The 72089-nt window shown below is 46.6% G+C and overlaps 1 non-coding gene across 1 annotated transcript; it reads left to right on the plus strand.

Moving 5' to 3' along the window:
* The first annotated feature begins 45287 nt into the window (after positions 1 to 45287).
* On the plus strand, positions 45288 to 45360 carry TRNAW-CCA (transfer RNA tryptophan (anticodon CCA)). The gene has a single exon. It is a non-coding gene; the product is annotated as a tRNA-Trp (tRNA).
* Positions 45361 to 72089: the final 26729 nt, after the last annotated feature.

Raw genomic sequence — 72089 nt, forward strand, 5'->3', positions numbered from 1 at the left:
AAAAGAGGCATGCCCACTTTTTCTTGCTCTTGTTTGTTTAAAGACAAAAGTATAGTATGCGTTTATGTTAGCGGTACAACACGTAAAGAAAATTTTTCCAGTGCAGCGTTTTTTGCCATTGCCTTGCGTGCCGCTAGTTTCTTCATGATTAACACCATTAATTGGACGCGCTGTTCACCGCATATTGCGTATTCCAACGTGGAAAAGGCAATTTGCTTACCGGTCGTGGCACCTCTGGGACGGTGTTAGCGAAAAGGCTTACATGCTCATCAAAAGCTACGCTATTCGAGCCATGCAATAGCGAAGGAAGCGAACCAAATCAAGCTACTTTCTGATTGTGGTTGTCACTGTCGTAAACACGGGGACGCTGCTATTGCTGGATTTTCTGCTGAGCGCACTGTGAGGGCTCGACGTTCCTGCTCTGGCTCCTCGTGAGCTTAGTCTCAGTATGGAGGCAGAACATTGCTTTTGAGATGACCCGTTAAACTCAGGATCAACAACGATGAGTGAATGAAGCATAGCAAAGGTCGGTGGCGTCTCAAGAACCAGAAATGTCTGCAAAGCTTTAGTACTTGGCTTTCGGTTCGGATAACATTTGAAGACATCTACACTCTAAAAACAGAATGAGTCCTGGGAACTCTCTTCGATGGAGTATACGCTTGTCCCATATTCCACTTCTGTTTCCAGAGTTGCCACACACCTTCGAAGAGTACGCCCTCTGCAGGAGTAGATGTACTCCTTTATTACGGTGCTACCGAGAAAAAAAAACTGCGCCCGGGTGAGGAATCGAACCGAGAAACTTTGGTTTGCGAGCCGGGTGCGCTACTTCTTCACTAAAATTGGGACGATAGTTTCGGGGTTTTGAACACATATAAATGTTTTCATTATGAGTTCTGTAGCGCTTCCTGCGTATGTTTCGTGAACTTCTGTCGTTTAACTTCACAGATCGCTGCGGCCTTAGTTGTCACAGCTCAGTAAATGATGAAACAGTCCCGACAGGAGCTGCGCGCCACGGATAATCTTTGCTCGGAAGCAATTTCATGGTGCACGGTATGTTGAAGCCTCGCCGTTCGTGAACAAGATAACTGCTGCCCTGTTGCATATTTCTTTGCATTAAGAACGACGTGAATCGTCACTTAAGCGCTAGTCGAACATTCGCACCGCATCAGCACTGCAATAGCAAGTATTAAGAGTGATGTTTCGCGGCGAATCGAGAACGTTTGCGGCATCTGAAAGAACTGTTATCCTTCAACTGTAGCATCGCTCTTTGCAGCGAAGCGCTTTTTTCGGAAGGTCGCTGTTTATAAACAGATGTACGAAAATAAGAATGGCTGCTCCGGAGCGCGTAAAATACTTAGCGATTGCGCTATGTTTCGGATAAATTGCGACAGTTACAAGACAGTCACTTCTCGTATGCATGTACGTAAAAGCATGCTTTCGCAGAATGATACTTTTTCAGAACCTCTGCTCAGGCATATCGCTTCTCTTCTTTACGTTAGGCGGGATGAAGGGCGGACTTAGTTTGCATTAGATACGGGTCGTAGGTGACTATATAGCTCCGGTGCATTACAAAAGCGAAAAAAAAAATTAACATCGCCCAACTCCTTCTGGCCGTAGAGAGAGTGCAGTGGCAGTTGTACTCTTTGCCGAAGGAGGCGTTTCACTTCTTAGACAATTTGGAGGAGTCGAATGCTGCTATAGAGTGTACAGTGGCCGGTATACTCTATCAAAAAGAGTACCACTTCTTTGAGTGTACGATCATCGACATCACTGTCAAGTTTAAGTTGTCTTCGGTTTCAAATGCATTCTATTACTCCCCTTGTTTGCCAGCAATGGCTAGCACTTGTTAAAAGTTATGCTTCCAGGTAATGCTTAGCATTAACTCTTCCACCCGTTTACCTCCCTCTTATGCGCCGATGACATCTCCTACACATGCAGCGGATGACAAGCAAAGACTGCTACTGTGCCTGACACTACTGCCGACAGATTTTTTCTAATATTTTGCAGAAATAGAGTAGCTTGCGGTAATATGGTGATAAAAAAAGAATATTTTTCGCACATTCAGGTCCGCATAATGGGTAACGCCGGAGCAGCTGTACAGCAATGTGCCCCACGAAACGACAGAAAAAAGAAAAAATGTAAAAGAAGCGGTGAATTTTTACTCCACACAATTCAAGGAAATCAGTTTTTTATGGGAGCATTATTTCTGCACATTTTCCAGATCATGGCAACAGTAAATCTGTGGCGCTATATATTGGTGATGAAAATCTGAACTCGCGTTCAACAGTAATGGCAATAAGGAAAATAGACAGCAAAATGTCTATATTTAGAAACAAAATGTAATAATTTACCTGGCGCAAAAAAAAATCTAAATGCCACGGGGACACCTGCCAATGAACCTCGCTGCTCCATCTAGCACCATTTCACTGCGTTGAGGTCAGCCTTGTGGCATTTTGTTTTTCATCTTGAGTGGCACGTAAAGCAGCTCGCGTCTGCCCCGAAATAACGTGAATTCAAGAAATTCCACACGAGGCATCCACACACACACACACACCGTTGATTCTAGGGTTAGGCGGCTCCGACGAGAGACGGAGTTCGTACGATTTGTGGTGAGTTTGCCGCTCCTGACGAGCGAGGGAGGTGGTCAGATGGTGAGCATACTACCAAGGAGAAGAGTAAGGAAAGCCTGCGAGTGCCGTCCAATTTCTCCGAAAGGAAATATAGCGCGTGACGATCTTGTGCAGCATGGCTCCGTAAAGCCGTCGCAGCTGATGTGACGTCCTTTTCTCTAAAGGAGCGGAGTTTGCCACGCGCCCACTGGTGGCGCTGTTCGTGACGGCTCATGGCGCCGTTCGGTGTGACACAGCGCTTCGCATGTTCGTTAAACTAGGGATGAGAGTTTGTTGAGAGAAGAGGCAGATTTTGAAGAAGTTTGAAAAGGCTCTCTGAATACAGCCTTTTAGACGCAGACAAAACAAAGGCCCAGGGATTTAAAAACAGTGGGGTTGCATAATTGCTATGAGGTATTCGGATATGTTTTCTCTCTGTCGTTCTCGTTACCCTTGTTCGATTAAGAAATTTGCGTTCCCTTCATTCGCTTGCAGGACTTAAGATGCACAAACATCCCACTAGGAAAATAATCTTGCTGATTTGGCAGTTAAAGGCGTAAGGTTGGTATAAAATGCGCCAATGAGCTCCGTTTTAACAAGAATACCTCGCAAGTTACTGTCCTGTGCTGAAAGCTTCCCAATAGTACTAAAGAAATGACAAGTAGCGATGATGCAGGAAAAGAATGTTCATACACGAGTCATTTATTGCCATTACAGCTGTCGCATGGCGCTTTTTCACTGTGATCCGCCGCGGTGGCTGAGTGGTTATGGCGCTCGGCTGCCGGCCCGAAAGACGCGGGTTCGATCCCGGCCGCAGTGGTCGAATTTCGATGGAGGCGAAATTCTAGAGGCCCGTGTGCTGTGCGATGTCAGTGCACGTTAAAGAACCCCAGGTGGTCGAAATTCCCGGAGCCCTTCACTACGGCGTCTCTCATAGCCTGAGTCGCTTTGGGACGTTAAACCCCCATAAACCAAACCAAACCTTTTTCGCTGTGCTCAACGATGCTGAACTGCTAGCAAGTACAATGTAATTAATAAAAACCAACGTTGCCCTACTCCACCTTAATTTGCCCCATAATCCCGTAATACAGTTTAAATCCTCTTTTCTGGGGTCACCCTACTTTAAAATTTTTTTGGGTTGTTTGGAATTTTCGGGGGCGGGTGAAACTCCAAACTTTGTGGGTCCTCATATTTTCCAATTTGGTGGCGTTCTATATTTGGTCTACTGGTGATCACGCGGTGTTGATGTCGTCCCTACTCGTCCTTTCGTATTCATAGATCGCGGGGATTATTCATAGCACTACTGGTGCAGTGCTGCAGCGGTTAAGCGATGCGCCACTGCCCGGGAAGGAGGCTGTTTCAAAGAGAAACCGCCACTGGGGCTTCTAAGAACCAGGTTGCTCTTCCTGAGCTCACTTAAGCCACATGCACAGAGCCACGGTGGGCAGGTTGGCACGTTCTATGGTGGCCAGGCTGTGATGATGTCGCGAGGTTACATGACCTCTTTCGACGACTCATCAAATGCACTGCCACCTGCCACGGTGCGCAGTTTGCTCAAAGTCCGGTGGCCAGGTTCCCACCTACCGTGGTGGGCAAGCTGTGATGATGTCACAGGGTTACGTCACCTCTCTCGAGCCCGGCGGTGTGCCTTTGCTTCCGAACTCTATCGTGGGAGACTCTAAATTTTAAAATCTCATTCTGGCTTTTCTGCCCAATAAGAAGACTTTGATGTAGTTTTCCGTTCGTGCTCCCCGACTATGAGTCCTGCGAGCCCTTCGAAGATACCCTCGTGTCTGACATAGTCGAAGCCCTTGGTGAGGTCCATTTCGTGGAGCCATAGATTGTTTTCCTCCATGAAGCAATTTAATCTCGTCTGAATTACGTGCTTCATCAGCTTCTTTACGCATGAGGTTAGGAAAATTTGTCTCAAGTTTTCCAGTTGAGGGGCTTTGCCCGGCTTAGGTATTAGTATTACGTTAGCCGTTTTTCATTTAACTGGTAACAGGCCCACTTCCCAAACTTTTCCAATGAATTCCGTTAAGAGACAAATGGATTCATTGTCGAAATAATTCCTTAGTATTTTATTTGTGACCCCATCAGTGCCCTGGGTTGATTTCATGTTCAGTCTTACAGGGCTCAGCGCAATCGCGTTTTTTGTTCGACATGCTGATGAGAGGCTTCCCGGGGAAACTCGGCCAAATCTAGGGGATAAATTTCAGCATGTATGCGGACGACATCAACCTTTGGAGAAACCACGGAAGCGATGCGAGTATGGAGGAATGCCTGCAGGCAGCGACCGACATCACTTTAGAATACGCAGCAGAAATGGGACTTTCATGCTCACCGGAAAAATCGGACTTGCTCGCATGGAACCAAAAATACCTTGGCTGCAAAGACAGCGGGGACTTTCGTATCCCGGTACAGGGCAAACCGGTGCCAAAAGTAGAACTGATCAACATCCTGGGTGTGATCATCCAATCGCACGGACATAACGAAGAAGTCCTGAAGAAATTAGAAACCTACGCGATGCAAACGCCTCGGGCTCTTGAGGATCGCGACTAAAGGAAGAGTCCTGAAGGCGGCAAAATCAATAAAACTTATCCAAGCATAGGTAATAAATAAAATCAGTTACACGACCCCCTACCTTGATATCAAGCCTGGAGAGAACGGCAAACTAGACTACCTAATACGGAGATGCGTTAAGATGGCGCTAGAAGTGCCCATGGGCACCTCGAACGAGCGACTACTTGACCTCAGGATGCACAACACCGGGGAAGAATTGGCGGAGACAGTGCGGGTGTCCCACTAGAGAAACTAAGCATGACCGAGACGTGCAGGGTGATCCTTGTAAAAGTGGGACTCAAGTCAGACAGAGAGATTCAAACCAAAGTCAAAATTAGTTGCGAAAGCAGAAACACCTTGACAGTCCCCAGTTCCCCCTTCCCTAGAAACAGACACCCAGAATTTAATGTATAAAAAAGGGGCAAACGAGTCGAAGCTCTGCAATGAAGGTTCGGAAATATGGAAGCGAAGGAAGTCGCCTATGTCGACGCGGCGAGGGGCAGAACAGATGCCGCGGTATGCTCGGTAGTGGATGGCCAATGGGCGCCGGTATCCGCGGCAGCCTTCCGAGGCAGCAACATAGAGACAGCGGAGGAAATTGCAATAGCCCTCGCTTGCTAATGAACGACAGACAAGTTCATAATTAGCGACAGCAAATCTGCCATCCAAAATTTTGGAAAGGGGAAGATATCACCAGAAGCGACAAAAGTTTCACCCAAAGAATGCTGAATATGAAAAATCAGTTAATTTCAACATCCGCGCACGCTGCCGTCCCTGATAACGAGGCGGCTCACGAGATAGCCCGAGCTGCCTACTTCCGAGTAGCCGTAGAGCCCCCCGCACACTGGGCATACGACGAGTATCTGGATAATCACGGGGAAATCATCGACCATTGGGACCATTGGGACGCAGACGGGTACCCCTGCCAGACCTTGGCCTAAATAATAGAGAAGCTTTCGCGTGGAGGCGGCTTCAAATAATGCCTTAATGAACCCGGTCTGGGCGTGCCGCGGGCTACGAGAGCTTAGGGAGAACGAGCAGTGCAAAAACTGTGGGCTGAGAGAGACCCTGCACCACATAATTTGAGCGTGCCAACAATCACCAGGGGTGGGACAAAATATAGTAAGCAGAGAAGCCTGGGAGGCCCTGCTGCGAAGCGCAGACCCTACCATTCAGCGACGCACCATCAATCTGGCGGAAGAGGCCGCAACAAGCCAAGGACCGTCTTGCGGGCTGCCTTGCCGGGGAGTAGTGCAGGCGCACAGCTCCCCCCGTTTTCACAGGCCTGCGTGCCTGGGGCGAGGAGAGTTGCGCCTTTTCTCTGATGGAAATAAAAGTTGCTTCAATCAATCAATCAATCAATCACCTCTCTCGTCCAATCAGGGAATTTCTTGAGAGAAGCCGGAAATTCCTTGACACGACAGCCTAAATGCAACATAAATGGTAGTCCCGCGCGTTTACACGTAAACGCGTTTAGAAGCTGCATCTGCCCCACCCAACCCGGTTGAAGATCTGGCCCTATGTATTGTGCGAAGATGTTGCGTAACGCTTATGTTGGGTGTGTCAATTAAGAAGGTCCTCAACTTTTTTTAAATGCGCTTTTTTGGGGAGAAGAGCGCTTTTTTATTTTAGCATTGTAAGTGGTGGAGCGCATCAGTATAAAACCAAAACTGTTAGTGGCTTTATTTACTGGAGGGCCTGTAGCCAACCGAGTATTATTCAGACCATTCTTTATAGTTTTAAAAACGCAGTTGCACTCGGCGCTGTGGCCCAAAAAATTTTGGCTATATCGCGCGAAAATACATACGTTTTCGAAAATCTTGCACAAAGCAACCCCTCCAGTGCATTGTAACTCATAGAAGTAGCCAGAATTTAGTAAGGCACAGCGGCGAGGATAACTTCGTTTTTGAAAACTTGCATAGATATTCCTTGCAGTCGATTGCAAGCCCCTCAATAAATGAAGACACCAAGAGTAATAACTGAGAAGTTCTTTAATCGATGTTAGTTAAGCATTCCGCTAGTTAGAACGCCTTAGCTGTACTTCGACGGGCAATACCACAGATAATGCTCTGCCTGAAAAAGCGGTCTTCTAACTCAAAAAGGATTTTTTTTTAAATTGCGGAGCCTTTTAAATGAAATGACCGGTATAGCCGCCAGTTGTGTTTGTAGTTTGTTTACTCTTCGTGCGTCATCACGTGCGACGTGTCTCGTTTTGTCGCTGTAAGCGTCAGAGGGCATTGTGGGCCAGTTGAGTTAAGTTGAGGTGTTGAATGCTACAGGTGGGATTAGACATGCTTATTCTGCCGGCAATTGCTCCACCGTAGCGTCCCTTCTACGTTAATAATGTGCTAAAACCTGTCGCATCTACCCAACTATGCGCATGGAATCTTATAATAGCACACATTCCTCTCCTGCAGTCACCGAATATGCACACAATCACTCCACACAGTCCACATCACAGTCCACTCTAGAAGTCACCATCTATGCTCATATTCAGTCACAGTAGAACATAGTCCATTGTAGTGCCACAATCCATACACACATTCACTCACAGTATAACGTGGTTCACTGCAGAAGACACCATCTACGCACACGTTCACAGTAGGCCATAATCTGTTCCTGCTGTCACCATTTAGAAACAAGATCCGTGTCCTGCAGAAATGTTAAAAGAAGGCATGCAGCCTCCCTTCTGCATGTCTGGTTTCCACTCAGGTAGACAATGTCCGGAACTGTACTGTGAAGGGTTCCTGTCTTTCTTGAAACAAGCGAACATCACTTACCTTTCTGGGTTGTACTCTGGGCAGTACATAATATTATGTTCGATATCTACGCACACACCACATAAAGAACGTAGCGGATACAATGCTACGGCCGTCTTATGCATCCAGGCAGGAATGCGAGCGGAGGCCCTGACAATTTGAAGTAGTAGAGTCGCCTGGGATCTTCTCAGTCCTTTGGTCACATATGGCTTGTGGGGCGCACTCCACAGGGTACTGAAATGATCGTGCACCGTTTTCCTGTAGAGACTTGTTGTATCTTGAGGCACTTTTTTGGTGAATTCTTTGAGAGAACTTTATGGGAGAGACTGTCTGCCGCCTCATCGCCGTTGATTCCTATTTGAGACAGCACCCATTGGAAATATAAAGCAAAGCCTCTGCTGTGCAGATTCTGCACCAAGTGCGGAGAGCGTATAGACAAGGCATCAGTAAGAAATCCGCGCTCTAACCTCTGAAGGGCAAAATTTGAATCAGTTAGGATGACAACAGGTTGAGCCGGACAAGACCCAATTTTCCGTAAAGCCGCCTCAATAGCAACACTTTCAGCCGTTGTGGAGGATACGACAGCAGTAAAGCGCACAGACAACTTACAGTCCAAAGAAGGAATATAAAAAGCAACTACGATAGCTTGTTTGACCCTTGCACAGAACCATCTGTGAAAATTTGAAGGTGCCGTGCAAACTGTTCCCAAATGATCAAGTACGAGCGAACGCGTTGCTGCCAAGCAGAGCGGCGCTTTGCGCTCAAATGGGAAATAGTGACCTTACAGTCGAGGGTCGGAAAAGACCAGGGGGGTTTCAACAGTTTTCTTTGCCTTCGTACATTAACGCCTAAAGAACTATGAGTGTTAAGTGCTAAGGCCTTCGACTCATATATATTGCAGAGCCGCTGGAGAAGGGATCACCCAGCTACCGTCTCTCCTAGGCGGCCAAGATGCATTAGTATTCTCTGAGAAGCGACAAGGCTAACAGGTTTCGATAGAGACTCATGAAGTACTGCCTTATTCACAGCCGCCTGAGGAACTCCAATGGCAGTTCTTAGGACCTTTCTGTGGACAACTTCGAGACGTTCAAGCTGTGATGCCGAGGAAGAAATTAAAATAATTGATACATTATGTGACTCACCGCCAGCGCTTCATGAAGCCTGACTATTGAAGAAGGATGGTTTCCCGATTGCTCACGTGCAGCCCTACGGATCACATTGAGACGCGAAGATATAGATAAAACAATCGTGCCGACCGCTTTTCGCCACTGTAAACTGGAGTCAATCATGACCCTCAGGTAACGTGTGTGGTGGAGAGTGACAGAGGCCTATCTTCAAACGCGCTTGACGTCAACCTACAGCTGGAAACAGAACAAAGCTGGATTTATCCACTGATAGAGACAATCCCACACATTGAAGGTAAGATTGTGCCGAAAGTAGAGCCTGTCGAGCTATCAGGGCTAATCGCTTGTGTTGGTAGCCAGTAATGCAAATACAGATATCGTCAGCATATATTGACATACGAAGTTGCCTGCAATTTTTTTGCAACGAATCGGGAAGGTCAGTCATTAAGGATATTAAGGAGCGTGGGGGAAAGAACACCTCCTTGAGGCACACTTCGTGATAGAAACCTTTCGGTGCTTAAGGTACTCCCTAACAGTACACGAACCGCACGATCACTTATAAACTTGTAAATGAATCCTAACATAAGGCCCTGTATGCCCATGCCTTGCAAATTGTTTAGAATTGAGCTCTGAAGTACGTTGTCGTAAGCTTTCGCAACGTCAATAAAAATGGCTAAGGTGGGAAGGCCGAAAGCTCTTTGATGTGCACTGTGACTCACCAAGTATAAGATGCTATTCTGGTTTGGGCACTAAGATCTCTAAGGAATCCTGTCATACTTGTTGGCAATCACTTTCTGTCCTCACGCCACCACTATAACCGTTCATTTATCAGTTTCTCCATCAACTTAGCTACACAGGAGGTCAATGACACAGGGGCGATACGAGACAAAGTCCGTCATATCTTTGCCACGCTTCAGTACTGGAACTACATGTGCCACCTTCCATGACAGAGGAACATCGCCAGTCTCCAAAAACTCGACTGATATAGTTTAGGAGCTCCTTCCTGAGTTCCAAGGGCAGATTATTCAGCATTTCATTGCTGATTCTTTCGGGAATTGGTGCACACCAGCGCCGCAGGCCACTGATTGCAGTCTGAAGCACACGAAACGTGAATTGGACGTCCATGATAGACCTGGTGGAAGCAGGTGGTGTATATATGTGCATTCCAGAAATAGTACGTACGAGTTCGTCTGAAACTTTCTCTGCCAAGCACGCAATAGGCTTTTCCTTGCGTATTGCAAGACCTTCAAAATTCTTCGAAGGGCGAGATTCTCAAGCAAGGCTGCCAATAACTCGCCATATTCTCGTAAACGGTGAGAACACAGTCAAACTAGCGCAAAATAAAGCCCATTGCGACCTTTAGAGATTGTTCGTGTGCCGTCTAATGACAGAATTCAGCCTATTGAAGATCGTATTCAGTTCCCTGTCGTAATTATTCCGCATGAGTTGACGCTCTGCCCTTCTTCTCGCTGCGCAAATGTTCCTGAGTTTTAAATCCGAGCCGGAAAATGATCAGGTAACTTGATCGCCGTAATTGTTGCCAGCTTACTAGAAATCATTTTGTCAGTAACATCACCAGAAACACGTTCTAGCTGCTCTCTGTACATGTCTAAGTTGACCTCATTGATAATTTTAGGTGCACGCATAAGAAAGTCGGCAGCAAACACAAAACTCGGATAGTGATCACTTCCCATACGGTCAGGCAATGTTGACCACCTCACGCGCATGTCAGGTGAATGCCGTGTCAGGTCTATAGCTGTCGCTGAGGCTTGAGGCCGGAAGAAAGTGGAGCTTCTGTCATTGGCAATACACAGGTTGAAACTGTCAATAACGTGTACGAGTTTACGTCCACGGGAATCCGTGTTTCTGTCACCCCAGGCAGCACGATGGGCATTGAAATCACGCAGATGATTCGAGGAGCTCGGCAGCGGTCGCAGAGCTGCTGCAGAAACAAATCCAATGCTACCTTCTGCTGCCGGGACACGTACACGGATGAAATAGAAAGGGTTCGAAAGCCGAGCTGTATTTTCACAGCCGTTACCACAATGTCATCTGTGTAAAGATTATATTTAGATTGAAAGGAAGTTCGCTGCGAAGGTTGTAATTAGGGATTGAAAAGAAAACACCACATATAGGACGACCTTCAGGTTACCAGGCGGCATCGCCGGAACATGTGAGCGCAGGGCCTCAAACAAAATATTAAGGTCAGACACACCTTGATTTCTGAGCTCCTTATTTTGCGCAACGCACTCACAACATCGACAAGAGATGCGGACGGGGACCACTCTTGGCCGCAGTAGCTGGTTTTCTTGTCACTTGTGAATATGAGCGTTCCCCTTGCCGTCGAGTCTGACTGTGATTCGGTCGCTCAGCAACATGGACACATTTTGCTGTAGGTCGAACAACCGACTCGCACGCAGAGACCTTGGCCTCTTGCTGGGTCAGGTCTCTTAGGGGCATTGTTAGGTAACACAACATCACACTAAACACTGGGAGCTCGTCTAATCCTGGCGCAGGTGTCTGAGTCGGCTGGGTTTTCAAACCAGCAATAAAGGATATTCGATGATGCAGAGGGCTCACACTGAAGGGGCAGCCTCCGAAACTTGCTGGATGATCACTACCGCAATGGGTGCAAACAAAGTCGGCCTTGCAGTTTTTAAAGTCGTAGTCGCCACCGCACCGCTTACAGCGTCGATTCTTTGTGCAAACTTTGGCCACATGCCAAAACCGTCGGCATCTCAAACACCGTGGAGTAGCTTCAGTGCAATCAGGAACTGCGTATTTTGTGAATCGCAGGTCAAACTTTTCGGGGCACCCTGAGTTGGGACAGAATGTCAGCATGATAGAGTTGCTAGGTTTCGCAGCCCATTCTTTTTCGTAAGACTTCACACGACGCACGAGTCGTTTCGCTTGCAGAACACCTTGTGGTTTCAAATATTCAAATAGCTCGCTTTCTGAATACCACTTTGGTAGACCCGTAACAACACAGATGTTTTTCATGTTGAAATTTCGCAATTGCACGTTAGCATTGATGTCACCAATCTGAGAGCACTGCAGGAGCTTGTCAACCTGCCCTTCCGTCGAGACATCCAGCTGAAGAGCCCCGTGCATGGTAAACCGACTAGGAATCGGAGCAGATCCCAGCAGTGATTGAATGGCCGCGAAAAGCAAGATGGGATTCCTCTCTCTTATTTCAACCCCTTTCTCTGTGTGCTCAACCACTACCTGGATCCCGACCATTCGTCTCGTGCAATGACTCCTAACTTGAAGCCCTTGTTGTCCACGTCAGCCATATCCGCCACTGACTCGTCACCGTCCACGATCGTTGACTCATCCCCACTGAGCGATGAGGTCTCACTGGACGGGTGATCGTCTCTATGTTCTGGTCGCTCCACGGCCTGGGAAGCCATGGCTGCTTCTTCCAAGCCAGCCTCCATAGATTGGCGTGGTCCCTTTAGACATACCCGCACTGGAGCAGCCGCACTCCCCACTTAGGGACAGTACCGCCTTGAAGAATGAAGTACCGCCGTGCTCGAATGTTCAAATCAAACTAGGTAAATTAGCCAATATTAGGTAAAGAACCACCGCTGAGGCGACAGTAGGTCGAACAAGGACTTCGTCTTCGCTGACACTACTTGCACGACGCGTTTAGCTGCTGCCTCTGCTCCGCTCATCGCGGTTTGAGAACTGGGTGCATGTACTGTGCGCAGTCGCACATCGCGCTTAATAGCCAGCACCTTCCCGCATTATCAACCACGGGAATCATTCCACGGTTACGTGGTCGCTTCGGCACTATAAGTAAAGGCTGTGACGATCGCTTTAAAGCTACGTTCTAAAGCGCACTAGTGCTGTGCGATGTATATGCACGATAAATAACACCAGTTTGTTGAAGTTATTCCCGGTTCCTTTACTGTAGATACTCGGTTCCTTCAGTGTAGCTTCTTTTCTCTTTTCCTCTTTTCCTCTTCTCTGCCGAGGAGCAAACAGCAAGTTAGACTGTTAATAATCTTTTCCTCTACTCATGGCCAGCCAGAACATATTCGTCAAAATACGGCCGTCGCGTTCGGGGTTCGGTTCTCTCGCGTGTTGTTCAGCAGCAAAAACACCTCATCTCGTAGCCACCTCATAGGTGTCAGTGGGCGGATGCTAATTAGTGGGCAGCAGAAACTGGCTACATGAGCCTGCTTCACATAGACAGGCATCTATGCCTGCATAGCAGCCCGCATAACAAGGGTCATGGATTTCGTCTCTTCTTCATCTTGATTTTTAAAGGCGCCATTGTTTCTGTCCCTGATGTCACAAGTGGCCAGCTCATCAAGTGACAATGAAAGGTGAGAATTTTAGCCTAAGTATAAAGTGACTGCCGATAGGCCTGTTACTTACCTTCGCACGCGCAGAGACCTCCGGGGGTCCTGCACACACAAGAAACGGTCATGAATTTAACAAGAGAGATAAGAACGAGACGTCTGACAGAGCAGCTACAGATTGAGAACAGTACTCCCGATTTCGCTTCTTTTATGCATGTTCTCAATGCGAAGCATTTATAGGCAAACCGGCAGCCGCAGCTAATATCTACATGGGCGAATCACGAAGGACTTTCGGCTGAAATAAAATAGAGGAAAGAGCAAAATACAAAATGTTACGATGATGAAATTTATTCAGGGCCGAAGGACCGAAAAGCGCATGCAACAAGGTGCCGGTCTACTAACGGTGGAGTCAAAGACATATTTCTCAAGCTTTTCATCCAAAAAAACCTAGCACCCGGCCAGAGGATAACTTGTTCCCACTGTACCGACTGTGTGTAAATGGCGGCACTGGGGATCGAACCCCGCATTGCCTGCTTGTGAGGCGGATAGTGAAACCACTAGGATGCCGCTGCGGTTGAACGAAAGATCAATATTCCGCACGTACTAACTGACTGCATCGGCAACCTGCTGGGCCGAACGATAAATAAAAGCCCATAGGTTGGAACTATAAACGCGGGAATATAGGGTACATTTTATGTCCTCAGAAGAACGTGAGGAGTGAGAGAATAAGGAACTATCAGACAGGTTCGTAATTTACGCCTTCGTCTGCTTACAGGGGCAAAAATTGCAGAAGCATAAAACCAGAATACCTATACGGAGAACAGTAAAAAATTCTTGCCTTAGCGTTGTGCACTGAATCAGATAATTGGATTCTGCACTGAGTGCATAATTTTATTTTTTGCACTATGCTTGATGATGCTAACGCAGGATTAGCACTTCCTGTGTTTAAGCTCGTCGACTCGTGGAAGCGCAGCTGACATGTTCGATCTCGGCAGTTTGGTGGCTGGAGTACTATTTAATCTTTAAAATCTGAACATGTTCCTTTGATGGGTCGCACAAGAAATTTCCTCGGTGCACAAACCACGATTCGGCGCACGTCAGCGGGCTCTCGTAAACCGTTTCCGTCGCAGTGGCACGTTTCACCTGAGGAAATAAAGTATATTCTTTTTCTGCGTCTCACTTAACGGTCTGGAATGTTTTGTCCAACATCCGTAGTTGCGTTTAACTTTGAAGGAGGTTGGTCGCCTTTGTTGTGTCCGCCTTGGACGAGCTGAGAACGCAGGCGTGATATGCGCCTGCCTGCCATTTTCTGTTCGTGGCAGGAAACATGCTGCGCCTTGGTTCTCAGCGTCACCCACGTGATCCGCCGAATAGATGGGCGCACAAACAGCGAGCGCGACGAAGGCACTCGGACTCGTCAAGGCTCTTTCTGTCAGCCGCATTCAGTACAGGCTTCTCTACCTCTACTTCACCAAGACCGACCAATACAAGGATGAAGTCCTCATCTGCACTCGTTTCAAAACCGCTCTCAGATTCCTGATCTGCACGCCAACACCTCGACTGGTCACCCTGGGGAACCAGAACACTTTCGATGAAATTTGTGAGGCGGTGGTCTCTTGCCAATGTACGCGTTTGCTTATGACCTCCATGGTATGGCCATCCTTCAACACATCGCGGATCTCTATGTAAAGCAAACACTCGCTCTCACAGAGATACTAACTGCCACCATCCGCACCCACCTACCTTTAAACAAGGCCTATTCCCACACACATGACCACGAACTCTAAAAGGCCAGGAGACAAGCACAACTCCGGCATTTGCGAAGGCAGTACGGGCACGATTCCACCTCTGTCTGCGTTGGCATCGCCTCCTATGCCCACCAACAGACATTCGCCTTTGTTGCTGTAGAGGGCACCCGCACTCCACTTCTTGCAGCCTCTATCCGAGCCCCATACCTAACCGCCACTGAAGCGATCGTTATCTTCCTCGCCATAAAAAATGAGTGACACCCGCTCCAACAGTTCTCACATAGTCACTATTCACAGACTATCAAGCCACCTGTCGACCGTATACAAGCGGCCGTGTCCCACAACAGGTGCTACGCTTCCTGGGAAACACACTTAATCGAGACTACGTAATCAACTGGGTCCCCTTTCACAAGGGCCTCGATGGCAACGTCAGGGTGGACACGTTAGCTCGAGAATATACTTACCGAGCGGGACCGTCCTATCCTGCCCTATACCGTTATTCTCCCACTTCGCCGACCAATTCGGAACTCAACGCCTTAATAGACACCTCTGTCCTCTCCTTCATCGCTCTCGTTGCTCTGAAGACTATTTCCTCCTACGGCGTCTTCAAACATTTATCCCAAGCTACAGCACTTACATCGCCTACACCAATACTTTACGAAGACAGATGTATACATGGTGCAGCGGCATCCCAACACTAACACATACCTCATGAAAGTGTCCAAAAACCCCGCTATTTAAAGGCACCTAAAGCTGTCCTGGAGCTATGGAAGATGAAGCTTACCTGCGCATACCTCGGCGACCAGGCAGCGCACTTTCTCATCGCCAGAAGGTCGGCGGTAGCCTCCGGAGCCCTGAACCCACCCACAGGTGCGCCAGCTACCAGCCTCGTTAATAAACGCTTATTTAATCTAGCAGTCAATCAATCATTGGCATATTTGCAGAGCTGTTATAAGTCGCAAAGTATTGATAAGTGTACTTGAGTAAGATGCGCGTCTTAAGTCTCACATTTTGCCCAAGGCTATTTGCCACTTACATTGTGGCCAGGTCGGAGCAAGGTGTAGCTTATAGTAAGAGAACGTTTGCATCATGTGAACACACAATTTTCAACGCTTAGACTCGGCAAAGTACACCAATTCTTAAGTTTAGCAATTTGAACGGGAGTAAGCCAAACAGCAACAGCAACTTCTGCATCTGTCGATAATGCTTTCAAAAATATATCCATAGCCAAGCTGTTGCTTGTAGTCAAGAAACGGCTGATGCAATACGGGCATTCGTAGCATTCATCATTTAACTCTGGCGTTCGCACACCATTTCATATTTTATTTATTTATTTTAAACCCAGAAACCCCTAAAGGCCCTCACTACAAAGGAATCACATAGGGGGGTGGGGGGGGGGGGAAGGTGTCAAAATGCTAACTTGAAAAACTGAACAGTATAGAAAACTAGAAAACCAGAATAAATGAACAGGCAACAAGTATCAAAATGTGTCGGAACAGCAACGTCCAAAATGAACATAATGGGAACAAATAACCAGTGCAAAAAATAAGAAGTGAAAGCATTATGGCGAAGAGAACAAAACTAGAGACATTACACATCGGTGCCACGTTTTAGAAGTTCAGGAATTAATGTCGGATTGACTTCATTTGGGATTCTAGATGGGAGCCGATTCCGGTCAGTATTAATAGTTTTGGGAATAAGGAATTTAGAAAAACCTGAAAAGTGGCTTGTGACGCGTCTGATTTTGAAAGAATAATCACCGTGTGCGAAGATGAGGTGCGAAAAAAATCGTCTTGAAGCAATGGATGATGGCAAATGTTGTGCAAAATGTTGAGCGATGAAGTTTGCCAGGATGGGAAAAGTTATCAAGTCCAGCAAGAGATTTTAACGCCGTGACTCTAGCGAGCCGTGAATATTCTGAAAAAATGAAACGAAAGCCACAGTTCTTGCACGGATTCGATGTTATATATTAGGTAGGCTTTATTCGGGTCTCAAGTGGCTGAAGTGTACTCAATTCTAGGTCGAATTAAGGTAGTATAAGCAAGTCTGCGCAACTTAAGAGGAGCATGCCATAGGCGACATTTTAGGAGGCAAAGATAATAGTTAGCGGCTACTGGAATCAAGTTAATGCGATAGTTTCATTTTAAGTGCGACTGTAGGTTAACTCCTAAATACTTCTGAGTGGAAGCTCTCTCAAGTGTTACATCATTAAGACATTAAAAGTGTATATGGTTGGGAAGCGGCAAGAATCGCTTGTAAAGAAGAGGAGCTTTGTCTCATCGTGGTTTAGGGTCACTGGCCAGGATGAACACCAAGTATTTATTGAACCGATGTTAGTTTGCAAATACTGGAGGCCAGTTTCGGTTTCAATGGCTCTGTTCAAGTCGCTGTCCTCAGCAAACAGTCTAATTTGGTGATAACGCAATTTGGCAAATTATTATTAAATATTAGAAACAGCGCACTACCCTGTTGTGGTGTCACTTGAGCCAATGAAGAGTTACAACCGTTTACTGAGGTGAACTGAACGCGAGAAGTGAGGAAGTCTTTAATCCATATTAAAAGCTGTAGGTGAATATTGGGATGCCGTAACCTCAGAAAGAGTCTGTGGTGGGCGACCCGATCAAATTCCTCAGAGAAATCGAGAAACAAAGCGTCGACTTGAATCCTGGCGTCAATTAAAGCAAATAGGTGGTTTGTAAAACCAGGGAGCTGATTGGAAGAGAAAAATTCCGTGCGAAAAACGTGCTCACATTTAAATATAACATTGTAGTTTTTGAGATAACGAGTTGAGTGCGTATGACGTGTTCAAGGAGCCTGGAGAATGTAAAAGTGAATGAAATGGGTCTATACTTTGAAGGATCGGAGCGCAGGCCAGATTTGAAAATGGGTATGACTTTAGCAACATGCCAGTCATGAGGAATAGAGCCAGTTAATGAAGACAGAGAAAAAAGTGCAGACACAACTTAAGAATACTTACAGATATATATTTTACTGTTTTGTTGATAAAAACAAGTAGATCCATGCTTATAGAAACTTTAAGATTCATTACCAAAGAAAGAATACAATATTCACTGATGACTATTAAGGTAATAGAATAAAAATAACAGAAATTGAGACATAGACAACAGGTAATGTCTTCATGAATGAAAACAGATGGAAAAGCGTAGTTATAAAGTTGAGCAGAATGAGCATTGTTAAACTTGTAACGATTAGAATTTATCAGGAATGAAACAAAAAACGAATGCCGGTTAATTACAATCCAAAATCTTCAGGTGTTATTAGGCTTTGTTTATGAGGGCTTAACGTCCCGAAGCGACTTTGGCAATGAGGGAAGCAGTAGTGAAGGCCTCCGGAACTTTCTAACACCTGGGGTTCTCTAACGTGCACTGACATTGCACAGTACACGGGACTCTAGAAATTCGCCTCCATCGAAATTCGACCGCCGCGGCCGGGATCGCACCAGCGTCTTTCGGGCCAGAAGCCGAGCGCCTTAACCACTCAGCCACCGCGGCGGCCCTTCAGGAGTTAATAGCTTAGTGGAAAATATGTCACTATAAAACTGGTAACGGATAGTTTTAGGCATTCTTTGGGAATCTTTATCACTTTTTCTTTATGTTTGTCTTGTATTCAAGAAGTTAACAACTGCCTGCCTATATATACGTTTTTTTTTCTTTTTATTGGCCCTTCGTTGCCGCTCATTGAACCAAGGCGCACTTTTACTGTACATATTTTGAAAATCGGTGTAAATCTTATCATGAGGTTAATAAGGGTTTTTTTTTAAACAGTGTCGAGTTCTGTTCAGTGGAAAGGAAAGAACATTCCTCTAAGAACTGCCCAGAAAAAGAGGGTAATTCGAGATTAATCTGGCCAAAATTAATTTTGTTATAAAATCCGATTAGCACGAATGTGGTATCATTTCAAAAATGTGGTGATTAATGCGCCCAGTAATGATGTCTTGGTCAGACAGAACACCAAAGTGAAATATTTTCGAGCAAGCATTGTTATTATTAGTTAGAATCAAGTCGAGAGTATTGGCATTCGTGCCTGAGCTGAGCTAGGAGAAAATCTTGACGTCTGAGATAACCGTGCGCAAGATTATCACTTTCTGAGAGAGGTAGAGTGTCCCAATTGATACTTGAAAAATAAATTCATCACAAATAATAAGGACAAAATTTGAAAAACGTGTGCACAAATCGGTCATTTGGCTATACGATTCGTCCGAAAACCAATCATACAGGTCGGGTGGTAGGTGCAGCACACCGGCAATAATATTTGTAGTATTGCATTTCAAGGAGGCGAATGCACCTTCAAGAAACGAAGAAACAACAGTGTGCACGCTAATCAGAACGCCACCTAATCTTATTGCCGCGAATATTGGCAGTGTTTGTTCCTTCCTCAAATCTGCCGCCACTCCAATTGATTGCTTCTGCCCAGTGCCCCTAACAATGGACAAAGTTTTAGGCCCCTTAGCCTGCTTTAGGCAACAGAGACTTGCAATGAACTTTCTTTTTACATATTTAAAAGACATTGGACATCTCGATAAGCTCTAAATTCACTTGCAGGTTACCTTCATGCATTCTTCTTGCAGTGAACTTCGTCAGCCCATTCGTCGGACTATGCACTCCATCATTCCAGAGGTTACATCAATACTCGCCACTGCATCCTTAGTACCCATTTCATGGCTGCATTTTATCTTCGTTTTTTTTTTCACCTCTTCCACGCTGCTCTCCTTCAGTCTTTATCTCCCAAATTCCCCTCCCTACGCAGAGTAGCATGCCAGCGATATTGAAACGCCGGCTAAATTCTCTGTTTCTTCATTAAAGAGTCTCTCTCTCTCTTTTAGGAAGTCAAATTTCTCCTAAAGTGTCAACAAATAAGCATTCAACTTTTTTCTGAAGACTGCTAACCAAAATGATTGATTTACTAACGTCGTAAAGGCAGGGTGGTGATTTAAAAAACCTGGTATAACAAATGATTGCTGTTGCATGCCGTAATTGGTTCGTATTTTATCCTTGTTGTAAGCTGTGTACCTTGTGTCATATTGGTGTTCATTCGGGAGGTATTTTTGAAAAAATTGTCTTTCATTAAGCTTGATTGCGTGGAATATTGTAATTGCTGTTTTCCTGTTAATGAGGTTTCCGATTGTTAATATATTGTTCTTCTTGAAAAGCGGAGTGGAATGACTCATGTAGGGTGCATTCTCAATTATGTGTAATATGCGTTTCTGTAAAACAAATAACTTATCTATATTTGTTTTTGTCGTCGTTCCCCAAACAGATAAGCAGTATTGAAGGCGTGAATGCACTAGACTATAATATAGCTGTTTTTTTTAATTGTGGAGCAAATAGGTTCCTTAGTTTATTTATAATTCCGATGGATTTTGCAATACTGGTTTTTATGTTTTCGATATGATTTGACCAGTTAAAATGTTCTTCAAGCACAACTCCAAGAAATCTATGAAATGAGCAGCGCTGGAAGACTTCTTCATTTTACTTTAATACTATGGTGTCATCGATATGCCTACCACGAGGCCGAAAAATAATGTATTTCGTTTTTTAGTGCTAAATTCTAATTTGTTTATTCTAAGCCACTCATACACTTTATTTAGCCAGATATTAGCTTCTCGTTGAACAGCGCATAAATTTTCACCAGAAAAAAAAACGTTAGTGTTATCGGCATATAGGATTATGTCTGCAGCAAGAGGCACGTTAATGATATCATTGATGTATAAAAGGAAAAGAAGCGGGCCGGGAATAGACCCTTGTGGTACACCAAATTTGATTTCCCCCCGTGCGGATCGCGAACTAAGTATTTCTGTGTACTGTTGCCTGTTAGTTAAGCAACTTTGAACTAGGTTAAGAGCAATTCCCCTTATCCCATACTCATTTAGCTTTAGTAATAAGATGTCATGCTTGATGGAGTCAATGCTTTTTTAAAGTCAAGGAATATACCTATTGAATACAGTTTATTTTCAAAGTTGCTTACTATTCTTTCTTTTATGTTTAGCAGCGCCGTTTCCGTACACTGTTTCTTCCGAAACCCATATTGTCTTTCTGTTATAATATTATTTACAGCGCAGAAATTCAGGATAAGTTCATTAATCACTTGCTCAATTAATTTAGAAAAAATTGGCAGGATCGAAATTGGTCTGTAGTTGTTAAATTCATTCCTGTCACCCCCTTTGAATATTACCGATACCTTTGCAATTTTTAATTCATCAGGGAAAATACCAGTAGACAATATGAAATTGCAAATGTATGACAATGGTTTGCTTATGTACACCACGACTGTTGTTATAATAAGGCTCTGCTGTAATGCCGTCAACACCACAGGCTGCTGAGTTCTTTAATTTGAGCAGCTGGCTACTTATCTCCGCGTCATTTGTAGGTGCGAGAAATAAAGATCTGCTTATACTAGTCGAAATATAAGATCTATAGGTAGGGTTGCAAGTGTTCAAAGCACTTGATGATCCGCTTTTTAGAAAATGTTCATTAAACTTATTCGCGAGTGAATCTCTTGTGTATATTGTTCCGTTATCCCTTATTTCAGAAACAGAACTTTCTTTAAACCCGCCGCGGTGGCTCACTGGTTAGGGCGCTCGACTACTGATCCGGAGTTCCCGGGTTCGAACCCGACCGCGGCGGCTTCGTTTTTATGGAGGAAAAACGCAAAGGTGCCCGTGTGCTGTGCGATGTCAGTGCACGGTAAAGATCCCCAGGTGGTTGAAAGTTTTCCGGAGCCCTCCACTACGGCACCTCTTCTTCCTTTCTTCTTTCACTCCCTCCTTTATCCCTTCCCTTATGGCGCAGTTGAGGTGTCCAACGGTATATGAAACAGATACTGCGCCATTTTCCTTGCCCCAAAAACCAATTATTATTATTATTATTATTATTATTTCTTTAACGTTAGGAAGCAGTTCATTTAATTCTTTCCAGACTTTTTAGGGGTCATTAAGAATATTAGTGAATTTATTTTGATAATACCTTTCGCGTGCTAACTTTATATCTCGCCTCAGTCTATTTCTCACATTTTTGAATTTTATTAAGTGCTCTGGTTGTCTTGTCTTTATAAAGGTGGCAAACAGTCTTTCTCTTTTTTTTATTCTTCTTAACAGCTCATTGTCGATCCATGGTTTCCTACATTTCTTATTGCGTTTGGTCTGTCTTAAAGGAAACGCTTCATTATAAATCTTTCTAATTATTGTAGATAATTGGCCGAACGCCTTTACAGGATCTGTCAAGTTGTAGATGAAAGACCATTCTATTTTGCTTACTGATTTTACAAAATCTGCAATCGTGCTCTTATTTATCGCTCTGTATGGTGGTCGCGAATCATATAAAACAGACCGTAATTTTATCTTAATTTGAATATAGATATTGGCCACTTCCTATCCCTGTTTCATGTATATAGGTAGTAAATCAAAGGATAAAAGCCCTTTCTTGAAATAACATCGGCTGTTTATATTATCGATTTTGCCCGCATAAAATGCGGAAAAGATCTTGGACTAAAGCAATAATCAAGAAGAATTCGCTGAAGGAATGGTGACATTTTTTTAGCCACCAGTCGCTGATTATAATTGTACTCACGACTGGGTCACTATTCAATTCCATCGTACTCAGAAGTCTTGTGCCTCCTGACTTCAAAACACTTCTCGAAGCAAAATGTGCCGCCTAAGAAGACAAAGGCACTTTTATGCATGAGAAGGGTTTGTCATACCGTCATGCGCTGAAGTCCTCCCGTTACCGCGCGGACTAAAACAGCGTGCTTCCACACTTTATTCTAACAGTGCTAAAAGTGTTATAAACGCTTTATTTACTGATTTTCTCAGCGTTACCGGGTCATTCTTTAACGCGCCGTAAGAATATTGTTTGTTCTTGCTTCGGCTGCTACCCGAGTGCATGGATATGACGAAGTCACGTGCTTCCAGCACGTCTTGAGCCATCTTGAGCCAGTGTAATGCTGCCTTTTCAACACAGAATAATTTTTCCTACTTCATTTCAGACACCAACACAAGATCCGAAAGCTCAAATTCTTTTTTTTATAATTTATTAAGATCTTGCACAGTCCTTGCTCTTGAGGGAGGACAAAATATAGTAAGCAGTCTTCCTGACTGGGGCCAGGCCTCTTAAGGCTCCGAGGGAACAAAAACCGTTACTCAGCCGCAGATTCTCTCAGAAAAAAGCAATTGAGCAAGAACAAGGGTAACAAATAAACATAACGTAGCATTATAAATAGGTCTACATAACAGAATATACCGATACATATCACACTTCTCAAGTTTAATTTAAAAAGAATATTGTAATACGAAAAGAGATGGATGGCAAAATTTAACAGCCAGCATTCAGGAGCAGTGTTTTTTTAAAGTAGAGAGTGAAAATTAAAAGATCGCAAGGCCTCGCAGTGCAAAATCATGCAGACAGTAATATGAAGATTGAGGGTTCATACTTAAAGTTTAAGGCCATTTCACATTTCTTTGCCATATCACTTATTTTAATATTATTATTTCAGGTGACCATGATGTGATATTTTTCAGTTCTTTTGTAAAATTGGTTCAATGACGCTGTTTTAGAGTTGAGACTTTCGTCAAAACATACCTAGTACTTCCCCTAGAGTAATGATTTAGAAAACTAATGCAGGTTTACGCTATATCTTTTGAAGAAAAGAAGGCACTGCTAAGGCTGTAGAAGGTTGTAAAAAGTGGTTAAGAGGGTGTTTCATTAGCACCCGCCGCGGTGGCTCAGTGGTTAGGGCGCTCGACTACTGATCCGGAGTTCCCGGGTTCGAACCCGACCGCGGCGGCTGCGTTTTTGTGGAGGAAAAACGCTAAGCTGCCCGTGTGCTGTGCGATGTCAGTGCACGTTAAAGATCCCCAGGTGGTCGAAATTATGCCGGAGCCCTCCACTACGGCACCCATTTCTCTTTCTTCTTTCACTCTCTCCCTCATCCCTTCCCTTACGGCGCGGTTCAGGTGTCCAACGATATATGAGACAGATACTGCGCCATTTCCTTTCCCCAGAAAACCAATTATTATTATTATTATTATTATTATTATTATTATTATTATTATTATTATTATTATTATTATTATTATTATTATTATTATTATTATTATTAATATTATTATTTCATTAGGTCTTTCAAGCTGATGCGGTTTCGGTTGGCGTAAGTAATTGAACCCCCCCACGTTGACGGGCTAATCATTTATCGATGTCAGGTTCACCAAAAGTCCCCTAAACTAATAAACAGTAATCGGAATGTGAGTGAACAATTAAAAACAGAATTTCTTCTCGAAAGCGGTACAAAACGAGGCCTAGAAATTATGGCTATGGATCGCGCAGCTAAAGCTGTAAAAGGTTGTCAAAATAGTTAACAGGGTGTTTCATTAGGTGTTTTAAGCTGATGCGGTCTCGGTTGGCGTATGTAATTGAACCACCCCACGTTGACGCGCTAACCATTTATCGATGTCAGGTTCACCAAAAGTCCACTAAATTAATAAACAGTAATCGGAATGTGAGTGAACTATACAAAACAGAATTTCTTCTCGAAAGCGGTACAAAACGAGGCCTAGAAATTATGGCTATGTATCGCGCTGCTTTGATGAGGACATTGTGACATTGATTTTGTCATCAGACCAATTTAAATTTCATTGAACAGTAACACCTATAAATGCGTGCCTCTGAACGCATTCCATTATAGTTGAAGCGTAACGAAGAGTAATGTCAGGTCAATCAGTCTATTTTTGGCGTACAAAAGAATAAATTTTGTTTTCGCATTTAGCTGGAGTTTGATCTGAGCCAAAAATAATGTTCTTGTAACCAAGTGTTTCATTTTTCTTCGATTTTCTTAAGGTTAAAGCCACACAAAAAATAATGAGTGTCGTCAGTATGTAATAAAGGCTCTTTAGTGTAGGTACGTTTGCTATGTCCTTTATGTAAGATAACAGTGAAAACAAATAAACAACAAAGAACATAGCATTAATCCTTGTGGTACACCGTATATTGTAAGGTTCATGTCAGATTGAATAAAATAACCATGCAATCGATCGAAATCTCGACCTGAAGTTATTTTTTCTAGGATCAAATGCCATGCTCTGAATACCACATATTTTTACCTTCTTAATGAAGATGTGATATATATATATATATATAGCAGACAAGGCAAATGAAGTGAGGGGCTCGTTTGACAAACATATTAAGGAAGACAACAGTCACCGAAACCAAGGTGCATAGAGGAATGTTTCTATTTTTTTAAATATCCAGGGCCAATCAGTTAGTTTTTCTAAAGAAAATTACTTATGAAGCAGCAGAAAAAACAACCATGCCGCCGGTGGGATCCGAACCCACGACCTCCGAATATCGCGTCCGGTGCTCTTACCAACTGAGCTACGGCGACGGCTGTCCAATCTGCTGCTATCGTGGGTATTTACGTTTTGCGTGTGAGCGAACCTTGAGAGTGCATGGTTGTTTTTTCTGCTGCTTCATAAGTAATTTTCTTTAGAAAAACTAATTGATTGGCACTAGATATTTAAAAAAATAGAAACATTCCTTTATGCGCCTTGGTTTCGGTGACTGTTGTCTTCCTTAATATGTTTGTCAAACGAGCCCCTCACTTCATTTCCCTTGTCTGCTAATAGCTTAACGGGGGTCTCGGTTCTGGCAGTCTTGATGCCATAGGTAACAAAAGAGGGCTCTCGCAGTTTCCGCCCTCGCCATTAGATGACGTTCTACGTCGCACTAGCGGTATTAAAGGACGTGCTACGTCCACCGCTATGGATGAGGGTGGCGCTGGTGAACACTCTCAAGGTTCGCTCACACGCAAAACATAAATACCCACGATAGCAGCAGATTGGACAGCCGTCGCCGTAGCTCAGTTGGTAAGAGCACCGGACGCGATATTCGGAGGTCGTGGGTTCGGATCCCACCGGCGGCATGGTTGTTTTTTCTGCTGCTTCATAAGTAATTTTCTTTAGAAAAACTAATTGATTGGCATTAGATATTTAAAAAAATAGAAACATTCCTCTATGCACCTTGGTTTCGGTGACTGTTGTCTTCCTTAATATGTTTGTCAAACGAGCCCCTCACTTCATTTGCCTTGTCCGCTAATAGCTTAACGGGGGTCTCGGTTCTGGCAGTCTTGATGCCATAGGTAACAAAAGAGGGCTCTCGCACAGTTTCCGCCCTCGCCATTAGATGACGTTCTACGTCGCACTAGCGGTATTAAAGGACGTGCTACGTCCACCGCTATGGACGAGGGTGGCGCTGGTGAACACTCTCAAGGTTCGCTCACACGCAAAACGTAAATACCCACGATAGCAGCAGATTGGACAGCCGTCGCCGTAGCTCAGTTGGTAAGAGCACCGGACGCGATATTCGGAGGTCGTGGGTTCGGATCCCACCGGCGGCATGGTTGTTTTTTCTGCTGCTTCATAAGTAATTTTCTTTAGAAAAACTAATTGATTGGCACTAGATATTTTAAAAAATAGAAACATTCCTCTATGCACCTTGGTTTCGGTGACTGTTGTCTTCCTTTATATATATATATATATATATATATATATATATATATATATATATTACTCTTGAAAAAAATCGGTCCTCCGACCGAAACGTCAAGTAAAATAAAAATGTGTCCTTAAATGAAGCGTATACTTCGATGTATATTATTTTAAGCAGTCAAGTACTCCATGTTTTCGCAACTACTATATATATATATATATATATATATATATATATATATATACAAAGTTGTGAACCGCTTCATTTAGCCATAGATAGGAAAACACGGAGCGGGAGGGGATAATGGCTACCCATCAAGGCAAAACACTAGCTGTAGTCTCTCTCTACACAAACATTCCTCATTCCGATAGCATTAAATCTTTGATCGAAGCGTATGAACAAAACAGAAAGGAGGAAACCCCTACCCCACGTGTTTTAGAAATACTGGCAAAAATCGTACTCGAATATAGCAACTTCGAATTTAACAATGAACACTATTTGCAAATTAATGGCACAGCCATGGGTACAAGGGGATGGCACCCACCTACGCCGATATCTTCATGCATAGTATTGAGTCCAAATTTCTGAAAGATTGCCCCATTAAGCCCACCCTATACAAACGCTACTTGGATGACATCATTTTAATATGGACTGACACAGAGCAAGAACTCATACGTTTTATTGAAAACTTCAATCTAGTCCACCCCAACATATCTTTCACTTACACGTACTCCAACACCACAATTAACTTTCTAGATGTTGAGATTTCGGTAAACAAAGGCTTACTTACCACCGGTGTATATCGAAAACCGACTGACCGCCAACAATTCCTACACTTCCAAAGCTGCCATCCTCGTCACTCTAAAACAATCATCCCATACTCTCAGGCGCATTGATTTAAAAGAATATGTTCCCGAGACGAGGACTTCGTAAAAAATTCCAAACGCATGCGAGAAGTCCTCATTAAGCAACGATACCCCTCCCCCTTCCCGCCATTGTCGACGATGCCATTGAAAAGGCATCTAAACTCAACCGAGAGCAAATACTGGAGGGACGTCGCTACAACGAGGAAACAGATCACCGGGCAAATCACGTACTTACCTTCACCAGTAACCCGCCTAACGTAAACAAAATCATAAGAACACATTTCAGAATTCTCGAACAAAGCGAGCGCTTGACCAAAATTTTCACTGCTCCCCCTCACGTGGTCTACAGACGACCAAAAAACATTAAAAATATTCTAGTACACTCAAAAACAAATAACCAGCCGGTTTTGGGGTGCCGGTCCTGTGGAAAAAGTAGATGCCAGGTCTGCAAACACATACGAACATCAAGCTCTGCAGTAAGCACAGCTTCAAGCTTCAAATGGGCAATTAATGGCAACTTTGAATGTGATTCCTGCAACGTAATATACTCCTAGAATGCAGTGTGTGCAGTATGCAGCACATTGGACAGACCGTCAACCCTCTTCGAATTTGCTTTAATAACCACCGCGCATATCTTATCCCTACCCAACCTTCCCTTGTCAAACACATTAATGAGCGAAACCACCCATTTGATGCAATTAAGTTAACAGTCCTACAGGGTGGGTTCCACAACACCCGGGAAAGAGAAAAACGCGAGTCGTACTTCATTTCCAAATTTGAAACAATTCCTCACGGCATTAATGAAAGTCCAGGTGCATTGTCCTCCATCCGCCCCTTGCAGGGCCGTTGCTGACATTACGAGAGCCAGCTTGACATACCTCAGCTGTTTCTTGCCAGCGACATCTTTTTCAAGCTCAAACAAATTTCTTCATTCCCCACCCCATCCCGCCAATATCTTCCCAGTTCGATTACCTTGCCGACGGGGTGCAATTGAAGAACCCTTGCCTAAGTGCTCACGCCATTCACATTTACCTCCCACACGACACTTGCCCGAACTCGGATGTTCTTCCACTTTTTGTTTTCTTCTTTTGTGGGTGTTTTCAGGCACAGTGCACGTGTGTGTAGTTAAGCTCACGGCGCCGCTGATTCTACCTTGACTCGGGCTGCCGAAATGGTTCCAGATGACGGAAGTCTCCTCTCCTGTCTGCATTTTATTCTGTTTATTTGTTTACTTTTTCTGGCCAGGGCACGCGAGTGCACGCGTCTCTAATTTTTGTATGTTGGACAATTTCGCCACCGTCTGTTTCTGTACACCTTACTCGCTTAAGTGCTCCCGCCATTGTCATTTAGCCGCCACACGACACTGGCATGAGCTCGGATGTTTTACTGTTGTGTGTCTGGGTGTTTTCATGCACAGTGCACGTGTGTCTAGTTAAGCTCACGGCGCCGCTGGTTCGGCCTTGGCTCTGGCTGCCGAAGTGGTTCCAGATGACGGAAGCTCCGGCCCTGTCTGCATATTTTTCTGTTTATTTGTTTACTCTTTATGGTCGGGGCACGCGAGTGCACGCGTCTCTAACTTTTGTGTGTAGGGCGATCCCGCCACCGTCTGTTCCTGTGCACCTTACACGCCGCCGCTCTGTTTCTTTGATGGGTAGCCATTATCCTCTGCCGCTCCGTGTTTTCCTTTTTTTTGTTTCCCTCGTCCGGGGTCGGCTCCCCGCGGCTGCGGGGTTGGCGGCGGGGGACCACACGTTTTTCTTTTTTATTGGTTCTCCCTTTTTTCCTTTCTATCTGTATCTTTTCTAGTATTGTTTGCCTCAGTTTGTTTCTTTTGTTCATGTGTCGTACATGTGTGCCAGTGCCAACTCCTTAAGAAGAGGAAGAAGACCCCTGTAACCGCAGTCTTGAGAAAGGACAGGCTCTGTCCGAAACGTCGACTCAAAATAAATCTATGGCTAAATGAAACGTTTTCAACTTTGAATTTTTGCCTCTAGCAACCAAATACGTTTATCTTTCTATACTGCATATATATATATATATATATATATATATATATATATATATATATATATATATATATATATATATATATATATATATATATATACAGAGCATCTGGGCTTTATCATTTCATCTTTTGTGTGTAAGAAGTCAGGATAACCACTGGTCCCTAAACATAATGGAGTGGATTCCAAAAGAATGCAAGCATAGCAGGGGGCCGCAGAAAGTTATGTGGACGGATGAGATTACGAAGTTAGCAGGCATAGGGTGGGCGCTACTGGCGCAGTACAAGGTTAATTGAAGGGAAATGCGAGAGGACATCGCCCTCCAGAGGGTGTAGTCGTCTGATGATGATGATTAAGGTCCTTTTGTCGATTTATCTTTCTGTAAACCTCACTGTTGCTTTCAAGTTTCATGCTTTGAGAGACGGAAATTATCCAGACGCTTGTTTATAATTCATATCAGTATTTTGTAAAAACGTAGGGGGACAGAAATGTGCCTACGGTAATTTCTACTCTCAAACATTGTGGCCTTATGACTTATACCAGCAATTTTTAGCTTGTCAGGAAAGATATCAGATTCAAGCACACCATTACAGTTTTTCAAATGGCCCGAATAAGATATATGAAGCGGCTTCCATCGGTGCACTTTCTGTTCTATCATTGCCAACTGCTGACCTGTTGCTAAGGAAGCGTAGAATAGAATTTATTTCTGTGGCCGATAGGCACAAGGAAAATTTTACCGGGTATATGAAGACTAGTATGCGGCACTAAATCATTGCCCACATATGAAGGAGGCCCAAAGAGTTGAGTGCGTGCTTCCACAAAGTGAGTGTAGAATATATTTGCAAAAATTTACCACAGCAACTTGTGCCATTTATTTCAAACTCGGGTGGTTAAACAGCTGCGTCACTTTCTGCCAGATCACGAAATGCTGAAAAGCTCTTAGAGGATTATGCAAAGAATTTTCAAGTCGTTGTTGGTAATATTCAGGCTTTGCTTTCTTTATGTCCATGCCCAATCAGTTTCTAAGTTTTTCATTCTTTTATTGTGTTAATGTGCCTTTTTCCCAAGATCTGTTTACAGAAGCAGTCCTTGTATTTTATCGGCCCCTAAAGCTGATTTTTCGCCATTTGTTTCATTGCTTCTTTCAGCTTAGCGATAGGTATTTTTGGAGTCATGGCGTTAAATCTGCATTGCGCATTGAAAATAAATTCATCATGAACAAGAATGATTATTCTCACCATAAAAATCTGTCAAATCGACAATGTCAAGCACTGAGGCGAATAAACCTACCCCCTTACTTTTTGAAGCTTGCTTTGATACACGGTGACGTTTCAATATGTGTATGGGTAGGAAATACAACGAAGAATGATAAATACTACCTAATACCTGAAACTAGCGTCCAGACAGCGTTAGTTGTCTTTTTTTTCTGCTGTACGTCTTGGGCTCTGGCATCACGCATTCTTGAACCCAGAAGTGCACGGCGTTTCGCATTGGCGGCATCCATGTTGTAACCGCAACGCGAGTCATGTACTACATCACCACTTCCGGCTTTGTCATAACTGCTGCCGCTGCTACTGCGCCGGTGCACAGGATGCTGCATAATCGAGTCGCTTCAGATTGTTTTCTTGATTGGAGTCTCAGTGTATTTGAGACGTCTTGTTGGTTGCCCGCGGCTCATTAAATAACTAAGAAATCAGGGTGATGAATGAGCTGTGGACTGTCTGCACTTAGTGGTCACGTGATCGCGAACAACCTCCCATCGGCGCAGCCGCTCAGCCTGTAAGGACAGATTTTTTATTCAATCGCTAGGGCTCTCGAAATTCGCCTGATTTGTCTTCGTCGCGGCATAATCTATCCCGATAAGCAGATATTAAGATCGGGCTCGTTCATAAAAACAGCTTCTTTTTCATAAACGTAAAGATGAAGAAAAGTTGCCTAGCCTAATAAGGCAACCGCCCAGTTAAACATCCGGAGCGAGCCGGCGACTATAGGTGGCGGCAGCTGATTTGCACTCACGCTTCCTATATTCTAGCTCCAACGCAGCCCTCTCAGCACGAACCTGATCCGAGGCGGCAGTTCCAGATGTTGAAGGTTCAACCTTCAGGAGTTGCCGCCAGCTCAACTCTCACTTTAGGGAGATCTTCGTCGGAAGCCGTTCCTCAGTCTGGCTACGCCTCTGATTGGCTTCTCGCTCACCAACGAGCAAACATTGCGTCATGTAGGCGGCAAACGGCGCGACCACTAAAGCGACGAGCGTCCTCTTTGTTTTGTTTTTTTGCATTCATTTCAAGCACGGCAAAATTCTGGAGGTTCGGACAGCCCCTTCGTTTATTTAACGCTTTTTTTACTTTTCTGTTGAGTTGATTAATGCAAGGATAATAGGAGTGCAGCTGCTACATCCGCGCGCACTAGTTCCTCGGTTTCTTATCTTGTTTCGCCCACAGTAGAAATTCTAGCTCAGGTTTGTCTCACCCACCCACCCCATAGTTTTCGAGCTGCAGCCGCTCGGTAGGACAGAGAAACACAGAACTTATTAAACCGGCGCCCGTGGCTTTGGCTTCTCCAGTTGTTGTTGTTGTTGTTAGCCTATCAAAAGATGGCACATACCCACACTGGCGGATCGGCCAAGAATCGGGTGGCTATTCACCTGAACGCAGTTAACAAAAAGGAAAAGCACGTGGGAGCGCAACACCGGTGAATTTTTCGTCATGAACAGAAAAGGGATGAGTGTTTTGATTTTAAAATTTTAAGAATAATTATAAAGAGAGGGATTAAATAATATTCATTAAGTCAAAATGTAATAATTAATAGAAAAGAAAAGTTTGGAACACTTAGCAATGCAGTCGTTGAGATTCTGTCAGGAAATTTAGAACAGCGGTACAAACAGATCTGTGGCTGAACCCAAATGTGGTGGCGCCAAATGAGAGCAAGAGCGGGCTGCTCAAACTAAGGCCAAGATGCTGCAAGGGCTCCTCCAGCAACCTTTTTCTCAGAGAGTTGAATCGGCGACAATAGAGCCAAAAATCTTCTATAGATTCAGGCTCACGGCAAAATGCACAAAGGGGACAGAGCGCCAAACCCGACTTGTGTAAATAGAAATTTAGAGGGGGTATGCGGCAGCGCAGCCTCGTCAGTGATACTTCAAGCTGCCGAGAGCAACAAAATTTCTTGTTCCAATAATATTTAAGGTGCTCATAATCCGCTGATGTTAAAAGTGATGTGTCTTGCGAGCTTAAAAACGCACGTCGCCGAAATTTACATGCTGTAATATAGGCTGTAGTCGGGATGATTGGCAACACGGGGCCGCTGAGGGAAGCCTTTGCGAGATTGTCAGCAATCTCATTTACTGTCACACTGCTGTGACCGGGAACCCATACTAAATGAACAAGGCTCAAATGCGGAGGAAGTTGGTTTAAGAAAGTTCTTAAAATAGGACCGTCAACATGTGCAGCGAGGGACGAACACAAAGATAAAGAATCAATAATTACTGCAACTGCTGTAATAGAGGGGTCTAGCTTGCGTAGAGCAAGTACAACTGCTAGAAACTCTGCTTGAAAAATAGGGGTGAAATCTGGAAGGCGCAGTGAAAAGGACCAGTCTAAATGCGAGCACAATATTCCCACACCTGCTTTTTCATTGCATTGCGATGCGTCAGTCGCTATTGCTATATCTGTAGGTAGGGTCCTCAGATGATCTCAACGGCAAAAGTTTTGCATTTTTTGGGAATATGTCGTCGAAAACAATGTGGATAGCGGGCCTATTGCGAAGCGCAGGAAGGATATTATAAATGTTTACATCTAAAGGCTGAAGTAATCTTTGCACAAACACTACCTGAGGGGAATTGAAACGAGACCAGGTGACACCAAAAAAGGAGGTCGGCTGACAACAGAAAATGCTTTGGGAACGGTGGAAATGGGATTCATAGATCCTGAGGTAAGTTTGCACAGTTGAAAAATTAAGTCGTGATAAGAGAGGCGGAATGCGGGCTTCAAGGTACAGCACATTGGTAGCCAGAAATTTTGAAAGGCTGAGGCACATGCGAAGTGCTTCTCTCTCTAAAATGACGAGAGGACAAAGTTTATATGCAGCCGAGCCTGAAAACAACACTGATCCAAATTATAAAATTGGCCTGACATAGACAGTGTAGATCATTAATGGCTCATCTCTGCGCATGCCGTACCGGTGATGACATAATCTCCGTAACATGCCCACGGCACGAGCCCCTTTCGCCGCGACATGGTCAATGTGAGGTCGCCAGGTGAGTTTGTTGTCATAAATGACCCCTAGGTATTTTAGGGATTGAACCTGCGGTGTTATTTTTAACTGGAAAGTGAGAGAGACCACTACAGGAGTGAATAGAGGGAAAACAAGAGTGGCGCACTTACCAACATTTAACTTCAGGTGTAATGCGGTCAACCAGTGCTCAAGTGTATTCAGATATGACTGCAATAGACCATACAGGGAATGTATATCTGGCGCAGCAGCAAAAATCGCAATGTCGTCCTCATAGACGTAAGTGCGTACATGGCGGTGGAGAGAAATTCAGCTCAACAGAATATTAAAGAGCACAGGAGAAAGAACAGCTCCTTGCGGTACACCTCGCGTTTGTCTGTACCTCTCTGAATGAACACCATTATGGACGGACGCAAAAGAATTTCCTGTTATAAAGAAATGCAGATATTCATGCGACTATAAAATCTGGAAATTGAAGAGACTGGCCTATGTATCAGGATGGAGTGTTCTACACTGTCGTAAGCTTTGGCGACGTCTAACGTAACCAAAGCTGCGACCAGGCGTTGACGACGAGCAAGAATTCTGCTGTCAAGATGAGCATGTACATTCCATATCGAACACCGTGGCCGGAAACCGAGTTGGCACGGGCTGAGTATAGTTTTGCGGTCCACAATGGCTGACACCCGAATTAGTAACACCCTTTCTATCAACTTTACCACGTTTGATGTTAAAGAAATTGGCCTAATATTATTCAATTTATAGCCTCCACCCTGATTTTTAAGTAAAAGAATCACCTCGGACGGCTTCCACTCAGAAGGTATCCAAGCGTGTTTGATAGAGTATTTCATCGGTGCAATAAGGAGTTGGGAGACTCTTCAAAGAGAATCTTGAGCATCTTTGTAGTAACACCATCAGGACCAGGAGCAGCAGCTGGCAATCTCTCGACAACTTGTGAAAGCTCTGATAGATTTACTTGTGAGGCATTATCATTTGGCACGACTGGTGCAAACAACATTGGGCGCAAACGTAGTAGATACGAGAACCGCTTTTCCAGGCCTGTGGCAATTAATTCAACCGCATGGATAGCTTCTTCAGGTGATTTAACTAATGCCTGAAAATTATGAGAGGACATGAGCTGTTTCCTAGACCGTAGAAAACCGAATAGTGCACGTCGGTTACCCGCATTTGAAAGATAATTGAAGAGTTCTGAGTCATATTTTTCCTTCGCACGAGAAACTGTGCGTTTATAGGTGGCTGCAATAAATTTATAATCACTCCAGTTATTCGGGCATTGCTTATGAAGAACCTTTTTCTATGCTGCATTCATCCGCCTGTAATCTCTTGTACAGTCCGCATTCCACCAGTTAGAAGAATTCCCTTTTGTTGGCTTCACCAGGAACTCCGACTTTTTACGGCTTTCCTCCATAGCCAGACATATGCTTGCTGACTGGTGGACCTCGGCGATGTTAGACACTGAAGCAAGGGCAGAGCGCAACACAGTCTGAAATCTGTCATAATTTACATGTGACCGCAACTGAGAAGACGCCGGAGTAACACGACATATGATATCAAAATGAATAGGCATATGGTCACTTGAGGTGCCGCTATAAACAGTCGACCAATTCGTTACGCCAATTCCAGCACTAATGAACGTGAGATCTAAAACATATTGAGTGTGTGAGCGAAGATAAGTGGCCGATCCTGAATTTAAGCACATCAGGTTGTGATCAGAAACCCAGTCCCAAAGGCGCTTGCCGCATGCATTAGTCCTAAAACCCCACGACACATGGTCAGAACTGAAGTCCCCAGCCACGAGAACTGGGTTTTTACAGTTGGCGAGTAACAAGTCCAGAGGTCTAACATCCTGGACTCTATTGGGGAAATAATAATTTGCTATGGAAAATGGAGAGCACCCAGGAAGTACAGAGTCTAGTGCCAAAATCTTACAGTCAGGAGACATTTGTTGAAAAGATACCATAGCCCTGTGGCAAAATTTTGAAGAGACTAAAGTTAGTAAACCCCCTCCTCTTGACTGGTGGTCTAGGCGAAATGAACGGTAATTTTTGATATGGAAATATTTGTCGGTTGAAAGGCACGTTTCTTGTAGAATAACGACATCCGGATTAAGCTGGGTAGAAATGCAGTGTAAATCTGTGGAAGCGCAAAGAATAGAGCGACAGTTCCACTGCAAAACCCGCAACGACGCTATGGTTGCGAAAGCCTAGCAGCAGCAACTGCCTGCTCCAAAATGGTATTCTTGTGTTCAGTGCCAAGCTGCTGCTTCTTTGATTTGGTTTGGGTGCCCAGAGAAGACAACGAATGAGACATGGGGGACCCGCTGCGCTTAAGAAGCCGTGCATCAGGCTCCACCATCTCGGAGTCATAGATTATACCAACATCCCTCGAAGTACCCGAGGTAGGTACAGCGGAAGGGGCAGAAGTTTGTTCCTGGGGTTGGGATGCTACTGGAATTGGAGACCGGATAAGTGGAGAGGGAATTGCCGTCGAAAGAGGTGCCAAACCGGCCTGCACGGCATGTGTAAGCTGAGTACTAGAGCGTTTGTAAGGCACTCGGTCACACTTGCGACAATCTTTTCTTCCATTTTAGACATCGAAGCCTCCACAGCAGCAGCAGTCGCCTGGAACAGCGTTGAGTCTAACATGACACCTTGCCGAGCTGTCACACCGAATAACCGTGGGCACGTTCTTTCACCTCTGTAATAGCGTCACGGCGCGAACAGCGTTTTCTGTCAATTATCTCCAGAATTTGAATTTCCTGAGCTCGAGAGGGACAATTTGAGTAGTTTGCAGACTGAGCACCACCGCAAAGGCAACACTTCTCATTCTTCTCAATTCAGGTGCTCGTTGAATGACCATCCCCACAGTTTCAACACCTCAAGTTGGATTTGCAACCACCGGCGCTATGTCCATAGCGCTAGCAGTTGTTCCACTGCAGAGGCCGAGATGATAACGGGTCTACCCGAAGAATTAGAGGCCATGCCTTGATTTCATAAGGGCAGGAAGTGCCGGCAAAGGTAGCAATAACTGATTCAGTGCGCATCCGCACGTTGTTTACATCCCGGCTACAGCGGTGCACAGCAACAACACCTGCAGCCGACAGAAGCTCAAGAGTCTCTGCCAGAGACAGGGAAGAGTCTACGCCTCGTACAATACCTTCCGTGCACGCCAGATATGAAGGGATGAAGGAACTTACCCGAAGAGAGGCAAAGGATGAGGAGTTTAGCAAATCTCTTACACAGACGAGGTCTGGCGATCTGCACCGAATCCCGCCGCGTCAAAACTGCCGTACCTCTGAGATTGACTCATAATAAGAAGTTGCCGACTGGAGAGCAGCCCGAGCAGCACCAGGGTTGTTCATCTTGATTGCACCACCATCTTTAGGCACAAGCGCGACAGGGATACTGCCGACACCACTGCGCAAAAAGCTTCCAACCGCAGGAGATCAGTGGACAGAGAAGCCGACCAGATGGAGCTCCCCTGTCCGGGAGACTGTGTCGACATAGCCCAGGCTTACTGCCTTACCGCGCAAAGACGCAGAGAGAAAATGCCCCAACCAGCCACCCGAAATTTAGCCGGTCGTTCCCAGCAGAGCAGAGCTTCCAGGAAGTTGCCTGGCGAGGCGAGGGAAAAGGGTGCGGAGCAACGGTGCAACCGCGACCTGCGGAATCCAAAAGGTGTCCACGAGCGAAGAAAAGCGTAGAAGTTCCGACAGCAAGTGGCGGGCGGCATCATCGCTTTTAACTCTTCTTTCAATCTTTGTATTTAAAACCATCCTTCTACTTGCTACACCTATATATTTCTTCCTTTCTCTCTTCGCTGTCCATCCATTCGTTGTCTTCTTTCTTGGCCTGGCCGCTTCTATCAGTGACCTTGGACGGGCATAATCCATGCGATGGTCCTGGGGTTCCGATTACGGGTTCACGCCTTAAACAGATAGCGCCTGCGAACATTTGTCACCTTTGCAGTGCGAACAATTTTCCGTCATGAGATTTGGAATCTGATGCGCGCTCAGTACGGCACACTGCTTTCGCGCTTAGTTCCATCGTCTTCATGCTGACCTTCTCTCTTGCTCCACGAAAGACAATTAACTGTAGAGAAAGCGCTCGAATAATTTTTTTTGCAACAATACTAAATGTTTTGTGCTGGCTTCCCACCATACGTAATATAACTCTGAGTTCTAGCAATGCCGATGCTTCCTTGTCGTAACCAGAGCAGATAATGAGGTGAGCATGCGGCGAAGGAGGCAGAAAGGATGCCATTTCAGTCATAAAGCATCCATATGATCGCCAGAGTCGAGCAAAAATCTTCCTTGCGGATCTCCCCTGCGCATCGCTCGTTGCCATAGCAACTGTGACGGCAATGTTAAGCCTACGTGTAGCTGTTGTATCTTGCTTTTGCATCGCTCTTTGCCATAGCATCTGTGACTCCAAGGGGCAAGAATTAGGCCCGGGCTACCACCGAAATTTGAACTCAGTCGATTTGGACTAGATCGATGTCTAACCTTAACTGAGCATGCTCAACACGAAGACGACGTCGAAATGCCCAGGTCATGTCCAAAAATTTCGCCCGGGCGACCCTCGAAATTTTACCTTGAACGATCTTGACCTATACCGATGTTCAACCATAAATGATCGTGCCCGGCAAGATGGCGACCTCAAAATTTTGTCCTGGTCATTTCCAAAATTTATCCAGGGACACTCCTGAAATTTGACCTTGTCCGATTTCGACCAGAATCGATATGCGCTCATAATTGAGCTTCACCGACATGATGGCGACCTCCAAATTTGATCAGGGTCATTTACAAAAATTTGGCCCAGGCCACTCTCGAAAAAGTAGTTGACGGTTTTAACAGTTGCTCAATATCGTTGCTATAGTGTTTTATCGGGTTATGTAGAGCTAAACCCCCCTAATTTTTTAACTGATTTTCAAAGCACAGCAATAATACACTTCCTTTTCACAATAATTTATTCAACCATATGGATAACGGCACTAAGATAAAGCGGCGTTTATGCCGCGGTGGTAAACAAGCACTCTGTCCCACGGTAGCTCAGGTAACTGCGACCATGCTGCTGGCCACGAACACATGAAACACCAATGTAACGCAACACAAAAGAGTAGCTAGCTCGCTGTAGGGCTTACTGGAGTCTGTCACTATTTGTGGCTTCCGCCCGCACCACAGGTGGCAGGCAGAGGCAGCAAGGCGCCCTGTTACCTAGACCGATGATCTGCGTGTGCTTCCTGTGTGGCTTTCGTCTGTGAGGCCTTCTCCTTTAGCTGAACCTAATATCTGTTCACAATAATTCGCGTCGCTTAGGCGCTGCTCTTTAGGTATCCGCGCCCCGGAACTGAAGGGACGTGGAGGAGTGGTCACTGAAGTGCGCTGGTGTACTTCTTCTGTTGCCAGAGTTAGACCAATGCTCCAACTCACCAACTCAGAGATAGACCAACGCTATAAACTGGGTAGACCTTGGAAGAGGATCGGAATGGGCTTCAGTAGAACCGAAAACTGGGTAAGTTGGGCAAAGTTTAGCATATTTGAACAGCACAAATAAACGTGGTCTATGCAATAAACACGCACACCAACGAAGAACTGACTATCATCTAGGAATAGGCGTTTGGGGCCTCGGGTGGGCGAGAGTGAGAACAGATCGCCATAATGTTCATTATTCAAACCGCAGTAAGAAAATAAAAAAAGGCGCGCACACGCATAGATAAAGAAGATATATTACAGAATTTGAAGTAATGTTTCACGAAATGTAGACGGTGTCAAATGCCGCAAATTGGCCAAAGAAATAAAAAGGGTGGGGGGATTTTTCCTTATATTCAATAAAGGCTTCTAAGAAAGCTTCACGGTATCTAGCTATTTCATTACACTTAAACAATTCAGCCATTGTGATTTGGTTTCTGGTCATCGCTATGCATGCAAATACTTGAGAACAGCAGTTACAGTCCAAAGCGTATCTTGTGGAGGCGGGATATGCATATATGTTTATGGTAAATATGCTCATGCAGCGTTCCGTTCAGACACCATGCCGTCTGGGCAGTGTTACTGCACAAACTAAGCCTTCGGTAACGAAGCCGCCAATGACTAGCAAGAACTAAGCAGTTTTTTTTTGTTTGGGGGGAGAGGGGGGGGGGCTAGAAGAGCAGGCCTGCATTAATTTCGTCCGCCCTCGCCCATGCAGGTATGGGAGCAATTACTCTTCTTTTCTTGCACATTTTTGTAACGTGCAAGACTCAGGCTCTTAATGTTGTACAGTTTTTGATAGTTCTAAACAAGCCTTCAGTGGTACATTCGGTCGCGTCAATCGTAAGCCCTGCTTTCTGGACACGAGACACTTAAGTTTGGAGCGCATCTTCCACTTTTTGGGGCAGGACTTGTGAAGTACTAAGTGAAGAAAGAAAAAATTCAGCGCTTTTCTCAAAGAGCTCACAATGCCACGATGCTGTGTCTTCTTCATTGTTAAATAGGCGCTTATAGACAGAAATGTAAGCAAGCAGACGAAATGGTATCACGTATAGGGCATAATGTTGAAAGATCCCTGTCTAAGTAATCTAATAAACCCGGGCCGCTTTTAAAGTTCGACCTTCCCTTCACCGTATTCGGTCTGTGGCAAGATAGGACAATGTAGTGCCTGTACGTGTCCCTTACTTAGTCTTGTTTGATTCTGTCGCAATACGAGCAGAGTTAGATGGTACGCTGTACCGGCGTGGCACTGAGAATAGCCGAGCGGCTTAAAAAACGTCGTTCGTGGAACGCTCCTAATCTTAGAATTCTTTTTTGATGCTTTAGATAGATATATAGATAGATAACGAGGAGGAAGGAAAGGCAGGGATGTTAACCAGAAAGGGGTTTTTAATTTTTTAAATTCAATCTAAAGCCTTCGAGTCGAACGCATTTGTCAAACACGGAACGCATTCTGTTCCTGTCTAGTGCAGGGATCGTCCTTTTCATGATGATGGATTTCAGACGGTAACGTCACTCAGCGTTTCAAAATGCGCCACAGAATAAGAATCTCATCCATATATAAACCCGCATGACTAGAGATTGAGCAACAACGACTCACCAAGCCGGCATAGCCGCTCACCGTCACCATCAAGTCAAGCGTAGTGCAAACTGCATCACATGTGTTGCCGATGTTAAATTTCGTCGCAAGATGTCCGGGCCGTCTAAGTACATAGGAGAAAAAAAGAAGTGCGAACAGAGCAGAGCCTGGGCGATCCGCTGTTCGCATTTCGTTTCATCACTCTTTTGCTTCGGAGGTAGAAAAAAATACGCTGAGGTCAACGTTCGTGATGCATTCTAGGACGACTCCAACGTTTTCTTTCTTGCCACCCAGGTAACAGCGTGATCAAAAGAAATTCGAACAGCGGAGCTCATAGGCACCTCATTGTTAGCGTTTCTTTCCATCGCGAGTGTACATTTTTTCACCTGCGCTATACTGCTTGGCAGCGACTGTGTGGATCGTGTATGCCTCAGTAAGCATTTTCAAATAGGGACGGCTACTATATGAGAAATCCGTGAGAGTTGAACACATTTCATCATCGGAATAGAGCGCAGGAGCACATTGCTGGAATTTTTTTTTTTGAAAGGAGCATTGCATTTATTCCTGATCCCATTACTTTGCTTCTTCCATTGTTACTGCGCAACCTTATCAAACTCATCCAGAGAACTGTCTTCGCGCTCACATTTCATTAGTAGCATCATCATCTACCTGATTACACCCAATTTTGGGCAAAGGCCTCTCTCGTGTCTCTCCAATTTACCCTCTATTTTGCCAGCAGCGGCCACCGTATCGCCGAAAACTTCTTAATCTCAACCGCCCACCTAAGTTTCTGCCGCTATCTTCTACGCTTGTTTTCTCTTGAAATCCTCTGCGTTACCCTTAAAGACAAACGGTTATCTTGCCTTTGCATTACAATGCTCCGCCCAAGCCCATTTCTTCCTCGCGGTTTCGACTAGAATGTCGCTAACCCGCATTTCTTCTCTCACCCATTCTGCCCGCTTCCGGTCTCTTAACGTTACACCTATCATTTTTCTTTCTCTAGCTGGCTGTGTTTACCTTAACTTAATCTGAACCCTTTTGGTTATCATCCACATTACTGCTCCATAGGTGAGTACCGGAAAGATGGAGCTGCTGCATGCTTTTCTCTTGAGGAATATTCATATTGAGGGAGTTCACATTTGACTGATTAATTGTTTTCTTTGTTTCAACCTGAAGCAAATTATTTGATACGTCTTCATCACTGAAATGTTTATCTTCTGCATATGTGCACGTGTATCGCCGCTTCATATCCCCATAACATCGCTCATTGTTGCTGCTGATGATGCAGATAAACCATGACAGCCAGGCTGCTTAATATTGCCGACAAGCAGAGGTATGGTGGACCAACTAAAGCACCAACCAGGTCACCAATAATGGACCAACCAATAGCTCGCAATAAGCAGCATAAATGCATTCATGCATTAACTAGTTTCATATGCTGCTTAGAGCGCAAAGAGTACCCGCCCGCGTACCCCGTTCTCGCCAGATGTACCTGGCGTACCAAGTAAATTTCGAACAGCGTCAAGCTGACCCAAATTCAGCCCCTTTTTCATTTCTGCTACTCCATCTTCGCTAGTCCGTGGCATTTAGCTTCTGCGCAGCCGAAGTCCGCCGTGCGAGTTGTGTACCGAGTGTGGCATGGCTTCAGATGAGTGACATGCGGTCAGTTTTCGCGGACCGGCGACCAGTTGCAGTGAGGCCCACAATCTGGTATGTGATGTCACTAATTCTTGCCACAACCACGTAAGGGCCATTGTAGTGGGCGAGAGTCTTTTGGTGCAAGCCGCGGCCCCGGACTAGACACCAAAGCCAGACCATATAGCCAGGAGCGTAAATAACGTGCCGGCGATGGCTATCGTACTCATCTTTGAAGCGGACTTTGAAGAAATGGTTCGCGGAATGGCAATCCGACGAGTTTCTTCAGCTAAGGCAGGGATTTTGGCGACACAAAGGTTCTCAAAGAGAGCAAATGGTAGGATGGTGTCCAGGGTGTAGCGCGGCTGGCATGCGTACAAGAGGTATTCAATGGATTGTTTCCGACCGTTTCATGAGTGGCGATATTGAAAGCCTATGTGATGAAGGGCAGTATGGTGTTCTAGTTCCTATGGTCGCAGTCCACATACATGGCAAGCATGAAGGTGAGTGTTCTGATTATGCGTTCTGTCAAAGCGTTTGTCTGTGGGCAATATGGTGTTGAGTGTTGGTTGGTAACAGTGCAGAAACATAGCAGGTGTTGAACGATATCGGCTGTGGGTTGACGGCCTCGATTGCTGATTTCCACTCCCGGTCGTAAGAGGACCGAGTTCAGAAGAGATGGCGACACTTGATGCGCGGTATATATCCGATGTAGAGCAGGCGTAACACGTTAACGTGTAAGGTAATAGCACAAATCACTATACAGCGCTGTCATTTGGAGATCTGGGAAAAGGTCAAAGCAAATCAATTCCAACCTACTCGAACGAGATGCTGGGGGGGCCTCATAGGGTGCAGTGGGCCAGGGGGAGCGGAGGTAGGGCGTTTGTGGCGCTGACACCTCGTCGAACTGGCCACATAGCGTTCTTTCGTTCAACGCATTTTCAGCCATTAAAACCTATCTTGGGCTCGATGGAGCGTGCGAGTTGATCCAAGATGTTCGCGCACGGGATCGTCATGCATGACACGTAGAATGCAGGAGCACAGAGCCGTTAGAACAATAAGCAGCTGTCATGGCTCCACAAGGAAGTAGTTTTGTTTCCCCCTAAAAGACTATCGCGGATATAAAAACGGCCTGTTATTCCCTGCTTGCGCGGGGTGGCAAATAAGTGTTGTAGGGCCGGATCTACACGCTGTTGATGTTTAAATAGCTCAACGTCACGAAACTCTGGAAACACGCCTGAGATGTAATGGTCAAAGCTGTCACTGTCACATTTGATGAGGCAAGCAGCACTCGCTAAACACAGTCTGCGTCGGCGTGCCGCCGCCCGCTCTTGTATACGACATTGGAGTAATATTGCTGTAGACGGATGGCCTAGAGAGTGTGGTGACCTCATGGATCTCAAGTCTGCCGCATGGATCTCAAGCCAGCCCTAGCATATGCATGAAACAACTGCTGGCGGTGCAACATTGGTAAGCACGAAATGTTGTACGGAAGCAGTTTCTTGCAGGCAGAAATCACCACCCCTTACGTCAAAGAGCGATTGAGATGTCCACTGACCCAAGGAGCCAGCCATGTGCCTTCCTTTAAAGTTAACGTTGTTACGTGCTCGTGACAACGTAGCTCATTCCTTCCCTAACGTGCCAACTGTCGGCTCACGGGAAATTAGAGAAACCACCAAAAGGCGCCTGCTTCGGCCTGTTCATCGCCGCCAGTGTCATTTGCGCAGCTGCGCCTCTTTGACCACACATCTACACAGGCGCCCAACTTTGTATTTTGAATGTGCATTTTGTTTGCTTCCTTCTTTTTTCATACGCTTGCCGTTACCGCGCTGCACATGTCCCCCACACCGCCTTCCTTCCCCTTGCTCTCGTTTCGATATCTCTTCCTCCTACCAAACTTGTCCTTGTCTGCTCCCCTCACCCCCATGCTTTACTTATTTTTTTTCAAGTGTTGCTGCTGTTTGCGTGTTACATTCCTTCTCGCTCCTCTCTGCTCCTCACAAACATATATATCAATCTAACGCGGTTCCATTGCATGTCTGGAGAAGACCGCACCGCGGTCGAAACGTCGGCAATAAATGTCTCTTTGTAGAAGTGGATCCTTCACTTATCCTATATATATATATATATATATATATATATATATATATATATATATATATATATATATATATATATATATATATATATGTGTGTGTGTGTGTGTGTGTGTGTGTGTGTGTGTGTGTGTGTGTGTGTGTGTGTGTGTGTGTGTGTGTGTGTGTGTGTGTGTGTGTGTGTGTGTGTGTGTGTGTGTGTGTGTGTGTGTGTGTGTGTGTGTGTGTGTGTGTGTGTGTGTGTGTGTGTGTGTGTGTGTGTGTGTGTGTGTGTGAAAAAACAGAAAAACAACCATGCCGCCGGTGGAATCCGTACCCACGACCTCTGAATATCGCGTCGGGTGCCTTACAAAATGAGCGCCAGTTTTCTGCTGCTCTGTAAGTAATTTTCTTTAAACGACAGATTAATCTAAGTATTGTTCTCCAATTGATTGCCACTATAAATCAAACAAGAATAGAAACATTACCCTATGCACCTGGATTTCGGTGACTGTTGGCTTTCTTCATATGTTTGTAAAACGAGCCCCTCATTTCATTTACATTGTCTTCTAAAAGCTTAACGAAGACCTCGGTTCTGCCAGACTTGATGCCAGGAGGTAGAATAAGAGGGTTCTCGCTTAGATTCGCGCTCTAATCGTTAGATGACGTTCCACGTCACACTCCCGGTATTACAGGACGTGCTACGTCCGCCGCTATGGACGAGGGCGGCGCAGGTGAACACTCTCAAGATTCGCCGCAAGCAAAATATAAATACCCACAAAAGCAACAGTTTGGACAGCCGTCGCCGTAGCTCAGTTGGTAGAGCACCGGACGCCATATTCGGAGGTCGTGGGTTCTAATCCCACCTGCGGCATGGTAGTTTTCTCTGCTGCTTTATAAGTTATTTTCATAAAAAAAACAATTGATTGGCACTACAAATTTTAAAAAATAGAAACATACCCCTACTTGGTTTAGGTGACTGCTGGCTTTGTCAAACGAGCCCCTCATTTCATTTGCCTTGGCTGCTAGGATATATATATATATATATATATATATATATATATATATATATATATATATATATATATATATATATATATATATATATATATATATATATATATATATAGATATATATATATATATATATATCGTTGTCCTTGATCATTGCCGTCAGCGCACGGCCCTCTTCATGAAACTTTTCACCGCGTGGGGAACTTTCTCTGTTGCACGAATATTTTAACGCGACAAAATTGTTCACAAGTCATGGTGTGAGGTGCTGACAAAACATGGGCTAAGGACAGACATGAGCTCATTTGCAAGCGGTTCTCAGCCTTTCAGCGTCTGACAAAAATGCACCGCTGATATTCAGGAAGCATTGCCATTGCCAAAAATCCACACCACAAAGGCTGTACCTCAAAGCTTTGCTGAGCATTTCGTTTTCCTTCATTAGGTTTGGACATTTTTATAAATTCAGAACTAGCCTCCTCGCCGCTGCAGGGTATTTCACTTTGAGACTTGCCACGCAAGTCCCTCTACGCAGCGAAGAATGAATCCGCTTTGGGGTGTATCCTCCTCTGCCTTTTCGGACATACGACGAGGGCGCACCACCTGTCTGAAGCTTCAGCGTCAGTCATGGCCCCAGTTCGGACACAGGGAGCGGTTGTCCCAGAAGAGGATGTCCAAATTTGGCTTGAACAGCATTACCACGTACCACGCTCACAACAAGGAACAGACAAAGCTCAGGTACAGTCGCGGCCATAAAAATACGGTGCACGCACCGTCGATAAAACTTCTATCACACCTTACCTATCGAAACACGGGTGGGCTGAGGGAATAGCCGAGTTGTACATATCGTCACGCAAGCTACCCTTTTCTTTGCCTCCAAAACCAGCGACGCGGCCTGCGCAAAGCTGCGCAGAAGAAAAGTGCCCACGATTTCGTCTGACCTGTGGCATTCATCACCGGCAATTTTTATATACATTGACCGGGCTCCGTTTGCTGACTTATGAGCAACTTCAGACCCTTACTAACTCCGCTCATTGCATAACGTTCAATAAGTTATTCTGGCAGCACATTAATAAGTGGCTCCTTATTTTGCCTTACATTGCTTCAAACATTCTAAAAAATTCGTTTTAGTTCCGTCTAAAGAAATCCGACAATGTATTTGCTTTGCATATTTGTCACTAGGCAGCTATACCTGCGCTGTGTACCATACATATTGAGGGAATCAGCCCAAACCTTTTTCCACCGCCACGCGGGCTGCCCCATCCGCTTATTTACGGGCGCTCCCCCCCCCCCCCCCCCATTCCAAGCATTTTACTGCTGGGAAAAGCGACTACGTTTACCTCTATCTTTTCATGAGAAGGAACGTGAAATGTGGATGACCATAAACGCATGAGCTTGACCTTAATCGACGCTTTGGTATGCTATGGTAGGAGAACCTTCGCTTTATTGCGCACTTCACAAATGCGGACTTCGCCTGGGCATTCCAGATGAGTATTGTTCGTGCAAATTCAGTGAGCCAAACTTGGTAAATAAACAGAAAAATGCACAGTTTCAAGGTTAGCCGGGCGCAGTGGTTGTAAAGTTCCATCGCCAATTCGTTCCGTCGTTCAAAGACGTGAAGCGAAGCCTGCAGTTTAAAAGTTTGAGCTCTGTGTATATGACACTGGCCTTGAGTTCTATTTGAGGAATGTCCGCTCCCGTTTATGTCGGCAATAACCGTGTATTGGACGTTTCATTTGGCTTTGCTTTTTGCGCTCATGTTATTTCCGGCCTAATTTGCGCGTAAAGACCGGGAAAGCTGTAACAGGAAAACCTCTAATATATATAGGGCTCTATTATTGAAAATATTTATCTGAATAAACTTGCGAGCACGTTTACGGTTGTCCTATTGTCTCGAACTGTTAAACAATCCCTGCTAAACGCGGAAAAAATATTTTATAGCTATAATATTGTTTGTCAGATCTCTTCACGCTCACAGGATTTGAGTTGATACTTTTGTTAAGTTTTATTACAGATGGTAGAAATTGTATTAACAATAACCTTCAGTAAACTTCCATAAACTGTGCAAAACAAAGCTTTTAGCAGGAATGGATTTCAACAGTGGCGTTCACTATCGTGAGCAGCACAACATTAGTACAAATTGAAACCATATTTAACGAGTAAATTATTCCTTTTATTTGATTGGACATATTGGCGGCGTCGCCGCGGCAACGGTAATGAATTCTAATAAAAATAGGATGAGAACCATTTAAATATAATCGTCGTTTACGTCAGGATTAGCTGTTGCGGCGAATGTAAATAGACATCCGCATGCCATTATTACTGTGCCACGGTGAGACGTGCGTCCTCTTTCACGAAATTGCTTTGAAATTGAAATACGTTCATGATAAAATGTTCTTGCCATAAGCTTCATAGCACTGAATGTCAATAAAGAGCTTTCCACAAAACCTGCACAATGTGCATCCACATAGTCTGCGCTATTTATCCCATGTGAAGGGAATCATCCCCAACTTGCTGAGCGGAAGATAAAGAGTCCCTCTGGAAATATTAAATCTCCAGCCATCTAATGTCAATTACAGATACACATGAAATGGTTTGGTCGCATTGCCGCGTATTTGACATTTCTATATTTTTGTTTCGGCGTCTTTAGTTTTCGGAAGGCACAGGTAACTCTCAAATAAATATGTTTTCGTGGGTGCGCTCCCCTTTACTGGTGTGCTGAATGTGTGGAACAAGATTTGCACGCAGCACGAATGGTGCTCATTGCTTTGGTTTTTACTTTGGTCACGCCGACCTGTGTGGAAGTTCTCACTTCTGTAAGGTTAATAATTTTTATTTCCGGCATAAATTCGCACGACGACTCATTAGCCAGCCAATGTGCAGGTCAGTGACGAATACCTCTTCAGGTTCATCGCCTGCGTGTTGTCTCTGTCCCGCTTGGCATATTCATGGGATGCAGGGTGCTTATGTCCGGAGGACCGAGGCATTTGCAAAACCTGAAGCTCGAGTCGAAGCTCCGGCCACATGTGGACGTTCCAAAGCCTAAGAGTCGATAAATAATTCAGCCAGTCACTTTGATTTTCCATGAGCACCTTCGGAAGATGCACTGCAAGCCAGACGTTTGATTCCACTAGCCCTCCTTTTATTAAAGCAGCCACGTGTGCCATGAGACGCTGTGCTTTCCTGCAAGCATTGCCGTTTTCTCTAGTGTTTCTAAACGGCGAATATTTTTTGTCTAGCAACCGAGAATGCATGTCATCATTCACTGCCCGAGCAGGCGCTTCAGTACATGATTCTTTGCGTTGAATCAACATTACAATCAATATGGCCGCATCGTTGGTACGCTATCGCTACCTGGGAGCGTTGACTATCCTTGCACATATTCCTGAAAACCACTGCTGTTTTGTATCGAACTCTGCATTCGAATCAGCGGACAACAAATAAAATCTGGCCAGAAGACGATTTCCATGACGATGTAAACCTCCTGGATATGGTAAGGTTTTGTTTCGCTTATCGATTTGCATGGTTTTATTTATAGCACGAATTACCAGGCCTGCATTCCCTGGTCCTCTTTGCTGCGTGATTGCGTGAATGATTTGCCCACTGGATTCTTCTAACCTATTCAAGTTCATTCCACCTACTGTGTGAGCAAGCCCTAGCCGTGTTTTCTTGTCTGGTGGCCAGAGTAACTTTTAGGATTTCCATGCCCTCTTTTCTGCGGCCTTGATAATAAGGACCTTTATTGGAGCGTCAACGATGAAAAAAAACCGAAAAAACTTCCCCCGGGATTACATTCTCGAGCTAGCAAAAATTAACAAAGACGGATTTTTGCGAAATATTTTCTTTTCTGCGCAAATATACTCAGCAACATCATACCACGCCAGCCATTGATTACAATGCAAACAGTCTTCCATAATGAATCAAGAGCATCCGAAATTGAGCCTTATACTGCGCCCATGACGAAAATAGCATCAGAGCAAAGGCCTTCATGCGGGTCTTTTATCTCTCTGTGGCCTCGTCGTTACAAAGTGCTTAAAAGTATGGGTTGCAAAAAACCAAAGTGCCTGCAAAGCATCCAAACTGGAACCGAGAAAAAACTGCATAAAATGAGCATGGTGTAGAGCTGTTGAGAGCGTCGAATTAAATGTAGCGAAACGCCTATAATTTTGGATTCTTTTTCCACAATGCGACATCATAAAGGTTTGTAACAAAGAGAACAGCCAAAAACAACTGTGTTTTTCTGATACTTGCAGCTTCTTGGTGCTTTACGCCTTGGTTTACCGAGTTCTTCGGGACCGATATAAAGAACTGTGTAACTTTTGTGTTCTGCATGAAACGAAACCCGCTCTTCTTCGGCGTTAAGCGTTAGATCTACAGTGTCTTTTTTAATTCTTAACGAAGCACTTGGTGATTTTTTTTGTGGTTGGAACAAACGGAGGAAAACAAACCGACCTTGCCTGCTGTTGCGTTTTTATGCTGCCTGCGTTCACAGTGTGCGCGCGGTTCGCGATTTCCTTTAAACCTTACTGTTCGCTTGAGAAGCACTTTCAACCGCCTTTTACCCGTATCGCTTTTGCAGAAGTTTCCACGCTGACTGGAGCAAAAAACAAATCGGCTTTGCCTGAACTACTAAGTCGTTGGAAAAGCTTGTGCTCTTCACCACATGTTACCAAATGTACCATTCCACTATGAGGCAATACACATTGCCCCTTTTGATGTTACAAATACTGATGCGGATTTTAAGGTGAGCCATGGACAAGCCGATGAATGACATCTGCGCCATCAGTGAGAGCATACTGTTACTATTCAAGCAAGCTGACCTTTTCAATTATTTTTTTCCAATCTGCCTAGAGAAAAATTCAACTGGCGAAATATTAAAACAGACAAGAAATGTCGCAAGTCCTATGCTCATTGTTGCTGCAGACTTTAGCACTGTAAATATGTGCGCATTTCTGAAGAAATCTGCCGCCTCTTTTAACGTCATCTGTTTAAGAATATAAAGAAGAACTAACGGCGAAAATTAAGCAGCACGAGATGGAAAACTCGTGTGTGATGTATGTATCTTGTTATTCGCTTCAATTTTGGTTTCCTCACATTGCACAGTTAACAAGTCTTCTGCGCATTATTTTTGTACAATACTTTCAGCATTCCATTTCTCTTGCAAATATGAAACAGGGGAGCAAACGATTTAGGTCATTATTACTTAGTAAAGTGTCAAAAATAGGCAAAGATAGGAGTGAATCACTGACTTCTACTGCGCCCTAGTCTGGATCTTATAAGGTTAGTTGACTCAGCACAGATGCGGCAGTCTGATGGCGCGGATCGCGCGGGTTTTTTTGGCACAGGGCTTCTTGGAGTGCAGCCTTCTTGGAATTTTTGCGGTATTGTACACCCCTGTTTCTGAAACTTGCAAGACGAATTTGCGCGCCCTCCAGACCGTATCAGGTCTAGCTCTTCGCACAAGCCTGGGTCTCCCTCAGGGTGCATCAAAAGTTGCAACTATTGCGGTCGCCAAGGACTACCACCTTTCGACGTACAGAACCCTTGACACCGTGTGGGTACACGTACGTCATCTAACAAAGATTACCCAGCATCACCTTGTGTCAGCGAGGGGTACAGAGACCACACGCAGCATTTTCAGTGGTTTTAGCAGCCTACCATTCGTCCATCCCATCACAGTTCACCCCGGTGGCACGGCTTTCGTCTGCGCTATGGTGTCTGCGTTAGCCAAGTGTAGGCCTTACAATTCCAGGAATAGCCACAAAAATTGAACTTATCGACGCCGGCTCTGAAGCAGTCGACACTCTGCCTACTCCACGTAAAATATAGTGACCGCACTCATGTATATACATATGGCTAGGTCAGTTCCGCAAGTTCAGCTTGCTCTGTGATTATTCCTGCAAGACAGGCCAGTATTAACCAGCTAACCTCGCAGTGGACAACCTCCACCGGGTCAGAATTTGCCACTCTTCGTGCGCGGCTGTGCAGTACATGGGTGCACAAACACCCCACAAATGGTCTGTATACTGCGATTCAAAAGCTGCCGTACAATGTCTTAGTTCTGCTTTACGCCATGGTGATCACGAGCAACTGGCAGCCAAGATTAGACATCTTCAACACCAGGCGCTGGATGATGGTCATGACGCAAATCTTCCAGTGGCTACCAGGACACTGTGGTATTGTCAGAAACGACGCATCTGACGCTGCAGCTCGATCGGCCCACTGCAGCGCCAACATAATCCGGGTGCCACTGGCAAGAGCCAGCGCAGCAAGACATCTGCGAGCACTTTGCCAAAATGAGATTTTAGCGTCTTGATCATTGTCACATATATTAAGGAGCCTAAATTGAATTTTAAATGAAAAACGTGTGAAGAAGACGCCGCGAATTAAAAGAAGAATAAAGAAGAAGAAGAAGCATTCGTTTCATTCCCCGCGCAAATACTTCATTGTCATTCTACTCTATACCTTGGCCAATCCCCCCCCACGTGGGTATGTGCCATATTACTTGAGGAGAAGAAGAAGAAGAAGAAGATTCGGAGTGGTGGAGGGAGATGATTGATGGAGAAGCATTCGGTGAGGTGGAGAGAGATGATTGGTGGCGAAGGGAAGATGACAACGACAAGGCTTACGTGGACTAACACCGAGGCTATAAAAGGGCGAGTGAGAGCGAGGTACAGGGGGAACAGCAGAGAAGCGGAGGCTCCGGCGGGTCAGGGACACTTTGGCTGGAAGAGAGCGACGCCGGCTACTGCTCCCGTGAGCTCGCGTTCTACGACTTCGCATCGTGGACCACCTGCCGTGCCTGAGCCCGTTCCGGGCAGTCAACGGAGGACGCTACCACCTGCTACGGCAAAGGGTGTCTCCAGCGCTGTTGCCACTAGTCCGGGTGGTGCCCCCAAAGCCAACAACACCGGCATCATCTCCACGGGCACTTGGTCCGGGAGCTTGTACGACACAGCCACCGACGCCGCCAGCGACGCCAGCCCTATCACGTCGAACGCCGCCAGCAACGTCAGCCCAAGCACGCCAAACGCCGCCTCGACGCCGGATACTGTATCCATACAACGCCGCAGCCACACCGAACACCAAACCAAACGTGAGCACGAACGCCGAACGCTAGTAGTAGACGCTGATAGCAGTGTGCCCGGGTCGTGTGTATTTATAGTCTGTGTTTTGTGTTAGTTTTGTTAGTTTGGTGTTCTAGTGTGTGTGACACGTAGGCTGTATTAAACGTGCGTTTGTGTGGGTACACCCTTCGCCTAGTCCGTTCTTTCGGTCCGAGTGTTCTCCGGAGAGATCCGTGACAAAGATAAGTGGTGAGCCTGTGCCAGGATAAATTTCCTTTTTTTCTTTTTTCTTTGTCTCGGATCTTTCCGATCTCTCGACGGCAGAAAGGATGGATTTGAAAAAACGTTAGAACTGGCGCTCAAGCTGGGGCTACGCAAAGAAGAGGCGATGCGTCTCTATGACGAGGAGGTAAAAAGGCAGAGAGAGGAAAGGGCGCAAACACGCGCAGACGCTCGCGAGGCAGAAGAGCGAGAAGCTAGAAGAGCCCGCGAGGCAGAACAGGAGAAAAGAAGGATAGAACGGGAGAAGGAGTTTATTTTGTGGAAGAAGGCGCATGTGGCGGGAGGATATGAAATGATAAGGGACAATGCTCAGCGTTCCTTAGCGGGTACAGAATCTCCTAGACCGGCCAGAGTTTGTCCAAGAAAGCTGATGGTTCCTTTTGATGACAAGATAGATGATTTGGATGCATATCTGCAACGATTCGAGCGGATAGCTTTGGGGCAAGGCTGGGAGCGCAGTGAATGGGCCACGGCATTGAGCATGTGTTTAGTCGGAGAGGCACTGAACGTGTTTGGAAGGATGCCTGCTGCTGATTCCATGGACTACGAGAAAGTCAAAAAGGCGCTCCTCCAAAGATTCAGGCTTACGGCAGAGGATTTTCGTGAGAGATTTCGCACCGCGAAATCTGAGGATTCGGAAACTGCTATGCAGTTTTCCTGCAGGCTGACCAACTATTTTGATAGGTGGCTTGATATTTCAAACACAGAAAAGAGTATTGAAGAGGTGCGTGACAAGCTGGTCACAGGACAATTTTTAGCATGTTGCAGCTCAAACCTGGCGCTATTCCTGAAAGAAAGAAAGTTGTGTTCGTTGGAAGAGTTCGCCGACACTGCTGACCAATTCCTCGAGGCCCAATGGTTAAGGAATTTGAGTAAGGCAAAAGAGGAAACCCAAAAGGTCCTAGAGACAGATGCAGCCAAACCAAGAGCTTATGGCGGTGCATCTAAGGCGCCAGTAAGGTGTTTTCCCTGCGGCAAGATGAGACACCGTGCAGCTGACTGTCGAACTAATACCGCTGCCCAAAAAACACAAGTTGTTTGTCAAGGTTGTAAGAGGAGGGGTCATACTCTGGATTAGTGCCGATACAGAACGCAGGACCGAGCTGCATGCGTTGCCAACTCTAGGGTAGAACTTGTCGCGCCACTCGAAGTTCCACAGCTGACAGGAGAGCAAACGCTGCTGGAAAATGAGGCAGTGAGTGGAACACCCAAGTCTAAAGCAGCAATGCCAGTGGTGGTTGGGAAAATAGGGGACCGCCCTATATTGGTGCTTAGAGACAGCGAGCTAACACAGTCTTGGTTCGTAGTAAGCCTGGTGAAGGACGAGGATCGTACAGGGGAAGTGTCGGTGGTCACTCTGGTAGACAGCACAGTAAGGTACCTTCCTGAAGGCGGGATTCTAGTGTCCACGCCATATTATACTGGGCAGGTAGTGGCAGAATGCGTAAACCAACCCATCTACGATCTCATCCTGGGAAACATTACGGGTGCAAGAAGTGTCGAAGACCCCGATCCCAAGCGGAGGATGCTCGACGTTGAAGAACATTCAAAGGAGGAAAGGCCTGCGACAGCTCAGACGGGTGCAGGCAGTTTCTCATCGGCAGTGGAGACAAGAGCTCAAGCGACAGCCAGAGCAACGCAGCGTCCGCTCTCCACTCCTGTTACGATGTGCCTGAGCGTAACACCGGGCGAAATTGCAATTAGGCAAAAAGAAGACCCGAGTCTGAAGACCTGCTCCGAAGGAATCGGGGAAAAAGTGAAAAGAAAGAGTCGTACGTCCTTCGAATATCAATTGGAAAATAGTCTTCTGCACAGGGAATGCATATTTAGTTCAGGAAGCCGGGTCCAACAGCTGGTGTTACCAAGAGATATGCGATAGACCGCGCTACGCTTAGGACATGACGCCATTATGGCCGGACACTAGGATGTTCAAAAAACGGTGTCTAGGATCACCGAGGAGTTCTTTTGGCCGGGTGTTCAGAGTGACATTAAGCGCTTTGTTCGCTTATGTGACGTGTGCCAGCGCACAGTTCCGAAGGGAAGAGTAGGTCCCGTACCTCTGGGCAAGATGCCAGCCATCGACCTACCGTTTCAAAGAGGAACTATTGACACTGTGGGGGGTGGGTTAAGGTACTAGTAAACCCTAATTTCAATGAAGACAGAAGATAACGTTTGAGCGGACTTCATCAGTAGAGCCAACTGAGCAGATCTAGGTATATCTGGGATGTATCTTGTTGTTGTTGTGCTAATGTATCTCTGGTATTTATCTTGTTGTTGATGTTGTTGTTATGTGATTATACAAGAGGGTGTGTTGTGGATATTAACATGTGTATTAAGGACACCGCACGGACAACGGCAGTAATGTGCTAATGTTGCGAAGGTACAATTTGGTGTGCTATGTTAGTGGTGTATGCTTGACATCTGCGGTGTGGTGTGTGATGGGTCCAGAATCGCCACAGAAGATAATCGGTTGGCTGGATGGCTTGGAGATGAGGGTGACATGAGCAGTTTTTCATGGAAAAACTCTTGAGAGAGGGGGCCCTTTGTCACATATATTAAGGAGCCTAAATTAAATTTTAAAGGAAAAAGGTGTGAAGAAGACGACGCGAATTAACCGAGGAATAAAGAAGCATTCGGTGTGGTGGAGGGAGATGATTGGTGGAAAATAGAAGAAGACGACGACAAGGCTTACGTGGACTAACAATGAGGCAGTAAAACGGCGAGTGAGAGCGAGGTACAGAAGGGAACAACAGAGAAGCGGAGGCTCCGCCGGGTCAGGGACACTTTGGCTGGAAGAGAGCGACGCCGGCTACTGCTCCGGTGAGCTCGCGTTCTACGACTTCGCATTGTGGACTGCCTGCCGTGCCTGAGCCCGTTCTGGGGAGTCAACGGAGGACGCTACCACCTGCTACGGCCAGAGGTGTCTCCAGCGCTGTTGTCACCCATCTAGGTGGTGCCCCCAAAGCCAACAACACCGGCATCATCTCCACGGGCGCTTGGACCGGGAGCTTGTACGACACAGCCAGCGACGCCGCCAGTGACGCCAGCCCAAGCACGTCAAACGCCGCCAGCAACGCCAGCCCAAGCACGCCAAACGCCGTCTCGACGCCGGATACTGGATCCATACAACGCCGCAGCCGCACCGAACTCCGAACCAAACGTGAGCACGAACGCCGAACGCTAGTAGTAGACGCTGATAGCATTGTGCCCGGGTCGAGTGTATTTATAGTCTTTGTGTTTTGTGTTAATTTTCTTAGTTTTGTGTTCTAGTGTGTGTGTCACGTAGGCTGTATTAAATGTGCGTTTGTGTGGGTTCACCCGTCGCCTAGTCCATTCTTTCTGCCTGAGTGTTCTCCGGAGAGATCCGTGACAATCATCCCCAAGAAACTCGGAATGGCGTTTGTACCGCCTCGATGCCTTCCTTCAACTCAGTCCTTCATCCGGCCTGTCCCGCTCTGATGCTACGCTGTTGTGTCGCTTGTGGCTAGGAGTGGGGTTCACAAACGTCTACTCCCATTTAATCGCAATGGCATATAATCCTACGTGTGCAATCTGCGGGTGCGACGAAACTATAGAACACCTTCTTTGTAACTGCCTTCAGTTTCAGCGTGAGCGTGCACTCCTGGCTGCAACACTCTGCCTTTTAGATCCTCGACCCCTTACTGAAGCCAAGACTCTGGGTCCTTGAAGTAAGCCTTCATCGCAGAGGACAGCTTTGAAGGCACTTTTCATGTCCTTGAAGGACTCGGGACTGAGTGCAAGGTTGTGAACTATCAGTGTGTGCCCTGTGTACCCAGCAAGTAATGGCCAACGGGTATGTGGAAAAGTGATCATCTCCCTTTGTTCTCTCCCCTTTCTATTTCTCCCTCCGTTCCTCTTCCTATCTGTAAGTTAGCATACTGGACGTCGAATAGTTGACCTCCCTGCCTTTCCGTTCTCCTTTCTCTCTCTTTCTTGACGTGGCGTCCCCTTATAGTCTATTCTTAGGGCTGTTCTTGTGCAAGCAGCCAAAATAAATATCATGGATGCCATCTTCAAACATATATCCGATAGTACTTAGCTAGCCTTTGAACCTCTCACCAGAGAGCATTTCTTCTTTTTTGCGAGTAAAGCATACACAGTTTGCCTATAGTAGCTGCTATCCGACATAGCTATGACATTTTCGTGGTTGCGCACTCTTAAAGCGCCTCAAGGAAACTCCCACCGACAAAAACACTATAAATGAAACAGGGACGCACGCAAAATGTCCCCTTTATACAATAAAAAGGAACACCGATATAAAATATTTTCTCTGCATTTTATTTTCAGACACACAGACCAAATGCACAGCGGGGAAGAAAATGAAATACGGATGGGCCTCAAACCACACGGCATGATGCACAGGACATTCCAATGGACATAACGGCACCTCTACTTATGCAAAAGGGCTCTCGCGCAACTCACAAGCGTCGCTCAAACGACAGCCCACCAGTTCCATCTTCGGCATCTGATGGCTCCCAAGGTAAGCGCACTTGTCTTACGATCGAGAACTCGGTATAGCCTACACCCGGATCATCTTCTTACAAAGTGACCATTAAATCACTGGCCAACAAAAGCCTCACGGATATACCCAACAAGGTTTTACAAGCTAACTTGGACGCGTGCCTCGGAGCCAAAGGTTTTCGGGGCTTCACAGCCAGGACAAAGTCCAACACCATTGCATTGTGGCTTCGGACTCTGACTGCCGTAGAACGGCTGCAAACGCTCACCAGTATTTCACTGACAAGCGAAATCTCAGTGCCAGTACAAGTGTATTTAGTTGAAGGCTCCGACTTGCAGCGCCGCGTCGTCTACAACGTCAATATCACTGAGGATCAAACAGCACTCCAGCGAGAGCTGTATACTGTCCCACGCACCGTGTCATCCAGGCCCGACACATGGGAAAGGGGCGCTCTTGCATAGTCACCTTGCAAGGCAATCTGACACTACTAGCCCGACTGTACTATTATGGCTCCATTTTACGGCCTCGGCCATATAAACCGAGTGCGGTATGTTGCTATAACTTCTTCCGTACTGGACATATGCGGAAATTCTGCCCCTTCACTACTGACGGTGAAAGTACATCGGAAGGTAAAGTGGCTTATCGATGTGGCCTTTGTAAATCTGGCGACCACGAGATAGCATCTCCAAGCTGTCCGACAAAACAAAAGGCAACACAACAGGCTCCTCGTCGAATGACTAAGCATTGGCCGATACAAGACAGTATAACTTCATTGCAGACATCCAATCGGTGCGGAGCTCTCCAGTGGGATGACGACGAGTGGCTGGAGCTCCCTGAGCATACCTCGCATGATCCTTCAGCTCAGCAGCCTTCTAACGGTACTGTGCGAAAAGAACGCATCCGAAAACAGCCAACAAAGCAGCGCATTGTGTGCCTAAACTACCACAGGACGATATGGCCGCCGTCGACGAACAAATCGCACGTCTTTTAGCGGAGGTCGCCAAGCTCCGGCAACACCCTGAACTGCTCGCTCGACGTAGACTGGCAGCAGAGTCATCCGCCACATCTATCAATGGCGCAGCAACATCGCCTTCCTGCTGCCCACCAGTGTCATTTCCTGCCGCCTCTTCCCAGATTACCGCAATGCCACTGGACAACTCTGAGACTTCTTTGCTCTGGTTTTTGCTCAACCAGTTGTCCAACCTGACGTCCGTGATTCTACAGCGCTTGGGCTAGTAACTAGAAATTGCAAGTTCCAGTCGTGCTGGAGTGCTGCAGTGGAACTGCAGAGGAATTTCCACGAAGGTGGGAGATCTCAAGACCCGACTAGAAATTCACAAGCTCCAGGTATGGGCTATGCTGCTACAGGAAACAAACGCCTTCCCATCGATTCCCGGCTTTAGTGCCTATACATGTCTCCTTCAATGATAGACTGTCGTGTACAAACTGTTGCTCCCCCGGGAAAGGCGGCGGTGTATGTGGACTCATGTTTACCGCATGTAGGCCTTGCTCTCGAAAACTGGTGCACGTCGCATCAAGAGGTAGTGGCAGTGGCTGCGAAACTAAAGAAGGGAACCGTTGTGGTCGTTTCATTTTACGTTAGACGCGCCGGTGGTGCTTCCTCCCGTATTAATCTTGGCTGGCTAACAAGTGTCCGTCGGAAGTATCCCGGGTGTCCGATATTATTCGGAGGCGACTTTAACGCCCCTCACCAGTATTCGGGGTACCCCACTTCAAGCCCTCATGCCCGGCGTGTGCGGGACGCCTTCACGTACGCCCAATTTGTGCTGCTCAACCATCCTGGGACAGCAACGACCAGTGCGTCAAACTCGCATTGCTTCCTATGCTCTAGACTTGACGTGGTGGTCGGGTCCGGGTACTCCCTCTTGGCACATGGAGCCAGACTGCTGGGGAAGTGATCATCACCTTATCATCATCGGTCTTCACAACTCACATTTCTGTCCTTTACGCTACAAATGTTCTGTGATCAACTGGGACAGTTTTCGCTCCTGTATGGACAATCTCTCCTCAGATTCTTCGCCAATCCTTGTTGAGCGCATACAAACAGCGCTCAACAGTGCTACAACTACCACCTGGAATGATGTTCGTCGACCGACACCAGACGTCGGCATTCTTAACTTGTGGGCGACACGCCGTCAAGCCGAGCTGGCGGCTACGCGAGAACCTACTTCGTCGCAGGCACGTACGCGATTGCACTATCTTACAGCTAAGGCACGCGAATATGAATGCGACCTCTCTCGGCGGCAGTGGCATGCGTGGTGCAAACAATTTTTAGCAAAATACTCGAATGCCTCCTTTTGGCGAACATTCCGTACAATGGAACGCGGTCGCCGTTCGACTGACGCAGCGGCAACCGCATGCTTCGCGGCTAACTTGTCGCCAGTTGATTTCGCCAAAGAAGCAGTGCGAAAGTTTTTCCCAAAATACGATGCTTTGCCTTCTTCATCCGCTAGTTTAAATATGGCAGGCATCCAAGTGAATGTATATCAAAAGCCGTCTGATGTCGACGTAGATGGAATTGCGTATCCATTCTCTATGCGTGAGTTGCTGGCTGCAATAGATTATGCGAAACAGAAAACAGCGCACGGCCCGGGCAATATTCAGTACGAGGTGTACAAAAACTTGAGTAGTGCTGCACTCCCTCAAATACTTGACACCATAAACAAAGTATGGTTGGATGCCGTAGTGCCCAAGAGCTGGAAATCCGCTGTCGTGATTCCTATCCCGAAACCAGGAAAGCCTCCGACGGACCTTGCCAACTTGCGACCTATCTCCTTAACTCCTTCGCTGCGCAAGCTGGCGGAGAAAATGCTAGCCAAACGATTATAATGGTGACTAGAGCAGCAAGGTTTTTATCACCCAGCACAAATCGGCTTTCGTCCATATATTGGTACAGAGGACGGGTTGGCTGTCTTGGCATCTGCGGTTTTGTCATCTACCCGCAGACGCAATGAGCGTACTGTTTTAGCAATGGACGTTGAAAAGGCATATGACAACATCAGTCATGCAGCCATTTTGAACTCCATTGACATGCTTCATAGTGTGTAGTTTTGTCCAGTCATTTTTGGAAGGCAGAAAATTTGCAATACTACTCAGCGGCGAAGTGGTCGGATCACTTGTTCCTCTCTGCGGCGTGCCCCAGGGATCAGTATTGTCGCCGACGTTATTTAATATTGCTTTCATCCCGCTGGCTTAGCGCTTACATGACATCCGTGACATAAAATTTCTTCAGTACGCTGACGACATCACGGTGTGGAGCAGTCACCAAGATCTCCGTACTCAGGAGGCTGCCCTTCAATCTGCCTTGGATGTTACCTGTAATTACGCATCATCCATCGGACTTAAGCTATCCGTGCATAAAACAACATACACGTCAGTCGCCAACCACTGGGGACGCCGTAAACTTGCTGCAAGTCCAATCCGTCTTTGTCTATCAGGCACCCCACTACAGGAAAGTCCGAGTGTAAAAATCCTTGGCTTAATGATTCACCAATCAGGATCAGCGACTGCATGGCTTTCTCGGGCAAAAAGGCAAGTTATTCAGACTTTAGGTTTGATTACAAGAATTGCCCCTAAAACTGGTGGCGCAGGCTCGTTCGTTGCACGGAAATTGGTGAGGATAGTTCAGCAGCCACGTATTGTTTATCAAGCCCAGTTTCAACATCTTACAAGAGCTCAGTGGGATCGCCTTGAAGCCGTGAACCGAGAGGCTATGAGGACCATTACGTGCCTTCCACGCATCACACCGATCATAGCTTTTCAAGAGAATGCTCAGCTAAATACCATTAATGAGCTGGTGCAGCAGCGCCGTGAAGCGCGCAGCCTTAAGGCCAGTCTATCGCACTCCACGCATGCACTGAGGGCTTATGCAAAGTCACACTCCATTCTTCAGCCGCCAACGCCAGTTCTTCCCCCAAGGAAGTTTGTACAGCTCAGCGAAAACAAGCCAACAGATAATCGCCGGCCAGCATCTGCTCTTTCGGCATCGTTGCTTCGCCAGAAATTTGAGAAACAAGATGCTTGCCTGCCTGAAGGATCCATTGTTGTCTACGTAGACGCAAGCATACAAGACTGCAAAGCAACAACAGCTATCTACTGCCCGTGCAGACCTGCCTTGAATAAACCTCTTGATTTCAGCTTACAGAACCTCCTTGGTCATTTTGTGCTGAGTTCGTTGCAGTTAAAGAAGCACTCTGCTCCGTGGCCGACTTAACTATGCTGTCTGTGTCCCGCGTTATCATCCGCACTGACGCCCTTCATGTTGTCCGGTTGCTACGACGTGTTAGTCGCTGTCCAACGATATGTCAGGTCACGTGTCCCGCAGCCAGTACGTATTGAGTGGGTCCCACGGGATCTGCTGACCTGTCAAAGCTAGGCAGATTTAGCGACCCGCCTTGCGAATACAAACTCATCACCGCCTCGGCCCCTTCATTTGGACAATTTTACCCTCCTTTCATCAAGAAAGGAATTCCTCCGGCGCCGCACACGTCCTCTCATCCCTCCGTGTGCGGTAACCCTCTCCCGCGGTCTTACCCGTGCAGAGGAGGTTGCGCTTAGGAGGATCTGGGTCGGGGTTGCCCTCACACCAGCATAACTCGGAAGTGGCCTCAGTACCGAGTATTGTTTCCTCGGCCAGGGTGTCCGATATGTGAACACGAGCACATTGAGGCCGACAATCATCACTTACTGTGGGACTGCCCAGCTCTCAAGCCTACAAGTATCCGGCACCTGATGGTAGCAGGTCTTTCACCAAGCAACAATGCTTCATACATTGCCTGGACGCAGGGACTGTACCATCATTCTCTACTGGACTTCATCAAATCAGCTAATCTTTTCCCATTCATTTAATCTCTACTACATCATTGATCACACCATCACCCATCATTGATGCCCTGGGGCAATAAATTTCGCTGAAAAGAAAGATGAAAGACGCTTATTAGAAAAATTGAAAACAAAGTGGAACTAGTCAGAGTGCCCAGAATGGTATGAAATAAAAAACGTATTCGAACAAGCCAAATCAGACCCGAGGCGCTGGTCGCCAGGTGGTAAAACGGTTACACGCGCGTCTTCAATCCGAGAAGCCAAATAAAGCTTTCGAGTACCTCAAGAGGGAACCCAGGGTACATAATTGCTTTCAAGCCGTTGTATTCCCACTTTGATAGAGTATCGTTTTGAACACGCGCGTCAAAGTGGGTTACAGATTCTTTAATTGCGTTTTCGGTCGGCATGTAGACAGCTGAACAGCCCACATTCTTCCGGCCACCTCCCGGCATTTATTACGATGACGACGAAATAAAACAATGAAAGATATCGGTAAAAAGTTTGCTCTGCGCCCGCTTGCCCGTATAAGAGCTTTCGAAGCTGCCAGCAGCAAAAATTGCAGTCCTCCTAAAACGCTGGTTTCAGGCGCCGCGGAGCTGCCGATGTCTGAAATGGCTCGGGCGCTATGTGTGGCTTCAAAACACCGGAAAAAAGACCCATCTCCAGCGCTCCACTGGAGCAGAGTGGCACCCTATCAAAGTTCAAGGACCTTTCAGTGAGTAAAGCAACACGGGAAATGGTGTGCCTGGCTCGGCATGCGGGGCCCGAAAGCTGATATTATACGGGTGCGCCCATCTCCAAGTTGATTTGTGTATTGAGAATTTTGCTTTGTTTCTGTCTGAAATAAAATAAAGCATACACACAAAAAAAATCCTAAAGAGGTGCTACGCCGTTGCGCATCTGTGCCATTAATGAGGGAAACCATGAGGAAAGTGCGCTAAAAACACAAGACGCTAAGAAGACCACAGAGTTTGACCTTTTATTCCAAACTCTGATGATGGCCTTGGAAGGCATAAGGGTTTTAAAGATGTTCAGTTGTGTAGACGATTTTTTTTATTCTAATGACAACATAGAATGACGTGCAGTTTCATGACCTGACGACTAAGATTTTACATGAATTCACAATACTTGGCAAGGGCTTCACCTTTACGGACGAAGTCCTACTGCGAACATCCTACAGTATTTGGACATGCAACTGTTCCGATCCAATATTTGCCTGTGTTGGATATACCATCCCAGGGTAGGAAAATATTACTTCGAGATGATTCAGCACACTCCAAACCTGTTAAGAGAGATATTGCTGCCCGTTCTCTGGAGTCTACGCTAATGAAGTCAAGCCAGCACGAAAAGAGTGAGTTTAGGAAGCCAAATGTCGGGATTCGACGCCGCAGGCTACTCCTGTGCGATCCGGATATCGAAAGGAAAAGGGCGGAAAAGGGCTCAAAACAATGCTATGGAACCTGTATTGGTAGCATACATTCACAAGATCGCGGATAGCCTGAAGTCGCCAACAGGTATGTAGTACCGATGGTGTTCTCAGCACCAAAGAGGATAGGCCAGCTGTGCTCTCGCACTTCAAAGCGTAAAGGAAGAAAAAGCATGTGAATCCCTTTGCGAAATTCGAGACATGAGTAGTTTACACAATACCACTGAGTTATGGGAAGGCCTACATAGATCAGACAGGGCGCCGCGTCCATGATCGCGAAGGGGAGCGGGAACTATGGTTACGAAATAAAAATGGCAGAACAAACTTGTCTGAGCACTGAAGAAATTGCCAATGCTTTCGACGCCTTCAGAATATTGATTCTTGTCATGGGTAGTATTGTCATTGCACGTGAAATTTGGAAGCATTTTTTATAAATAACGATAAAAACTGCCTCAGTGCTACGTCAGTGGGCCTGTACAAAAACGAAGTAGCATTTTTGAACTATGTCTTTGAGGGTATGATGGGTGTGCATGTGTATCTACCTGTCGTGAGTTTGCCTTACGGACAAGCGCCGGCTTTCTGTATTTAGAGGTTGCACCCCTGAATAAATCAGCTGATAGTTTGCATTCGTCTTTTTCTATGTGTTCTTCCTTGTGTGTAGTGTTTTTTGCGCAATTTTTCCATGGTTTCTACAGATGACATCCACTAGCACGACAACAACTCTTGTTTAAGAGGGAAAGACATTGATGTCCTTGCTTTGCGCTCTTTGCTGATTACAGTATACAAACACTTCTTTCGGAAGGCCATAATCAGCTGCGCCAGGCCACTACGCGTGAAGATATATCTTTTAGTCTACGCCCACATGAGTGAGCAGACAAAGAACAAGAAGTAATGTATTACGACGATAAATGTTGCCCCACCGGTTACACACAGCGCGTAACCTCAGCAAAATGATTTTCAGAAAAACCTACATAAAATCTATACGCCGTTTTTTTTACATGACAGTTTCAGGACAAATCACATGTCACTAACATATACTTTTTCGTGAAAATCGGGAAAAGATAATTCTGACCTTTCCCGGCTTTAGAAAGCCCGCTGCTCAGGAAATGCATTTTACTGCGTCAGGCTAAATGACCGCAATATAACCGTGTTTTGGTGTGCGTGTCCTTATGTGCTCGCATGCGCGCCCGCGTATGCTTGTGTGCGTGCATGTGTACGAGCCTCACATCTCCACTTAACCACCCTGCACCCTCGAGAAGCTCCACACAACCGGAGCTCACCCAGAATCACTATGACGAAGAAGCGGCAAAGTCAAATTCGAAGACGCTGTTGGAATGCGACCAACGAAAATGCGAAAGGTTAAATAATTATTGGCAAAGCAGGTTTGCCGCATCACAACGCATGATTGGCTGCTTAACTCATTTTTTAGGGCTCACACGAAATTACTACCCCTCAAAGATGATCAGATCATAGATGCCACTTGTGATGATCAGCACAGGGGTAAAAGCATGACGTCAGCACCATCGAACCAAACCGTTAGGGTAATGGTAGAGATGGGGCACGAATATTGGTTTGTTTTTAAACACTTCGCAGTGTTTCTCTCTCTGTGCTACACAAATTAGTTATCCGAACTCTTCAAGGCGAACCGAATTGGAATCTACCGTGCGTCCGGTCGAGAGTGCCCATGCCGGGACGCTCCACCTTTCAAGCCCCCATTCCCTATATCTCATCCCCCAGGACTCTGTTCTGCTGAGCTGGCGGTTTTGTTTATCACAGCTTTGCAGGTCAACCGGTTTAATCCTCTATAGCAGCCACCCTACATGGACAAGTTCTTCAAGGTCATTCCCCTCTTCTACACTCCCATTTTCGATTGCACACTTCGAGAATCACCTGCTCCTCCCACTCACCATGTCTTTCCCCTCGGAGTGAATTCCTTATTGAACCTCCGCCCATAATCAATTCTTTGCCCAGGCGAACACAAGTCCTCTTGTCGGAACGATGGCTAAGCTCCCTGACGTTGCCCGCTACATTGTTCGCTTTGTTTGTACGGTTAGGGTTATGCATTTATGGCCAACTGGGTTACGCATTTATGGCCAACGCAGCGATTTCGGTGTCTCCGAAGTAAGAGAGATCTCGAAGCTAATAGTGTATTCGTAAGGGCGCATTTCTGCCAGTGCTGCTCGTCTTTTATATAGAAGAACAGAGCAGGAGTGGTTTTGTCTCTTCCTTCAGTTCTGCTTTACTCTCTTGACACGCAATATTCAGGCGTGCGTCTGAACTGACAATGGTTCCACCTCGTCAATGTGTGCGGCTACCTTGCTGCAAAGGGACGGCACACTGCAGCATAGACCAACAACGAAGCTTGCGCCCGGCGTAGTTTTGTTAACTAAACGAGCAGTGCTTATGGATTGACTATTGATTAATCGCAGTAGACACGGACCCTGAGACGATAACTTTGTGTATATGGCACGACTCGCAAAACTTAGTGCAGTCACCATGCAATTACACAGTAATCATGTTCGACAAATTATCTGTTGGAGCCGCTGGATGACGTGCCACGTGCATTCTGCGTTTATTCTCTTTTTAAAACCTGTGTGGCTATGCTTCCTCAAAAGAAACGAAAATTAAATGCATGGTTAGCAACGTAGCTGCGCTGGTCTTCCAATGCAGCCCCGCCTCGGCCAATAAAAACGCCCAAATTATAAATTACTTTAGAAGAAATAAACGGCTCTGCGGTCCACATATATACCGAGCAAGCATTTTTTATCCAACCGTGCAGTGCAGGCAAGTTGTGGCAACCGCCACAGACGAATGTCTAGAGCGAAAGGGTATTCGCTTCTTTCTGCGGATCTTCATTCATCTGCTCTCCTAAGGTGTCATATTTCTAGCTCTGCATTCCTTTCAGCTGTCTCTCCGGAAACACCTCCGAGCTCGGCGCTAGGCACTTTAATCTTTTATGTTGTATATGGCACTGCATTTCGCCATCGTTCCCCTTCCTCCACCCCCCGCCTTAGTATTTTTTTCTCAAGAAGCACTACCGTGACATGTGCCCTTCGTGGATAATATAACGTCTACACCTCAAGTTAACACACCAGGTGCGAGCGACTCCATGACCCGCGATTCGTGCACGAACTTAGCCCACTGCAAGGAGGAGGAGGAGGAAAAACTTTATTTATATTTATATTAAAATGTGTTATTAGCCGTCGCAGGCTGTCTTCTTCATCTTCCGATGAGTTAGTGCAGCCCGTCTTAACAGGGTTGGGGCCCCTGGTCCAGGGCTCCACTGAGGTATGCCGCCAGGTAGGCTCTCCGCACCAATCCGCGCTGGACGGCCGGGTCCTCGCTCGAGAGCATCCCCTCCCACTGTTCCGCTCTCGGATTTTTGTTTATTGCAGCTAGATCCTTGTTTTTCTCACGCACCCACGTTATGTGCATTAACGTGGGTGTTTCTCCACACCACGGACATTTGCTGCTGTATTGCGTGGGGTAGATTTTACTTAAGGTATTTAGATTGGGGCGCTTGCCTCACGCCGTATCCCTCCTTGCTGCTGTTTCCTATTATATGCCGGGAAAACTACAACGCAGTCCTTAGGTCAATAGCCACATTTTCGTGCGATGACACTCGCAAACGACCAGCGGGAAGGAAGGAGCCACTTGTTATCTCGTTAGCAGTACACGTTGGTTCTGTTCAGGCGGCATTTCTTGTTGCCTTCTGTGTCTTCTACAGGAAGAGTTTTCTTTTTTTATGCATTAAATCTCTAATTCAACTCTTCCAGCTGATGCGCTCTATGATCATCATGTTTTGAAAGATTGGACACTCCATAGAGGCACATTAAGTTCTGCTCTGGCACTCTTTACTTGCGAGCGCAAGAAACGCAATGCTGAGAAGTTCCGGAACAAAGACGTGTTTTTATAAAATCTGGGATAGTTGTTATGATATTTCTAATGCTGTGGTTTAATGTTAATCCTTGAAATGACGGTTTAATAATAATAACTGTCATATATTGCAGGCAAAGAAAGTTCTCGAAAAATTCAATATTGTTTCCCCCTATAAAGACCATAAATTTTACAATGGTGAGTGGTTGCCGGCTTTAAACACCAGGATATCAGTTCTTCGAAAAAACATGAGCTGACGTTTTATCATGGCATTTCAGTTTTCTCTCCGAAGCTCCGTCTCTGTCGAAGTGTACAGTAGGGGCGAGCCGCTTTCTTCCTAAGGATTGTAAATTGTTTCGCATTGAAGAAGGCTCGCTTGATTCTCGATCAAATCGTAAAGTACGTCAAGCATTAATGGCTCTCACGTTAAGAACATGCACTTGTGTGTACACTTTGCAGCTCTTTCTCTACTTCGTTCTCAGCATCTGGCAGGTAAAAAAATTATGGCGACCCTTAAGTCACCTTAAGAGGGCAGTACGAAAGCCCTGTGGTCTCTATCCATAACGCACGGTTGGAGCTTTATGGAGACAATGACTTCGAAATCGCAACGAGAGAGACTGGGCGGGAACACGCGGAACGTTCGGCTGCGGTGATGGCATATGCACGGTGTTTCACGTGACTTATATGAAAATTAAAAAAGTCTGGCGTATCTAAGCTGGGTGAAACCAAAAACATATTGCTTCCCTTCATGCCGCGCTCCTCAGAGTGGTTCAGACCGTTAGCTGCACTGGCCACGTGCCGAACCTCCGAGTTAGGCTTATTTCAAGAATATAATCCAAGATGGCGGCCTTCATACCAAATAGATTGCATTAAAGCCTTATATTCTTCTTTTCCGGTCTCGGGTCTCAGCGTTATGCGTTATAACACAAATCGTACCACAGTGGTAGCCATGGTAACCGAGGTAATTAAATAATCGAATAAATAAAACATTGCAGGCGGCAGCGTGATGCCCCAGCACCAAAACTCGAAACCAAACTGTCGCTCTGGTATATACATCCGTCTGGCACGCACCAAAGACGGGCCACTTAGTCCCGACATTCGAATAAAATTTGTGGGCCAATAGTTTGCTGCAGAATGTTTTGGATTGTGTGATACGACTCAGCGTTTTGTGCAGAAAAGAGTTACTATTTATGTTTAAAGCCTACCTAACGGCAGGTATTCGAACCGGCGACCTATGTACCTCCCGATCCCAGGTCTTTTCAAATCGCCATATGAGCACTGCCGCTCAACCGTTTGTCACAGAATGCTCGAGCGGTGGCGTATGATTTCGAGTTTCGTGCAGCATGAACTTACTATTTAAGTTAGAGTCTGGCTCGTGACAGGGATTCGAATTGATGACCTACGTTAAATGTGTTAACGCTCAATATTGGATCGCTGCCTCAGTGTCGGCTCATTTTTTTTTAAATGTCGCTTAATTAGCTAGTTAGAAAGCTTTAATTACGAAAAATTTCTAATAGACACTTTACAGTCACGTACGCTTCGTTAGGTTGGACAAGGGTTCAGTGAGAACAGATAGAGTTTTTCATAGCAACGTACATACTACGTGGCCTTTTTATCCGGCATCTAAAGGAAGCCCGCGAAATGCGAAAAAAGCACGTGACTGCGCTCATGCGCTACCACACACCAGCGCTTCCAACCGAGTTGTGAACGAACGAAGCGTGCGCGCTAACCGTGCCCAGGTGAGCAGCTGTCACTCAGTTCGACGGGCTGCAAGATGGCGAAAAAAGAAACAGAGGCTACCTTCAAAATCGCGACTTCCTTGCTTTTCCTTCCTTTAAAAATACCGTATGAATTTGCTGTCGGTGGCAGATCACGGCACACGATTTCTATGTACAGGAAGAATGTGCTGACGAACATTCCAGACTATGCTGACAGCGGCGTCGGCCGTTCACTTCATGACGATGAGCGCGCGCGCTTCGTTCGATCAAAACGTCCTTGGCATCGCCGCTAGGGGATTCTTCGGTGGGCGTTCGAAGCGAGCGGACGTGTTTTTTAGCTCTCTGCTCCTTCGGACGCTGGGCCTAAGGCTTCGCGGCGTTGCGGGGTCTCCCCATGGAGGCCACAGACACCGTGAACGAGCGAAGGCCTGTGTTCGGCGGTGACAATCAGCAACGCAGGGCAGGCCGCTCACGTTCACGATCACGGAGACGAACGCCGTCCAGAGGAAGGTCGTCCAGCACCATTCGGCGAATGCAGGCCGAGATCGCTGATCTGCGGGACACGGTGAGGTGCCTGACGGCGGCGCTCACCACCACCTCGGAGAACCTTGAGTCCGTCATCGGGACCTTGGACGTGTCGCCGGCGGACCCACGCGTTCTAGCCTTGCGGGACGCCATGGCGCTCGCTCACCAGACGCAGAACTCCATGGCGGCTCCCTCCCCGCCATTTCTGGTCACCCCTGCGCTTCCTGCCGCCATTGCTGCTCCTGGGGAACCGGCTGTGATGCCCTCTCCCCCTGATGCTGCTGCTGCGGGCTCACCGCGGACACCTGCAGCCGAGGAGAGCATGTGCACCCCAATGGACGAGTCTGCTCTCCGGAAACGGCGACGCTCAACGGGGTCCGAGGAGGAGAGGGACTCGGAAACCAAAAGGGACATCGCGGTGGCCAAGCGGGAAGCTCGAAGGCCCCCCACCGTCACTGCTCCCTCTCCCTCCACACTCAAAGGAGCAGGGCCTTCCCAGCAGGAGCCCCATGGAGCCCACCTCCAGCCTGCTGTTGATGCTGCTGCTGTTGCTGGTGGGGCGACGGCGTCCGGAAGAAAAACGGGTGCGACCTCACCAAATCCCGCCGCACGAGACCAGGCTGCGGCTGGGGCTTCGTCTGCTGGCACCGCGCCCAACTCCGCGGCGCGCCGCAGCAATGCTCCGCAGGCAGCGGCGACGCTCATGCTGGGGCCAGCCTGGTCCCGTGGCGCATTATCACTACCAAGGCGCAGCGGCGTCTGAGAGCTGCCCTGGAGCGAGCCGCGGCTGCCGTGGAGGTCCCGTCCAGCCTGGTGGGGACGGTGCTGTTTCGGCCGGCGAACCGGGGCACCGCCTTCACCAGGGAACAGGGCTGGGAGTTGGCCGAGGAGATCGGATCCCGCCCGGGCGTCCTCGCCGTCCGGGTAAACATGCGGCGGAATGTGGTGGCAGTGGACGCGGGGAGCAGCGATGCTCTCCAGGCCCTGCTAGCCACAGCCGTCATCCGCGGCGTGCCGGTTTGCGCCAAGGAGCCTCCTCCTCGGAATCAAAGCTCCGGCCTGGTCTTCGGTGTGGACGGGCGCAGGACGGCGGAGGAGCTGCTAGCGGCGGCGGAGTCAACGGTACTGATGGTGTCGGCGTCTCTGTCGGGCAGCACACTCGCTGTCCGTTTTGCGGCGCCGACACCCCCGGCGTTCATCACCATATTCAAGCGCAGGCTCGCGGTCCGCCCCTGCCGTCCCCGGCCGCTCCAGTGTGCCAAGTGCGCCAGCCTGGGGCATGCCACTGAGGTGTGTCGTGCTCCTGCCCGATGCACGCGCTGCGGCGGGCCACACGAGCCTGGTACCTGCGCGAGCAAGCCCCGCTGCATTAACTGCGGGGGGTAGCACGCAGCCATTGACCCAGCGTGCCCGCACTGGCAGCGAGAGCGTCCCGTGGCCACTTTAATGGCCACATCCATGGCCCCGATGTCCAGGCGGGTTGTCCCCGCCGTCGTCCAGGCTGAGACAGCGGCCCCAGCCCAGCAACATCAGCAGACGCCGAGCGCTCTTTCTTATGCGCAGGTCGTCAGGGGAACACCCCAGCAGCAGCAGACACAGAAGCAACGGCAGCGCCGGCAGCGGCAGCGGCGATCCGGTTGCCCGGCGTTCCGTACAGCGCGGCCCGAGCCTGCGGCCGCTTCTCACGGCCAGCCCCCTGACGCACGGGACGCGGAGATCGCGCGCCTAAAGCTGGCGTTGCGCGCCCTCAGCGCACTTTTCCCGGAGGGCTCCGATGGACACCGGGCTTGCTTAGAAGCAGCGGGTGCTCCCGCACAGATAAGCCAGCATGATGGCTAGCTGCCGGACTCCCTCCCGCATACCATCCATCCTGCAGTGGAACGTGCGCTCACTTGCGGCGCGGTACGCCGAAATGCGAGTTCGCATCGCACAGGATTCGCCGGAAGTTATCGCGCTGCAGGAGACGTACGTACGTTCACATGACGGGGAGCCCCAGATGCGGCTACCTGGCTACATTGGCTACCACTCAGCCACCACGTGCGAGGAACCCACCTGTGCTGCAGTGCCCTGTTGTGTCACATCTCATCGCCCCGGGAAATCAAGGTGCACGATATACGTGCGGCAGGACGTCCAGCACACCCTCGTCGGCTCGGCGGCGGCGACATCTGATGCCCAGGAGTGCGTGGTGGTGACAGTGCGCGTCGGTGGTGTTGACACGTCGGTGGCCAGTGTTTATGTGCGTCCAGCTGTCGCGTGGAACGCGCTGTGTTTTCGTGCTGTGTCTTCGTGCTGTGCCCCGCGCCAAATCATCTGTGGTGATTTTAACGCCCACCATAGTGCGTGGGGCAGTGCGCGCCACTCCGCGCGGGGAGACGACCT

This window comes from Amblyomma americanum, chromosome 3, assembly GCF_052857255.1.
Source record: "Amblyomma americanum isolate KBUSLIRL-KWMA chromosome 3, ASM5285725v1, whole genome shotgun sequence".
NCBI classification, from domain to species: Eukaryota; Metazoa; Arthropoda; class Arachnida; order Ixodida; family Ixodidae; genus Amblyomma; species Amblyomma americanum.